This window comes from Cryptomeria japonica, chromosome 4 (genome assembly GCF_030272615.1).
Source record: "Cryptomeria japonica chromosome 4, Sugi_1.0, whole genome shotgun sequence".
Lineage (NCBI taxonomy): Eukaryota > Viridiplantae > Streptophyta > Pinopsida > Cupressales > Cupressaceae > Cryptomeria > Cryptomeria japonica.
Window position 1 is genome coordinate 164771691 of NC_081408.1, and position 72089 is coordinate 164843779.

A 72089-nucleotide genomic window follows, 5' to 3' on the forward strand; every position below is an offset into this window, starting at 1 on the left:
AATGACTATCCATTGATAGTAATCAAACATAGTCACAAAGGACAAGTTACTGCTACATCATAGAGATAAGATATTAAGAACAAAAGGGAAGGGTTTCAAAGTTTAAAGAGTATGCAGTAAATAGAAGATGGTAGAAATATTAGAAGCAGTAAAAATGCAGTCAAGATTCCTATGAGATTTTGCCAAGATCAAGAGCTCAATGAAAAGTACAAAATAGAGAGACAAATATAGGACAAGAATAAATTGTATTCTCATCAATAGATAAATGATCAATAGTTGTTACAGACAATGAATATGAGCCTGCATATATAGGCAAGGCTGAATGGATATGTGAGCACACAAACATGACATGTGGCTCAATAAGAAACAAGGGTAGGTAGGAAATAGGTGTGGTAGGTAGGAGAAACAATATAATATTCCACATGAGGTGGATCACCTACCGAAGGTGGAATTATCACTCCACAATAAGTGGATATGATAAAGTAGTAACAAGATCACACCATAAAAGGTGGAAATTCTCCTACACACACTACCCCAATGTGGCACAAACACCCAATTGTCTCATACCCAAACCACTATGATATGCATTTCCTAAGTAAACTTAAGTATAGTGTAATAATATCCAAGATGAAAAATTATTTACACCAACACCCCCCCTTAAGTGCAACTTAGGGGAATGCACTCAAGTCTACAATGCAACTAAGAAATGCAAGATGGGTCCCGGCTACGAGGCCATGTTAAGTACCCATGTACAAATGCAAATGCATGCAAACCAATGCAATGAAATCTCTCACAAAGCAGGGAAAGAGAGAAAAACCCAATGGGAAAAAACCCTCCCCCAAAAGAGAGATGAAAACTAGATAGAAGAGAACTCTCGTAGAAGCATGTGAAGGACAAAACCCCATGTGAGGAAAAAGTCACCCCCATATGAGAGAAGAAGAGAAGCTAGGTAGTCCCCCCCCCCCAATGTGGAATCCGCACCAATGATAGAAGCTCGAGAATGAATGAAGAAATTGCTCCATGAATGTCGGACAACATTTCCTCCCCTTAGGAAAAAGTCCCCCCCATATGAGAGAAGAAGAGCTTTTGTATTGATTGGGTGTTTCCTAACACTATCAGTGAGTTTTTCTACTCTTGGAATTAACATTGGTCTAACTCCTTTTTGAGATCTTTGTGGCAGCTATCACTCCCTCACATTCTGTGGGGATTATGGAAAGAAAGAAACAATCATATTTTTAGGGACACTTCTCTTACTCGGGGTATTGTGTTCTAGAAAATACAATGGGCGATTGTGGAGAACATTGGGATCATTGGGGGTCCCTGCTTTTCGACCAACCCATTGGAATCTCACATTTTAAGTTCCTAGAGTTTGAAGAATGTTGGCAGTTTTGACCCCAAGCAAAACAAAAGTTTAGAAGCAAGATGGCAAACTCCCCCTCATGGTTGGTCCAAAGTCAATTTCTATGGTGCTGCAAAAGGTAATCCGGGCCCTGCGGGATGTGGAGCTATTCTTAGAGATGATAAGGGTATATGCAAGGAAATGATTGTTGTTCCAATAGGAAGCCAAAAAATTCACAAGGCAGAAGCAATGGCAGCACTCCAAGGTATTCTCCTCGCAAAAAGATGGAATCGCCCCTACATATGGATTGAAGGGGACTCTAAAAACATCATCAAATACCTCAAGGGAACCTCTAAGCCCTCGTGGTCTATCAATAACATTATAAAGGCCGCTAGAGACCTCATTAACACTTTTGAGAAAAGTTACATATCTCATATCTACCATGAAGCTAATGGTTTTGCTGACTAGGCAGTCAATGTGGCGGTCAATCAAGATGAAATGATTACTTGGAAGGGAGAACAAGGCTTCCTAGAGGATGTCAGATTAATAATTTTTAAGGACAGATATAATAGTACCCCAAAGATCATAAATGGACAAAATAATAATGAAACAAATTAAAAGGAGTGCTTCGAGCAATTATAATATTGTCAGCACCATTTGTTATAACACTCAATCAATCACTTCCCACGCTTTCTGGGTAAATTTGGTAGCTCTGAGAAACTCTCTATCTAAAGCTCTCGGCAAGTTTCGACATTCAGCTCTGAATAGTAAAAATATGGGAGGAAACAGATGCCGCTACGAACCTAGCAATTGTAAGGAGTGGAAGCAAAAGGAGGCGGTTTGGAACATTCTGCAGAAGGGTGGGTTTTCAAAATTTATGGAGAGGCTCCATGGACGGGACGCCACAGTCACTAATTTCTTTTGTAAAAACTAGAGAAAGGGCACTTTGAAGATGGGAGACCAGTTTGTCCTCATAGATGAAAACCTCATTGCTCAGGCCACGGGTCTCCGAAGGGAAGGAAGCAACTACTACAGAGACAGAAAAGTGAGCAAGGAGGCCATTGAAAGATATCCTAAAACTGAAAAGGAGAAAAAATGCCTGGTGAAGCTAAGTAAAACTTACTATCCTCCTAGGGATTTTGGTAAGCCATGGAGGGAGGTCCTTTTTGTTATAATGCGCTATATTACTTTGGATGGTAGATTCACTAAAGTGTATGGCTACCATTTTGTTTTGTTGAATCATTTTAGGCATGACGAGAAAGTTAACATTCCATATTTTCTGTTATGTTCTATGAATGCCACCATTAAGGCCCATAAAGAGAACCCTAAGGGTGACACTGTCATGCATCAAGGCTTAATTGTTCTAATTTATGACCACCTCAAGGCTAACCAAATAGCCCACCCTCAGCCCTCTATTTCTAAGTCTAAAGAGGAAGGGTTGGACTCTATTTTTTCTTTGGATGAGGATTCTGACAGTGATTCAACGAGCGAGTCTGAGGAGAGTATGGATGATTCAGAAGCTGAAGTAGGTAAGAAGAGGAAACATTTGAAAACCAGGCCTTCCTCCTCGAAGGGCCAGAAATCTAAAGGCAAAATTCTCCAAATTAGCTCCTCGGAGGAGGAGGTCTCTAAAGATTATGAGAAGGAGAAACCCCAGGGTTCACTGAAAAAGAAAACTAAAGTCCATATTCAGACCAGAAACAAACAAAAGAAAAAGGAAGAGAATGTGAAGGAGCTGGAGGAACAAAAGCAGAAAAAAGATTTTGGAAGCTGACCAGAACTTGGAGGAGGTGACCACTAGGGATGTACATAGGGCTGAAGATAAAGCCACTATTGGTGACACCCCAAATAAGGAACAAGACAACTCCGGTAAGATAGATCCCTCCTCAAACCCTCCTCCTAAGGGTATGAAAGGTTTTATGGACACCATGGAATGGTTAATCACCAGTTACAAGAAAGCTGTGGAGGACAACAAGAAGCTCAGCTACAGAATCCAGATTCTGGAAACTATCAGCACTGGCGAAGGGAAGACTATGGAAGATTATATGGATGATTTGACCAAAACTGTTGCTAAAGATGAAAATATAAGAGACTCCTTCAACCCCATATTTGAGCAAATTGAGAAAGACCTGATTGAGAGGAAAACAAATGCTAATGCTATGGATCAAACAATGTTGGAAATTGTCAGTAAAGTCAGCAAAATTGAGGAATGTCTCAAAAGTATCGCAGAGCAAAGCTTAAACATTTTGAAGGTCTCTGCTGGCAATACCAAAACCCTCATCAACAAATTGGATGAGGAGAAGGACACACTGGAAATTGACCCTGACACTGAAGACACGAGAGATGTTCAAGGACCCAGAATAAGAACTAGAGGTAAAAAGAAGGAGAAGAAGCCAAATAAGGACCTGGATGAACTCAAAGCTGTTGCGGCCAACTACGACCAGCTGGTGATTAAGGCAGAGGACTTGCTGGAGACTCTTTAACTGTGCAGTGTTTTCCTGGTTTCTGTTTTTTTGTTGTTTCTATCTTTTGTTGTCCTTTCTGTTTACTAGCTTTATTGCCAGTTATTTTGTAAGCCATTTTTATATGGTTTGGATACTCTACGATGATCTTTTTAATCTTCTATGTTAAAGGTTTCGAGTCCTAAAAACCTATTTTTCTTATTAATCAAAACAAAACCAAAGGTGTATCTATGAAGTCTCCCCAATCATGAAGGGAAGATGTATGAAAAAAACTCATGATGAATGGAATCTCTGAAAACTGCTCAAGTGTCCCCATGTTGATGCTGAAAGGTACCCCCTCCAAAGGTGGTGAACTGCTCCACATTGCTGAAAAAGGCACTCCAAGATCTAGTGGAGATGAATATAGAACAAGTACCAAAGACTCACATGTCTCCTCTAAGCATAAAGATACCTCCTCCAACTATTATACATACGTATCCACAATCATGTCATCCTCGAAAGAATGATCATGTAGAGAATGAACAAGAGGGTCAGAGTGTTCCCTCGCAATAATCGAAGAAGGACCATCTTCATCAAAGAGAACATGAATATCATCAATGATGTCTCCCAAATCTGCAATGTAGGATTCCGCAAACAAACCTGCAATGTCTGTCAAGTACTCATCCCATGAATTTGAAGCTAGAAGACAAGATATATCCTATTGCACTGAATCACATGAAGGCAAAACTGTTGTACTATCTGCATCATCGGGTGCAATAGGTGATGTGATATCAATAAGAGGAGATGAAACACAAGGCTCAAGAATGGGGTCACATGTGAGAATCCCCAAGTTCAAGTACCCGAAGTTCTCCTCAAAATCAGAATTATTACAAGAAATGTGATCATCATGTGTAGAATCATCATATGTGAAATCATCATCATCAACAAAATCTGAAAAGGAGTATAACCGAGATGCATGATCAACCACCCTAGTCGCAATGATTGCTCTAGTCTCCAAGTCTCTAATGAAAACTAACTCAGGTGTGAACTCCACAATTCTCTTAGTTGCGCCATGTGTGATTTGATAGATGGAAAGAAGATTGTTTTATCAAGTGGGGTACACACAACACATCATTGAAGGAATTATCTGCAAGAGCAATAGATCCTTTCCCAAACACATCCATGTATGTATGATTGCCCATCAAAATTTGCGGCATGGTGCAAGGCTCAAATGTAGAGAACATAGACTGCAAAGATGCCATATGATGAGAAGCCCCTAAATCTAGAAGCCATCTTCCTGAATCATGACTTGTAGTAGCACAATGAGCTTTTCCTTTTCTTGTCCCAAAAGAGTGAGTCTTCCCACTTGTAGAAGCCATGAATGCTTTCTCTTTCCCTTTTGAATGTGTGGAAGTGGAAGTTGATGAATCATCCTTCTTGTAGACATTAGGCAAATCAATGTTATGCTTTTTGAGGATATGTGTAAGCTCATCAATATTCTTAGAATGGCAACGACGCTCCTCATGACCAAACTTTTTACAATAGGCACAAGTAGGTCTCTCCTTCTTTGGTGAATTATCCCTCTTGGAAGAGGATGAATCTCCTTATTGTGGAGAAGGTGATGCTTTGTCCTTAGGCTTTGATTGCCATTTCTTCTTGTTTGAATTGTCCTTTCCTTGATTTCCTTTGTTCCCTTGATTTGCCACTAATGCTCGAGACTTAGAAGCCTTAAGAATGCCCATGCTTATCAACTTAGTTTGTTCCATCATCAACATTTCGGCGAAAGCATAGCTTGAACCCATTATCATCCTATGGGTTTGGAAACTAGAAACAAATGCTACATATTCTTGTGGAAGCTTGCCCATCAAATTGAAGATCAATTAAGTATCCTTCTTATCAATGCCACAATCCTTGAGTTGTGACCTCAACTCTTTTGCCTTAGCGACATAATCTTGTATACTATCAAAGTTCTTGGGATCTAACATGGTGAGATCACTATCAATTTGGTATCCCCTAATCTCATCAACTTGACCATACAAGTCTTGAAACTTTTGCCAAACATCCTTGATTAGAGTACATTTCTCAATATGAAAAATGAGATCCTTTGATACATGCTTTCTTAAGGTTCCAATTGCCATGATATTTTTAGTGAGCCAATCCAAGTGACCAACAGGATCAGCCTTAGGATCAACGGGAGAAACAATAGTTCCACCAATATAATGAGTTAGACCTTTTTCCATAAGCTTACTCCATGCATCAATTTTCCAAGTAGCATAATTATGAGAAGTTAAGAGAGGAAACTTAGAAGAACCCATGGCAGCAAAAAAGAAGGAACACAAGAGCACAAAAGCACAAGAGACACCCCCCCAAATTCAATCAATCAAAGTAACCCCCCCAAAATGATGATTTGGGCACTTTATATGTAGTGCGTGTACAATAGGCCACTTCAAAACAATGGCAAGGTGGACTTTTGATTTTGTTTTACAACTGCCCCAATAAGCTCAGAACTACAATGCAAAAAACCAACAAGATAGATCTATGCAATAAAAGTGCCAAATTGGCCAAAAAAGACCATATGCTGAAAGTACAATTTCTACCTAAAATTTCTACAATATGATAACATATTATGAGAGTAGACGAAAAATTATGCACTTTCAAAAAAAAATGACACTTGAAAAGGAGTTCGTATGAGCCCAAATGGAGTCTTGGAAGTTGCAGAAATGGGGATTGGAAAAGTACAGTCACCAAAAACTGATATTTATGAAAAATATGTCCATCAAAATTAGAAAATAATTCCACCACGAGAACGTACATGAAATTATAGCCCATTTCAAAATAATTGCACCAAAAAAGGAGCAAAAATGAGCAAGATATGGCCATTTGAAGTTGAATTGCAAAATCAAAAAGCTCAATGAAGGGGGCTTGCAGATTTTTTTAAAATGATGACGTCATCAAAATGCGAGCCTAAATTTGACGGTCGTCTAGCAGTCACAAAACTTCGCTTCCCTGCCTGCATGGCATCCATACTGTACAAACGAATGACGTGGCAAAAAATGATAAGCTGATGTGGTTTTGTTGATGTGGTAGGTGTGTTGGTGTTGTCTGCTGACGAGGCAGAGGTACGGGTGGTAGGTGGTCCGCATGGCTTCCATTGACTGGTCCATGTGGCTACCGTTGATTGGTCCGAGTGGCTGTCATTGGAAGGTGTCCGATGGGAAGGCGTCAGTTGGTGGGAAGGGGTCTGGAGGTCTGCAGGTGTCGGCCGTGAGGAGGGTCGTCAGGGTCATCGAGAAGGAGGTACATGTCGTCGATTGGGGGGCCGGTGTCGGGAGGTAGGCCCGGTGTTGAAGGTAAGTCCGGTGCCAACAAGAGGCAGGGTGCCGACAGGAGTTCGCCGGTGAGTGGTGCCCGTGACTGAAGTTCGTCGGAAAGGGAGCAGCGGGGAGAACACGGGGTGCACAGTGACAACTGCAGCACGGTTGGAGTGATTGCACAGTCAATGCCCTGTGGATAATCAATGCTGCAGTACGACGGTCACGGGTGGGTCTGTGGACCCCCCAAAAATATTTTTTATTTTTTATTTTTTTTCAAAAAAAACCTTTCGCTTTTTCCAAAAAAAAATTCAAAAAGAAAAAAAATTTGAAATTTTTCTGCAGGATGATAAATATATATTTAAAAAAATAAATAAATTGAAATCCATACCGTACTGCCCAAATTGGGCAAATTTTTTCCTCCAAACCCGAAATTTGACTTTCACCAAAATAGGCCAAATTTATACTCAAAATTCATGGAAACGGCCACCCGAACACATTGGCGAGGTTGGATTTGATCTAGGACGCCTCCAAAAGATGTTTCTCCTTAGATCTGCCTCTTGATGTCACAATAATGTCTCTTAAGGATGAATCAATGATGCTCTAATGGCTCTGATACCATATGAGATTTTGCCAAGATCAAGAGCTCAATGAAATGTACAAAATAGAGAGACACAATATAGGACAAGAATAAACCGTATTCTCATCAATAGATAAATGATCAATAGTTGTTACATACAATGAATATGAGCCTGCATATATAGGCAAGGCTGAATGGATATGTGAGCACACAAACATGACATATGGCTCAATAAGAAACAAGGGTAGATAGGGAATAGATGTGGTAGGTAGGAGAAATAATATAATATTCCACATGAGGTGGATCACCCACCGAAGGTGGAATTATCACTCCACAATAAGTGGATATGATAAAGTAGTAACAAGATCACACCATAAAAGGTGGAAATTTTCCTACACACACTATCCCAATGTGGCATAAACACCCAAGTGTCTCATACCCAAACTACTATGATATGTATTTCCTAAGTAAACTTAAGTATAGTGTAATAATATCCAAGATGAATAATTATTTACACCAACAATTCCCTATACAAACATAGCCAAAGTACACATGACGATGATTTTCATTCACTGTCAAATGGATAGTGGAATCAAAGCAAAGAATGTAGTCAAGTCAGTTAGCCCAAACAATGTTAGATCAAGACACCACAGCCACGAGTACCAAAGGCATACAAAAGTGTAAAGTAGCAGTCCTAGTGCACAAACATTAAAAGATGGTGTCCTTTCAAGTGTATTCCCAGCCACAAAGATCTTAAGGATCGGTGATAGTTAGTGTCCAAGTTTTTATCAAATAAATCCTTCAAAAGAATATATCAGTCCTTATGCCAAGGATATGATGTGTGCAATGGATTCTTTACACGTACAGTCTTGCTATAAGTGCTAAGAATTACACGTTACAAAGATAGCCATAGTAAGGATGAATGTATTCATAACAAGAGCAACCCATCTTAGCATATTCAATTACTATATTTTGTCCTTGTATATGTCAAAGAGAGTAGCTTGAAGATATGGTATAGGTATGCAACCCTTTAACAAGCAGAGCAATCAGATGAAGAGTTTGGCAAAACCATGCCAACACCTGGGGGTACAATAGTCAATAAGTAATGAAAGAGCAACAAGTTCTTTGAAAGAGGACTCAAAGACTCAAAGCCAATCTTCAAGATTGCAAAGGACATGAATAGTCCTAAGAAACATCATTTTTTACAGTAACAAAGTTTGTAATAGTCAATAGCAGCAATGAGAAATCAAAGAGTGTAATGTTTAGTTTTGATGAGCATTTAAAGTTTAAAATCTCACTCTAAGAGGGGCACATTCACAAAGGAATAATGATTATCATTATCAAAGTACAGTCAAGTCAATCAATAAGAATGACCATTCAATGTGGCAACATAGATTGTAAGATGACAGATATCATGGTTACATACCAATTAGAGCAGTCTTCACAAAGTCTTCAAGTGAGAGGACAACTTTATCAGTGAAAAGAATAGTATGCTGATCTCATAGTGATCAAATTCTGATCACAGGGCAATGATAAAACTTTTTGTATCCTGCAATGATACCCAGGTCCATGACATGCACAAGAAGCACTCAAAGCATTCACCAAGCAGTGATAAGATCATAGGGATGATTTACAAGGTATGAATCATAATGATAGCAATGTTTTCATTTATACAAAGATAGTACATTAAATGACATTATATGGTGAGCAGCTTTTATCAAAGTAAGTTACAGTTCAAATCACCTGAGCAATCTATTTATAGTCTAAAGGCCATGAAAACAATCATAATGTCTTCATATGTCAACATAGAAAGGATTGCAAATAGGCTTGAAGCATCATCAATGGATGGAGTCAAAATTCATTCTTTCAGCATGTGTTAATGCAGTTAGGTATGACTATCACAAAAGGAGCATTCATGTATAGTGACCAATCATAATGACTGATATTATTCAAGTTACAGTTAAAGAAAAGACAATGCACGAGTATTTCCCCAAAAGAGTGAGCTTGTATTAAAATAGTTGAAGGTAACGTTGTTAAGCTACAATTCATAGAGGAATCTTATAACATCAAACACAATCATTGACAATGAATGCAAGAAGGATTTCATTGATAACAAGGTTTGAGTATTCAAGAGTAGTCTTTGTGAATGAACCATCCTCTCACAAAACATCTACCTTATCATCAAGAATCAAGAAAGACTCAAACTGAGATAAATGACAAGAGCAGTTTATTGATGAATATACAACACCACTCAAGACCAGATCATTACCGGAAGTGTACCAAAAGCATACATTAGCATAGTAGCTGGGAATAGTGGGATGATACGGTGAAAAGAGCTTATTATCAAATCATCAAGAAACAATCATATGTTTGTTGATAAAGCTTAGAAAGAGGCCTCCAAAAAGATGCATGCAAACAACAATAAAGAGGGATTGGTAGATCCAAGAGCAACATTCACTGTCAATGACACAAGTGATACAAAGAGCTTGTCATCATCATGATTACCAGAATAAAGCAATCCATACTCAGAGAGACATGAAAACAATGAGGAAAGATTATATTCAAAACACCATTAGAAAACTTAGTGAATAAAAGATAAGTCACGAGTTCAGCATGAAAGATATACTCCAAATACATAGTTATCTGGGGATCACATAATACTTTTATGTCGAGTTGTCACAGAAAGAGCAAAATGATGAACTTACCTTGTATATCTTTGTGAGGAGAAAAAAAAATCTTCACCAAATCATCAAAGCAACAACGACTCTAGAATATTTTCTAGCTAAAACCTTAGGGTTTTTTCCTCATGGCAACAACATTTCCCCAAACAACCCAAAGATGCAAAATAAGATGCAATGATTTCATCTTTATTAGGGTTTCCAAAACCTAATAACTCGATGAAGAAAAGATTTTTGTTTTTGTTTCATTTTGTATGCATAGGTTGTATCATTTATTTTGATAATTCTTTTAAGTGTTGGTAAACACTCTGTAAGAATAGCCATAAACCCTTTAAGGGCTAACTTAAACTTCTTCATCTTTGTATAGAACTTGTGAATCTTTTATTTTGAAAGTGGTGTTAATAAACTAGTTTAAGTGAAAGATATTTTTAAATGCAAAGAAAGATTTTGAGTTGCTTTTGAGTTCTTGCTTGCATCATGGAGTTGATTTAAGTTGTGTCAACACATGGGAGCAAAATTAGGAGTTTTGGCCACCTAATCGGTAGTTTACTTCAATTAGAGAGTCCTCATGGATTGAGTTTGAGTCAAAGAGGCTTTTCAAGATCTTAACTCATTGTTTCACTCAGTTTCATCCCTGATTTGAAGGGATTTTTCAGTTACATCTACGTCAAAGAGTTGGTTTTCATTATGACTTCTCTTTTGCAGTTTGAATGGAGTTATCTTTCAGCTAGGTCCTTGATTTAAGGTGGGGCTTGGAAGTCATTCATTTTGGAGCCAAAATTCAAAATTTGAATTTGGCAAGCTTGTTGTATAAGTAACTTTTTGTCACTCATCATTCTCTAGTTTTGGAGTTTGTACTTGTTCAACAACAGAGATCCTTGCTCTTGTAACTCATTACTTAAGAGTTTTTTTAGATTTTCATGAGCATTATTCAGATTTTGAAATGAGAAATACTCCCTGTTTTCAATAATCAACTGGTTCCTTCTCTTATTTTCTGTGTTCTAAATATTGTTGTGAATGTTTTTTGGATGAATTAGTTGTGATTATTATCAAACAATCATTCATTTTATCTCTTTTCCTTCAATGTTTAGTTCATGGTTAAGCATGCTATAGTGCAGATCAGTGATTGAGTTGTACTGTCGGGTAAATGGATTTGTGAAAACTACCTTTGTTTTCCTTCATACAAGTATTAGAAAGATCGAACCTTTCACATGAGGCATTTATGCAAAGTATGCAGTTTTGAGTTGTGAGCATTTTAGTTTCATTATTGGATTATTGTGAGTTCCTTATCATAACAAAGTCATTTTCAGTCATTGGTGGATCACCTTTTTAGCAGTAGCTTCATTTTATGCATATCCTTCTTCCCTTTTCCTCAGAAATTCAATTAAGTTTTAGGTGATCAAATAGGAAGTCGACCTATAATCCAGAGGTCTGCTCTCATAATAGGATACTCATAGCCTGAGAGTAGTCCAATGTTTCACGGGATTGCAAGAATTTCAAGCTTGCATCAAGTGCAAATCCCTGTGACAACAAGATGAAGACATGTCAGAACTCAACTTGACAAAGACCTTGAGTCTGGTGAACTGTAAGGTAAATACACAATTGTTCCTCCATTGTCAACAAATCAACTAATAGATGAAATAATTATTGAAGGAAACTTGAAGAATCTTGGAGCTTATTATGAACATCTAGATGAGGTAGATTAGAGAAAGGTTGAAGAAGTTATTGACAATTTTAGTAAAACATTGATTGAACTGGAGAAGAGCATCCGTAAGGACCTACACAACATTATATATGCAAGGAGACTGACTGCTAGCAATACAAACAAGGAAATGAAAGAAAGAGAGTTGATAAATGTTTGCACCTGTATCACTTGAGATTAAGTCAAAAGACTCATTGAGGAAGCTAATAAGAAAAAAAATAGAAGCAAAAATAGGGTAAATAGATTGGTGATTGGCAAGGTGGAAGAGGTAAGAGAGGAAACTAAAGATATATGAAGAAAAATAATCGTGAATGAACCCTTGTACAAAGATGCATTTAAGTCCACTCAGCCGAAAGAAAAAGAAGGTGTTCCTAGTGATCGGAAGGATGAAACTCAGATCGAGGGACATCTAGAAGATCAAGGCAACATAACTCATGATTCTGAAACTGGCGATAATCCTCCGGTGATAGACAGTTCAACAACCCCCAATATACAAAAGGATGATATTGCACCAAGTGGCAACATCGATGCACAAGATAAAGGGGATGGAGTAGGGAAAAAGGAACCTGAGAGAGCAAAGGTAAAGGTTGCTAAGGTAGACAAGGGCAAATGAGTTGTTGATCCGACAATTGACACTCCTGCAGTCACAAAGACCCCACCTCAAACCTATATTAATTTGGATGGTCCTCTTAACCTTGGACAAATGTCTCGTGCCGAGAAGCTAATGCTTGCAGCAGCTGTTCAAGCTTAGGCTAGTTAGGATCTGGTAAAATCTAAGTCAGAAGATAGAAAGCTCATTTTGATTTCTGTCGATGTTTTGCAGAAGGTGGCTTTGGGTGTACAGTTAGATTCTAATGCTAGCCCCTCTGGTAAATTGTTACAATTGATTAATAGTGTAAATACCGATTTTGATTCTTTAGAAAAATCTGCTACTAAGAGAGTATTGGAAAGATTTAAGGAAGTAAGAATGCAGAAATTTCAGAAGATGATTGAAGATGATAGAGTGAGATTGAATAAAGGTCTGCAAGTTATTTCATATGCATTGACAGAATGTGGTAAATTGTATGTCCTGTCTAATTTTGCTCAAATTCACTATAGATATAGACAAGCAAATAAGTGTTTTCCAGGGCAAACTTGCTAGTATTTCACAGTCCTTTGATCCCAATGTAGCTCTAACCAGTAGTGTTGAAGGACAAATATTGGCTCTAAATGATCAAATCTCAAGCCTCAATGCGGACAAGGACAAATTTTTTAGGAGAGTTGGTGAACTTCAGAACTTGATTGGCCACCGGTTGGACACCATGTTAAGCAATAAGGTAGACTGTATGGAGGCAATGGCTCAACCTGTGTCATCTGATCTGAAGGAAGTAGAGATTCATGCAACTATATTTAGTGCATTCATTATAGTTTTGGATAACTTGAAGAGTGGGTGGGACACTCACCTAAGATTTTTGAAGACCATTTTTGCTGACATCTTCAAGTATTTGTAAAGTCTCTGGCAGGTATCTCTGTATATAAATTTTGGACAACACCCCATCTTTGACATTGTTGTGAAAGGGAGAGAGAAAAGGTGAAAAATATACAATATAGAAGAGTTTAATTACAGGTTTCAGAATTATTTGTCTAAGGGGGAGCCTTAGAAATTCTTTTGATCTGGTGTACAATTCTCAACACTTAGCCATTTTTCATGAGTGTTGCCATCAATGCCAAAGGGGGAGATTGTTGGCAATTAACACTCATCTGATGGCTTATGATGATTGATTATTGGTTTAAAGTTGTTATTGATGACAACTCTTCATGAGATTCCCATCCAATAATCACAAATCTTGATTTCCGAAGGAGGATGTCAACTAGTAGCCAGTTAACTGGTATTTTAGGATGATTAGAGTAGTTTTGGTCCGGAAGCTTTCCGATGATTGTGGAGCTATGAATCGTGTATGGGTTGATTGAGCCAACATAGAGACATCATTTTATTGTTGTTTTGGTGATCTGGTCAAGCCGACATATGACTACACGTTACATTAGCAGGCCAACATGATAAATGATCTATTTTGTGATTGCGGATATATAAGACCGGTGTAGATGATCTTTTTGATGTATGATATGCTTGTATGCGAACAAGTGGTGATCGAGAATCCTTTGTAGAGTAGTTTCACGTGTGCATTCTTGATCTGGTAGCTGACTGAGACAGTGAACAGGGCAGAACAAAGCAGAACAACAGAGGTGATTTAGTTAGTGTATTTGGCACTTAACCGAAACTCATCTAGGCATTCTAGATGATATTTTGGAGTTCATTTGTTGTAATTCATCATTGTATTTAATCAGTAAGGTAGTGAGCCTTCCGGGGTTGTAGCCCTTATTGTATTTGAGCAGTGAGCTCTAGGTAGTGTGCTTGAAAGCTTGTGCATTCCCCATATTGTAATATTATTTTGCTACTGGCCATAGTGGAATAATATTGTGGGTTCAAATCTCACTGTGGTTTTTCCCATTTGGGTTTCTAGGTAAAAATCCGGTGTTATGATTTTGTGGTTGATTGTTTTATGTTCCTGCATTTAAGTTTCATGTGTATGCTTCCGGTCGTTTAAAGTTAAGTCTGAAAATTTGTTAACCGGTAGATCACTGATTCACCCCCCCTCTTAGTGATCCCTGATTCCAACAATAACAAAGGAGCATGACAGACATTAACAATGACATCACACACATGTGCATAAACTCCTTGTAAGGTGGAAAACCTCATGCTATATGGTCTTGTTTCTCATTGAAAAAGTTAACACCTCATATATTATGATGCCTTTCTCAGTCCTACATTATTTTATTATTTCCTTCATTTGTTATTTCCCTTCCTTTGTTTTCATATTGATCATCCTCAAATATGGTGTGTATTTCTTTAATAATAACAAACATTTTTATTTCAATTATCAACTTTGGCTTCTCTGGGGTTTGGAGGAGGTCAAAATTTACCTTTTCTATGAGCTATGGTAAGGCATTGGCACTAGAAAGACTAGCAACAAACCCTTGATTATCCTACTGAATTATTTTCTTACCTTTTTTCTCCTTTTGTGATAATTTTTCATAAGAATCCTATGATTTAAGTTAAAGATGGTCTTGAAAGAAACATCCATAGTGATTAAATTCCCTACATCTAAAAGAAATGACTTCATTATCCAAGGTTTGATGCCAAACAAAATTTGTTCCTAAATATCAAGAGCTTATGGTAAGGGATTATTTAAATCTAATTTAACACAGATTTGGGCATTAACTATAATCTTTTCCTCCTTGGTAATATGAGAAATACCCAAATAGAAACTTATCAAATCAATCAAAGCTTTTGGGCATTCATCTTTATTAGTGATATAGCAAATAGATGGATCCAAATCGAGACATTGGAAAGGATTTCCATAGTTGGGATAAAATTCAAAGACTAGGGATCATAAATAGACTAGAATGCTTGAATAAATAAATACTTCCTTAAAAAATTGAAAACATGGCTAGAAAAATAATTAAAGAAAACAAAAAAAGTTCATTCCAGTAATGAAGGTAATCTTCATATCTCCTTCGATCAATTTAAGCTTTGTGTGCTCGATCATTTGTCATCTTCATATTTAATCTAACCCCCATAAACTTACATATGGGGACATGCCATAAAGAAAACCAAATGTTTAGTTACAATACCGAGATTAAAAATAATTGTTGGAATCTCCTTGCTTTGAGGAAGACATCCATTGATTTTTAAACATTAGATTTTTTTTTAAAGAAAATTATTGTCATTGATTAGGTTGAAAGAATATTTCCTGCATTAGCTTTGTGTATGGGATGATTAACATAGTGATCAAGCAACACTTATTTGAAAGAGAACTTAGAAGGACATAGAGGCTCGTGTAGATCTACAATGAATCTACAACTAAAATGACAAAACAGGGAAAACAAAACCTAAACAATTCAATATATTTAAAATGGAAGACCACTAGATAATTCACATGACGTCAAAAGAAACTAATTATTTATACAACTTTATAAATGCCAAGCTCAACTCATAACTCTAACCTAAAAAATCAATTATTTATACAACTTTAATTTGTACCGAAGATATCAACCATTTAAAAATGGTTCAATCTCCTAAGTAACACATAAGAAAATTAAAAAAAGCATCCATGTAGGTCCCGAGATTGATTCTCTCTGCTTCAATTTATTTGATCGCAGGTTTGTTCAGGTTTGATTCGTCATGTTGACAAATCATTTAGATTAAGAGGGTTGGATCTCTGAACCCCATTGTCTCTATACATGACATATGTAGTAGGGCGATTGAGCAAACCCAATTCCAAAAGAGCTTCCAAAGAAAGATATGGATCCTACGTTAGTGGACTTTGTTGTCCATCCTAATGGAAGCATTCAACTATTCACTACATCATTATTGAGTCTCAAAGCTAGTCAAGGATCCCTTTACAATAGTAGGAGACCTAAGAACTAACCAATTGAAGTTTTGTAGCCATAAAGTACCAATCGAGTCTCATGAAGTTCCCCTTGTTGACTTAGAATGCTGCAAAGCCTTTGAATTAATTGAATTGAGTATTATCTTAAAAGATAGTTCAGACACACATATCGTTTATATAAGATTTGGGAAGAGGTTATAGAAAGGTTGCTCTATTTACAACTAAGTGACCACCACTAGACTAACTTTTTGACTCCCCTTACCCACAACAACAAAACAAAAAAAAAAGAAGAAAAAGGAAAAAGGAGGGGGAGAAGAGAAAGAAAGAGAGAAGAAAAGAAAGGGAAAATGAAAAGAATTCACCAATATATCTTGCCGGAGGCCATTGAAGCCACTTCTCAACGCGAAAACAAAAATTCAGTCTTCAAATAATTTAAAATCTTCCACGTATCAAATCCACTCATGCCACGTCTACTTTAAGAATAGATAAGGCAGGTACAAAGACATGCACTTTTAGTACTTACAAAAAAAAATAAAAATTTCACTCATTTTTTATCCCCCGCCGGAGGCTATTAAACGAGTGAGTTCGAAACCCTAATCCCTGGTAATAAAACCTGCTGCAGTCGGTTGCAAACCCTAGTTCAGTAAAGATAATGGCAATAGACTCGATAAGGAGAATGAGACGGGAGAACATATGCGAGGGCGAATAGGATCAGTCGAATGCTATGCAATTTTTTTCTTTTCCCGGAGCTCATTTCAATAGGTTTGGTGTTTTTTTCTTCTGCGAAAATTCACTTTTCTGAAAATTTGGTTTGTTTTTTTGGTTCTTGAAAATAATTTTTTTTGGCATGATTCCGAGTTTAACTTTAAACTCGAAGATAACATTGTAGAATATGCCAAAACACGTCAAGCTGCGAGAGGCAAGTTGATGAATTTTTGTCAAGAGAAGTTTAGTCAAATATGTTCATTTTTTTCTTTCTACGTTTTAAATGGTTTTTCATCACTTTTACTCTGCTTCGGTGAAGGATAGTGTGACATTTACATTCAAATATTGATGAATTTGAACTAAATACAGTCGTCTATGATAAAACATGTCAAACTGCTGAAGCAATTGATGTTATTGTTGGAAAAGCTTTATCAAAAAGCTCTCGGCATTTTTTTCTGCGGGAAATATTCTTTTGTACCCTTTTGTTCGTTTCAGGGAAAGAATAATTCTCATTTTGTGTAAAATTATGCCGAGTTCGAACAAAAAACTCTCGAAAATGGTAAAGAATGTCAATCTACTGAAATAGTGGCGAATTTTGAGTAAATTTTTAGTCTGAAAAATAGTATTTTTGTATCGTCGGGGGAATTACGTTTCATTTCAATTTAATACCTTGTAATTTTGGGAAAGAAATGTTTGGAAGTTATATTTTATGGAGGGAAACTAATTTGGCCCGAAATTATAAGTTTTTTTAAAAAAATAAAAAAATAATAGAAATACCCATGCGTTTTCAATAGGCTTTTTCCCCCTCCTTTCTGTATCTCGTTTACTGCTTTTTTTGGTAGAAACTGTTAGAGCAAATATGGTGGATATAAGCTGCTGGGGTCAACTCCTTTAAAGCTAAGTAATTTGAGTAAAGTTGCAGACATGGTCAAGTAGAAGCGGTTGGAGCTAACTCCATCACAGGCAAATGCGTAAAATTTGAGTAATCAACTCTGAGTACACTGGTCTCGTTTTTAGAAGTGTAGAGCAAATTTCAGCAACAAATGCTGGTAGAAAGTGAAACTAAAGTACAGTTTCATGTTTGAAGAATTGGAAGCTATAACTGCCTGGAGGCTGGAATTCTTTAACAAGCAGGAACATTAGGATTTTGGAGCTTTACATGAAAAAATCATCCATGTTTGCAAAAGTACCATCCATTTATAATTATTGCACTATTTAATAAAATCTATGTCGAGTAAAATCATATAGATTTTTTTCCTTAAATTGTAATTACTCGTCGTTTTCACCATCTAAGCTTTTGTGAAAGCTGTCAAAGTGAATGCAGTAAAATAAAAAACTGCTAGATCCAATACCTTTAAAGCTAATGGTGTTAATTTGAGCAAAGTTTTTAGCTCTAAGCAAAACAGTCGGTTTTTCACATTTGTATGAACCTATAACTATAAGATGTAATTGCATGTGTTGGAGTTGATGCTTGAACCCCACAACCTGTAGAAGTCACTTGCAACCAAAACAACCTATCTTAGAAGAGAGAAAAAACATTTGATTTGTTATCAAATCTTGAGAATTCTATCGATGCACTAATGAAAGATTAATTATAATATACAATAAATTATCTTGATAGAGGATAAAGAAATCTTAGGTGATGATTAAACTATATCATGACATGTGTCCTAATCTTATGACTTGAGACCGAAAAGTCGATGACCTAAGTAATCTTAAGCATGCTAATGTGAAAAGGGACCTAATAATGATTAAATTAGGTGATTACAATGTTACCTCGATTTTCCGGGACGGGGATAGTAGGGGACATGGCGAGGGGTTTTCGGGATGGCAGATTTTTCTGCCAATTTTGGGGATGGCTATATAAAATATAGGGAAAATTTAAAATATATAGGGAAATTTTAAATGTTTCATATGAAAACATGGATATAGCATGCATTTGAAAACATTTTAGAACCTTAAGCATTAACATACAAACATTTGTGTTCAAAATTCATTGTCAATACTCAATATGCATTCATAATTCAGAATTCATTATCTATATGCATGTGATATTAAAAAAGTAACATACGAAATGCCCAAATGCTACACTGCTGGCATATGGTTTCATTTTCAAAAATGATATGAAAATACAAAAAAAACAAAGTACACTGCTGCCCTTAATTTGCAGCTCCTAACACTAAATCAAAATCAGAGTCCTTTGAGTCTCTACCACTGTCATGGTCCACATCCGCCTCATCCAACAAAATCCCAACCAATCTCTTTGGTGTCTCCTCATCAACCTTGGTCACATCTTCGGGATCAACATTCCATTGTAGATTCAACTTCTTTTCCTTCTATCCTGCTGCTCCTCTTTCCGTGGCTGCTTGCTTCAAACCCTCTTGCTGCTCCAGTTTTTTTGCCTAATGACTTTTAGGGCAACTTGGGAGGTAGGGGCCCACAAAACAATTAAAAAATGCATTTTTTTGCAACTTGAATGTGTTTCCCCCCCCTGAAGTCTCCCCGACGCTGGGGACATCTGGCCATCCCTAGGACTGTTGTGGGATGTCCAAGATGTCCTCGGCCATCCTTGGGACGACTAGACTCCCTCGGCGTTAGGGGACGGTGTTTTTGGAAAAGGGGATGCCATTTCTGATTTAGGGTAGAAAGGGGGATGTCCCTTGGCTGTCACCAAGTCCTCGAAATGTCCCCGGTATGGGGATGGGGTTTTTCAAACCGGGGATTTGTCCTCGAGTTTCCTTGGGTGATTACCTTTTTCACTCTAATGCCCCCCCCTAAGTGCAATGTAGGGAGTAGCTAAAATGCACTGATTATTAATTCATGAATGGATTCATGGATACAAGGCTTGAAGAGGAACCCATGTATAACATATAAGTCTCTCATAAATTCATGTATGGATTCATGGATACAAGGCTTGATGATGAACCCATGTATAAACATATTAAGCTCTCATAATTGGAGAAAAGGGGAAAACCGCGTGGTAAAGAACTCTCCAAAGGAGAGAAAAATGAAATAAATGCGTACTAATGAAAGGACTCATATGAACCCTCCAGAATTGCTTCTGTTACATAAGTACAATGAATATACTCCCAACAAGAGAGAAATAATGAGACTACAAATCCACCCCTCCCCAACTCCACACAGAAGTAGCTCATGTGCCAATAATGATAGCCTCAAGATAGAATATGGTCAATTGTCTGCAAACAACATTTCTCCCCTTAGGAAGAAACAGATCCAATGGTGTTGGAGAAGTCATTTCCACAATCTGAATAAATAGTTAATCACAATTCAAACGTGTCTCTAAACATTGTTCAAATGTCCACATGTTACAATTAGGTGATGCCAATTTAAAATTCTTTGAAGATTGATGTAGAACAAGCTCTGTAATGTCCCCTACTAGATTAAGGCATGTTTTAGCCATAATTAATCTATTTCAATATACTTATAACTCGAATTAAATATATTAGGAGACAATTCCACCTTAACATGCATCAAATCAGTGATATTATGCAGCTCAATCAATTAACTATTATTAAATAAATTGTTCATCTATCTTACATCTATAGTTCTTAATGCAAGTGTCAAACCAATTGTAATGGTCCTTATTAGGAACATCTCTTTTCCCAACATAACAGAAAAAAACATATTCTTCTTCCTGATATTAACTTAAGAATTCTTTAGATTTATATTCTAATATTTATTTGTCTGATCAAAGCATTATATATATATAGTTATATGTATCTATATTTATATATAATCGTATATTTCCTTCTATTTTCAGATATTATTGACTGCAGACTAGTCAGTAGATAGTATTATAATAATTTATAATTATTATATAATTATTAATATTCATAATATTATTAAATCCTGCATAGGAACATCAGCGGCCTTCTATATTAATCATCCATACTAAGCATGTCCCTATGCAGACCTCTAAGGACGAGGAGGACACTACCTGTAACTTAATAACAGTTCTGATCTGATTCCATCCATTCGATGGTTGCAGATCCTATATATTCCTTCTCCCTACCTGTCTTAATCATTCTACCCTCCCTTACTGAGCATCCGACTATCACCGGGCTTTTCCTATCCATGCTGGATGCCTAATAATATTAGTTATTAGAATAACTGTGGTTGTAAAGGCAGACAGATCTGACATGCGTCAGATCTGGTCTGCCATTATATGTAAAATGAAATATGACTCATACGTATTGCAATCTATATTAATATTACTATTAGATTCTGCATACAGACATTATCAGGCTAGGCATACGTATTAAACACATCCCCTAGGCATACCCCCGAGAACAAATATGTTACTGCCTATCCCTTCCTGTTCGATCCCTTTATGATTATTAGGTGGCAACTTTATATTCCTTGTTTGCTGTTGTAGAGATACGACTCTTACCAAGGGTTGTATGTTAGAGAGGACGTGTCTTATTAACTAGTTAACTGTTTGTAACGGTGACACCCTTAGGTCTAATGCAACTCTTTTTACAACTAACTAGTAAGCCGCTCTCTCATCATTGCTATTGTTAGTGCTAATTACCATTGTTTAATCGTTCAAGTGTTTTTTACTAATATGATTAAATATTATTATCGATCAAAATATTATTATTGTTTAAACACAACTTTGAACTGCTGTGCTTCCATCCCTTAAGGTCGGCAACGGTAATTAGTGAGGTCATCGATTCTGTTGACTGGTGTTGATACTGGTATATTAATTGGTATTCCTAAACTCTCCAACATTAATCAATTTCTTGAGATATATTCATCGCCGTTTACCCCAATATATTAGACCCGTCTTCATAAATACTGCTCTTTATTTAATCACTCTTTGCATGATGATTAATATGATCATCAATGTCCATTAATTGCTTTTGATTCTCAATGCTTGGATGTTGTCTTTGTTCAGATTTCTTCCATTTTAGTTGTCTTAATAAATATTATATTTTATTATTACTTTTATTTATTTATTTATGTTATATTATTATTATTTGTTTTATTTGAATATTTCAAGAATATTATTAATAATAAATAAATATTTAATAAATCGTTGATAAATATTATATTAATAATAATAATTGTCCTATCTATGTTATATATAATGATCAGGGAGGGGACATGACAAGCTTCAAAGATAGCGATGGTGGGATAACAACAATGATGTGGCTGTCACCCAAGAGGAGATGGATGCCCTCAAATGTATCCTCCAAATTTGCAACATGGAACTTTAAAAACAAGGATAAAATGTCTAATAGATGTGAATCCTAAGTAGTTGTATTTGGAAGATGATGAGTGCCTTGTTGCATTGAACCAATAGGGGCCATGGATGTAGCAATACTAATCTCGCTAGGAGCAACAAAAGATGGAGATGCGATCTTGATAAAAGAAGCGAGAGCAAGATGTCGTTGTACTATTGAAAGTTTTAAGCATGTAAGACTTGCCATATACTCAAGGTCCTCTAAAGTATTATCATCAAAAGGTATGTTGTTTGGGTTCTGGCTATGGGGCTGATAGAATGCACCAGCCCCATTGTGTATTTATAAGTCTAAACTTATAAATACACTATGGGGTTGGTGCATTCTGTTGGCTCCATAGACGGTGCCTGCTGTTTGCATCATCAAGCAAAATGAGGCAATTTCTAGTAGAATGATTCTGGAATGGAGAGATATGGGAGTCTTCAAAGATCTACCAAACTTTGATCCAACATTGAGAGTGGAAGCTCACCAACGGTTTGGGAAATCTTTATAAAGGAGCCTCGTCCTTCTCCAAGGGGGATATTATGATATGTTGATTTGATACTTGATTTTTTCTCCTTAGTTGTTGGTGTGACAGTGACAACCATTTCTGAGGATGAAACCCCTTGGAGATTTGTAGGTTGGACAGGAACCCAACTCTACTTGTGAGGTGGATTCTTTCAGAGTTCATCATTGAGCTTATTTTTAGAATTTTGAGCAGATTTGTGGAAGTTCCAACTAGGGTTTGGACACAATAATGGAGCCATGTTGCAGATTGAAGGTTTACATAAATTTATATGATATTTCTAGCTTGGGTGACTTCTTGTAGGGCATGTTTGGAAATGATTGTAGAATTGGGTATGTGTTGCATGTATTGTCTGTAAATTTTTGGATAATTGCAGCATCAAATGCTATTGTAATAAGTGTCAAAATTATGAAATTTTTTAATTTTCATTTATTGCATGTTCTTATCGTTGCATGCACAAGATTATTTAGGATATGAAAGAAAACGCCAAGCATATATCTAAACAAATTCATAAATGATATCAAAATTCAGACAATAGGATGTTTCAGTGGTATCAGAGCTGGTGATCTTGCCAGCCTGTTAGGGTTTCAACACTGCATGTCAGATTTTGCAGTTGCACGTGTCAGATGTTATTGCATGTCAATTTGGTGAATACCCAGATAATTGCATGTTGGTTTAGGAAGAGTTCATGAAGAGGGTTAACATTGCATGTTAATTTCGAGCAGTTCTGGTTAGAGGATTTGCATTGCATGTTAGTTTGGTGGATACCTCGATGGTTGCATGTTTACTTTGATGAGTTTAATGAAGTGGGTTTACTTTGCATGTTAGATTTGTGATTACCTAGAAGTTGGCATGCCATTTTGGAGCCTTGCATGTTAGTGGGTTGGAGTTGCATGTCAGTACTTTGACTCATGTGTGATAGTTAATTAACTTAGAGGTATGTTGCTAGGGAACGGAGGAATCATATTTAGTGGACCAACCCTTATTTAGAGCCAGTGAACCTGCTCGCTTGAGGGTACAAATCAGAGTTTATTTTAGACATTTACAACAACGGTATAAAAGGTTACATCAATGGCTAAAATTAAAGATGGGAGATTGTTACCTACTTTCCTTCTCGCCTCACCACCTAAAGAAAGGGATAGAAAGGACAGTATAAGTCTTCAAAGAAATGACTGACATATGGGAAAACATATGAACGGTATGAATGATTGCGTAAAGAGTCGACAGATTATGGTGGACTTCCTTCAAGCATTTCAAAAATATCAATCAGATATGTCATTATTGTTAGAGAAATTGCTTTTGGAAGAAGCTAAGAAGATGGATAAGAGATATAACAACAATGAACACATTGGAGTCACTAATGATGAGCATATAGATCTTTCCAATGCTGAAAATTCATTTGAAGAAGAGGCACATGAGATTTGTGGCAGCTGTGGTAATGCTGCTGAAAGGGAGGAAGTTAATTCTGATTCGGTTATGTATAATAACGACGGTACATTAATTTTGCATGATCCATTACTTGAGCATGCAGCTACATATGTTGAGGATATGGACAAGGAGGTGGAAACAATGGATCCCATTGAAGAATGTGTGGTGAAAAACTTTACTGCTTCAGATTTGAGGAAGTATTTAACCAATCAAGGAGAACTGAAAGAGTCTACTTATGTTTTGACATCAAACCATCATGATTCTTTGACTAGGCATAAAGTTGTCCAAGAGATTAAAGAAGCCACAAGTTCACTTCAGCCATATGAGGGTTTAGGCAAAGAGGAATCATGTATTGTTCACAGGGATGTCCTGGGGTTTGCCAATTCAGCAATAACTGATCAGCTATGTGAAGGCAATTCAAAATTTTCAGTATGTAGTGAACCAGCATTTGTTGATGACCATCAACTCATGAAAGGAGAGGTGATTAAGATTTATGAAGACATTGCACAAATGTATGAAGAAAGGACCGATTCCCTGATTTGGAACAACAGTCCCTTACCTATGCAGAATCATGAGTTGACAGCCCTTACACATGAAGATGATTGTATTGTCGAGTCTTCCAGCATTTGCAGTCAAGTTTGAAGTGTCAAACATGAAGTATATATTGTGGATTCAAGCCACAAAGGTTCTAATTTTGTACATCATACCATGGAAGATGTTAAAAGGACACAAGATATGTGTGATGGGTGGTTACAAAGAGCTGAAAAGGCAAAGGAAGCTAATTTGATAGCCCAACAAGCCAAGTTTCCCTTGCAACAGATTTGGTATACACTCCACTCCATAGTTGATGATGAGCGAGAGCCTTCTAATACTGAATTTTTTGTTGATGTTGGCAATATTATTGATGGACATAATGATTCTATGGATGTTACTATTAGTGGACCAACCACTCATGAGTTGACTTTGGGTGTTGGTGATGGCATCTACATTGCAAATTTGATGTTGGCACCTAATTCTTGTGACGGTACAGCTGTTTATTGGTTGGCATTTGAAACAAATGACATGGGTTGTTTAGTGATAATTGACTGCCGTACATGGCTGATCACTACATTTTCAGAATTGTTTGGGTCTACATCAGCTATGGGTGTGCATTGGAGTGTGTGGGAACAAGATTACTTGATGGGAAATCCTCATGAGATGAGTCTTCTACCTTTGCCTTGGTATGATGACAGCATTGCCATCCTGTTTGTTGCTGGTATGAGATATAACATCAGTATTGATCAATTGGGTGTATTGTTTCACATGGATTCCATTGCGTTGCTTAATGGTTTGTGGTGTATTGGAGTTGATATCAGAGTAGTGAAGTGTTTTGGTGGAGCAGTGTTCTTGAGGTTGATATGGGATCCAGGCATTTGGTTTCAATATGTAGGTGCAGATTGCTTGAGGGCAACCAATCTCTGGGAAGGGAGGACTGTAATGTCCCCTTCTCTTCAGTGATCACACGAGAGTTGATTAGACTATTTCATGTCATCCTGATAGGCTAATTAGGAGATATAAGGGATAATATGCTGGTCACATCATTAATTTCTATTGGTGGAGAAATAAAATGTGGAATATTATTTTATGGGATGTTATATTATTATTTGGTGAGAAAAATTACTTTTTTGTTATAAAATGAAATTATAAAAGTAAAGTGACTTTATTTATAAAAATGATAATAAAGTCATAAAGTGACTTTATAAGGAGTAAATAAAATAAAGTGATTTTTAATCCCACATTGAGAGTGGAAGCTCACCAATGGTTTGGGAAATCTTTATAAAGGAGTCTCGTCCTTCTCCAAGGGGGATATTATGATATGTTGGTTTGATACTTGATAATTTCTCCTTAGTTGCTGGTGTAACAGTGACAGCCATTTCTGAGGATGAAACCCCTTGGAGATTTGTAGGTTGGACGGGAACCCAATGCTACTTGTGAGGTGGATTCATTCAGAGTTCATCACTGAGCTTATTTGCAGAATTTAAAGCCGATTTGTGGAAGTTCCGGCTGGGGTTTGGACACAATAATGGAGCCATGTTGCAGATTGAAGGTTACATGAATGTATACGATATTTCTAGCTTGGGGGACCTCTTATAGGGCATGTTCAGAAATGATTGCAGAATTGGGTATGTGTTGCATGTATTGTTTGTAAATTTCTGAATAATTGGAGCATCAAATGCTATTGTAATAAGTGCCAAAATTATGAAAATTCTGTTATTTTCATTTATTGCATGTTCTTATCATTGCATGCACAAGAATATTCAGGATATGAAATAAACGACAAGCATATATCTAAACAAATTCCTAAATTCTATCAAAATTCACACAATAGGATATTTCAAACAATATTTTTAGGTGCCATGATGTCCAAGTAATCAATCAGAATGTGTAATAATGACAGACTAAATAAAATCTGCAAGTAGTCAATTAGAATCTGAAATAATGACAAACTAAATAGAAGATACTTAGGGCAGATTATGGAAAAAAGACTAAAGTGCATGGATAACTATTTAGATTTTGAAATACCTTTCCAATATGATAAGAATCATGAAAATTGGAGATCCAAGCAAAAGGTTATGAGCTTAAAAGCCAAAAATGATGATTTGACTTCGATTGGCAATACAACTCAACAACAAAATTTGTATTAAATACCAGCATCATCAGAATGTCTTTGAAATTAGCTTTTTGATGACCATTTGTTTTCAAAAATTTGATTCCAAAATGTCTATGTTATTATGCCAAAAATAATGTCTTTTTAGGTATGATGACAGAGGTAGGTGGTTGTTTGGTGGTGAAAGGGTGATTGGGTGGTGGCGAGTGAATGGTTCTTCAATCACACTGTTGGTTGGGGTGGTGATTGGGTTGATCTCGAGCAAAGTTATGATAGTCCTTGGGTGGTGGGTTGGCTGCGAGGTCCTTTTGTAGCATTTTGGTGGATCTCCTTTGAAAGGAGAGGTGGTTGTTACAATGTTTGCTTGCACTACTTGGTGGAGTTTGCTGATGGCGGTGTTGGGATCGTCAGAATCCCAAAGACCACTGGTAAATGCAAAATAGCATTGGGAAACCAGAAATCGTTTGAGAGATTTAAGTTGCTAACAAAAGATAATGTCGACTTTGCCAAATGCTGCCATAGGAAAAGTATGGCACGAACAATTTGTATGCTAAAAATATAAAAAAATATAAAAAATGTTGGATTTTTGTTGTTTTTCGTCACTGCAAAGAAAATTTCATCAAATTTTTGACAGCACATCTAATTTCAATGTAGGATTGTTGCTATTGTATGATGATTGTATAGTTATATATAGATTCCATATGGATCCGTATAGTTGTATGGATTTTTCAACACAATTTTTCAAGACTCTGAAAATCTTTTTCCCTAATTTTTTTGAACTTTAATATATCAATGTTTGGACAGAAAATCTTAAAAGTTTTTGGACTTTCTGGATATAACAGTGATGTTTGTTTTGCTCTAGGATGCACCATTCGATTGTCCAAGGCCAATTCTCTTAAAAAATAGAACAAAATATCATAAGTTCTACACAGTTGAATCCAGAAGCATACACATGAAGAAATCATAGATTTAAAGCTTTGATATTCTTTTGGGGTTGGTACTTGAATCACACAGCTCACACAAATCACTTGCAAACCAAAAAAACCAATCAATTAAGATGAAAAGCAACTGATTTTCTCTCAAACTTTGAGAATTCTATTGATGCAATAATGAAAGATTGATTTTGATTTACGATGAATTATCTTTAATAAAGGATCAAGAAACTTTAAATGCGACCCTAGGCGAGGATTAAGTTAGATCATTACAGTGTCCTAATCCTATATGATTTGAGACAAAAAGAACACATGAGTTTCGTAAGTTAAGCATGCTAGTGTGAAAAGAGACCTAATAATAATTAATGTGGTGATTAATTTATTCATTTTAACAACTTGGAATGGTTTGAACATGATGAAGGTTATGGTTGAAGAAATATAGAATGGTTTAATGGTTTACATGAAATGGTGATCATCCATGATTATAAACTACCATCTGATAATATTCACCGCATTAGCACATTAAAAATCTTTAAATTCTCTATATGGTCGTAAAAGGATTTTCTTAGATTGTGTGACTAAATGGTTGCTGTGTTTGGGAGACTGAGCTAAACTAACATTCACTGGTATAGAGGAAAAGATCTCTAATTGGTAAGTTTTCAATTTTTTTAGGATAGTGAGTCTTTTACCAAGACTTGGGAAAGTTTTTGGCCAGGTACTTGGAATAAAAATCATGTTTTCAGGGCAAGGTCTAACATGTCTTGCTGCATATCAGTTAATACATCTACCTCAAGTATAGTCACTTATGCTAATGATATACATGTTTAGGCAAGGCTAAAAAGATAATATAGCTGTGTGTTTTTAAAAAAGATAATACTATTACAAATGGCACAATGCCTACATTCCATATGTATAGAAATTTTAAAGGATATTTTATATAAATTCTGCTGCATCAACATAACTTCTATCTACCATAAGCATAGTTATAAGGATATTCTAAAAGATTTCTGAATCAACAAAACTTCTTCTATTGTACTTCTCAACTTCCAGTCATTAATCTGCCCATATGAAAATTCATTAATGATCATGGGAGAGTCCTCGCTATTCTCTTGACTTTCTGCATTCTATCACCTTAGCCAGTTCCAACTCTTTCAAAAGTGCAAACGCTTTAGCTTCAGTTTTCACTTTTTTGACCCAAGAAGAAAGGCCCTTTTTTGACAAATGAACCATTGAAATCTTGCAACACCACCTTTGCTTGGCCTTGGATTTTGCTTTGCTGCTCTGTCAAAATTTGGTTTGAGGCACACCTTGTTAGAAGGGCATGACCTACTTTTAGCTCAATCATTCTTCTTCTCAACCATCCCTTTGGATTTAGGCAAGGCTGTTGCTCTTAGGAGTTTACCGCATTCAGGCTTTGGACTGTATGGCATGAAGTCCCTGAAGGGAAAATGGGGAAATATGATTATCGCAGGACATATTTCTGTACGCATTGAATGTTACTACTGTGGAAGGAGAGGTCAATTTATGGTCAATTTATGCTAATCAATTATTGTTTAACTTTAATCATCTGCTATGCGGATCTTAGAGACCTGTTTTTCCTCATGAAGGCAAATTTTCTTTTGGCACATAATTGAACGTTTGTTTTGTAATACATGGGGTTGTTACCACTTTCATGGTGGATTTTTAATATTTTATTTCTAGATTTAGTTTTAGATCTTTTAATCAAATTTAGATTTAATATTAAATGTTTTAGTCATATTCAGAATTAATTTTTAGATTTTTAAATCTTTGTTTGCCAGAGTTCTTTTAGCCCTCCTTATTTAGCTATAATAAGTTGCTTTATTTTTGAGGTGTATTGACCTACTCTTGTCATTTGTGGACATCAAATATGATTTCCCTAATTTGTAGTGTTTCTTTTTAAATTTCCTTATTTTTCTTTAAATAATAAAATTGAACTCACAATATTGTTGCACAATTAATTATAAGTATACAATCACCTAGAAATTGTAGTTTTAACAGTTTATTATATAGTTTAGATTTAATGCTTAGCATATATGTCAGAAAGATAGAACTTATCTTCTTATCTCTGCCGTAATTCTTCCTCCAATCTTCAGTGATCCCTTTTTATTTAAATGCCTTCAAAATATCTTAAAATCTGCCTGAATCAGGGGTTTTTGTCGAATGTCGGATACGGATATGATATTGCATGGATACACGTTGGATATTGTACACACTTGCTAAACCTTGATTTTTCAACTGTTCCAGATACTGTGTGATTTGATTTTTTGAATTTTGATGTCTTCCTAAACTTGATAAAAAAAACTTCAATCATGCAATTTTTTACATTTTTTTTGGTATAAACAAAATCTACACCACATGAGGAAGACAATTGAAATGTTTTTTTATTTCAGTAACCCATTTTTTTGGGTTATCTTCCAATGCAACTCTACTATTTTTTGCATATTGTAAATTGTTAAATCAACTTATAATTATGTATGTAACAATTATGTGTCTATATTGCTTTTGAAGTAACGAAAATCTCTTCTAATAATATAGAAAATTGTGTTTAATATGTGTATGGCTTTTTTATGAATGTCGTATCTAGCTGTATCCATATTGGGCGTTTTAAAAAATGGCTGTATCCGATATTGTACCCTTATCTGTATCTGTATCCATGTCCATGCAACTTTGGTTTTTGCCACTAACTCAGCAATGGAAATTAAGGGGTTTTCATCCTTTAATTTCAGTCCTTAAGGTGTTTCGTCCTCAGGTCGCTGAACCATGGTTTATGTCCCACAAAGGATAATAATATAAACTGTCTTCCAAATTGCTCTCCCCTTCTCCTTGATTGTTCTTCCTTATATGCGTTATCCTTTCATGACAGACAAGCCTTCACATGCCTTTTGATCATTATTAAATCTAATCTTTATTTAATTTCAGTTTCATAATATTATTTATTTTTCCTTGGGCACTTTTTTATTATCCTTGGCAGCTTGTTATGATCATATCTATTGTTATTATGTTAGGTGGGGGCATTAAATTCTTTCTAAATTGTTTATTCATTCTTGTTTGGTTATTTGTACATTGCAGGGGGATGCTGCAGTAATCTGCACTGAACTGCATATGATATTGGAGATGGTCATTGCTACAAAGAAGTTCTTGGTTGAATGGTTTTAGTGTGCATGCTATGCCGAGGTTTTAATTGGATGAGGGTGGTGGCATTTGGTATTTTTACTAATTGAAAGAGAAATTAGAATGATTAGCTTGTGCCTTTGGTGACTGGTTTGGGGAAGCATATATAGCATTGAAGCTATGCTACTGATTGATTAGTAGTTGATCAGTTTTTACCTTAATTCTTAAATGCAAAAGCAAGGCAGGTTGCAGTTGCTGCCAATATTTTTTTTGCCAAATTGGAGGAATGTTTCTGATAAACAATGGAAGTTTTCAACCTGAGAGTAAAATAGATAGTTGGAAATGTTTAAGAGAAAGAAGTAGCAAATTTAATTGCTAGTTTGCACTTGAGACTTGAACAGGAGATTGTATGCTCACATCAGCGCAGACTGCAAGCCTTTTGCGAGTTTCAACAAACTACACCTACCTTGGAAAGGCAAATCTTTGATGAGAACCTGCATGGCTTTTCTAACACTCTCAGGGATGGAATCCGTGAGTACATGTTAAAGTTTTTGGAAGGAGCTTCAGCTACATGTCATTGACTATTGGCATCATCATTTGGTTTTTCATCTTCTGGACTACCCTTTCACATTATTTGTCAAATAATTTTCTTTGCTCTTCTCCCTTTTGATCCTTGCCTTTTTGTTTACCTGTCTCAGTATTCTATTAGTTGCAGGTGCCCACCTGAATACTTATTTTCCTTCTTATATTCCTGATCTAGCTTAGTTGGTAGTTTTGGTGCAGACAGAGGTATGTCAGATCCTCAGACTCGCACCCCAGGACAGCTCAAAGTGTCAGAGCTGAAAGAGGAGCTGAAAAAACGAGGAATTACGCCAAAAGGGTTGAAGAGAGATCTTGTAGAGAAACTTGAAGAAGTTCTTCGAAAAGAAGCTGAGGAGCATTTCAGCAATACATCAAGTGATTACTTATTTCAGCAAGTCCCAGATGGTTCCAACTCACCTGTTCGAGGTTCAAGTGGTTCCAATTCACCTATTCGAGGTTCAAGTGATGTCGACTCATCTGCACTAAGATCAAGTAGTTATTACTCACCTCTGCCTGTTGCAGATTCAACCCAAGGATATGGTGCTCTGCCATCTGTGACAGATACTGGAAATGAAGGCTCTTATTCACTTTTGCAGGTTGCAGACTCTAAAGACGCACATTTTATTTCAAATCAGCAAGTTGAGGATCATGCAAATTATGGTGATTTTGGAAGTAAAGATGCAGAGATTAAAGGGCAAGAATCAGATTACATGTTGCAAGCAGGGAATGAATCTGCTTTGGAACCAGAACAGAGGGAATGTGATAACCAAAAGGAGGAAAATCTTGAACATGTTGATTCTGCCAAAATTAGTCCTCGGGGATTGGTATCTGGATCTGAGCATCTCTGCCATGATGGAAAGGAAGGTGCAGCTGATGACTGTGAAACCAGACAGACTGTTTGTGGGGCAAATGAAAAGGCTGCTGATGTATGTGGATCAGAAGCCCTGGGTTTTGTAGCATACTTTCAGAAGTCCATTCTTGTAGATGAGATGGAAGCCAAACCAGATGAAGGCTCAATATTGAGTCATAGTGGTCCAAGCATGCTGGAGAAGAATTCTAGAACACTGGAAGAGCATATTCAGTACCAGGGTCTGGATCCTGTACTGGACAAAGTTGGAGCAGATGCCAAAAGCAGGATTGAGAAAGGGGAAGTTGTCCATGTTTCAGATAATATTGTTGATCAAATTCATTCAAAAGCAAGCAGTGAATATCAATCTGAGGAGCAGGAAGAAAAAGAAATCAGCTTGACAGCTAACAAAGCTGAAAATCTGAAGATGAGTGGGAGTGGACCAGATTATATTCATCCTACAAAATCTGAAGTAGTCACTGCCTTTCAAGACATACATCAATCTGTAGGTACAAATCCTCCTTACGATTTTAAATCTGAACTTGGACATAATTATCAGTATTCAGAAGCTACAATTCTTGAACAGGATATGGTTGAGAGTGAGCCTCCCAGGGAAACAGACAAAATGGAAATTACAGAGCAGGGAAACAATAGTGGGAAGTTGCCTGGGTCGAGTGAGACTGATCTAAATTTAGAAGATTTGCATAGGTCCGAATCAAATCCTGTTGGTCTGAAGAAAAGTGAGTCTAATGTAAAAGACATGCAGATGTTGGAATCAAATGCAGTCTGTAGAGAGAATATGGAACCTGAACATGCACAAAATCAATATATTAGCGCGAATTCTCCAACACATGTTTTGAAATCTAAACTGAAAACTGACCATGAAGGGGTAGAAAATGACCATTTCAAGCGGAACGAAGAAGAATACTATCATTCCATGTGTGTGAGTACTGTTGAAGTAGGAGAGACAGAAAAGAAAGAAAATAGTCAATCATTTGACAAAGGGCTTGAATCAAATGAGACAGATATAAATGTATCTGAGAAGCAGATAACCAGAATAGTAGAATTTGAAGCTGAGAAGAGTCAGCATATTAGTTCACATTGTAATTTTGGAAAGTTAAAACCTGAGGAAACACGTAACATAGAAATATTAGAAACTGCTCAGAATGAACATAATCAAGCAGAATGCAGCTATACTACTGTAATGGATGAGTTAAAACGTGAAGACCAAGAGGCTAAAGCAAATGCCTTAACATATCAAAGTGATGGAGTGTCTATGTTAACTTCATCTAACAAAATATTGGAGGAGATGCAACAACACGAACAAGCATCTTACAGTGAGGGGCAGGTTGAATACCAAGTTGGCCAGAGTCATGAGAGCAGTTTTGAACTACCTCATCACAAATCTGAATGTGATTCTGGAAATAACATTAAAGAAAGAGAACCTAAAGAGCTTGATCAAGTGATGGAGGACCACTATAAATGCATAAAAATGAGTGTTCAGGAATCCGAGCAGGAAAGCAAAGTCAGTCTTCCAGATTTCAGGAGAGATGGTCCATTTCAATCACTTGCAACAGATTCAAGGATGGCCGATGAGAGAAAACAGGAAATTATCTCAGCTCTTGAAGATTCTATAGAACATGATTTTTCTCACAGTGAAAACACTGTTCAGAAGTCTCTCTTGCGTGAATCCGAGATCAAACCTAGAGCCAATGCAAAAGTATTAGAAGGTAATAATCAACATACCATGAAAACAAGGAAAGGGGAACATGAGAAGCAGGAAGATGAAACAAATGAATTGATTATGGAGGGTGGAAATAAACTACATATTTCTTTTACTGATGAATGGAATAGTAAATCAGAATTTCCTGACCAACACTTTAAAATGGATTCAGATTCACCAAGGAAAAAGTTTGAGGATCCCGAGAGTCGGAAGTTGGGACATACTGAAACTGTAGAATTGGTCCCAATGGATGTTGACTTTGAAGGGCAGATGGAGAAGAAGCAGAAGGATGAATGCATTAATCAAGGTAATTTCTCTACCCTCACTTTTTTATTTGACTTGTAGAACTATTATGTAATTAATTTTATTCGACTTTGCTAGCCATTACGCTTTCAAAGTTTATATTTCACCATGGCAACTGGATGGCTGGGTAAAAATTATCGTGTGAGTATTCTTACATGCTGAAGTGAATAGAATGTGTTGTTTGAGTATGTATACATCAATATAAGTTTTACATGTGTACATGATCACAAAAATCTGTGTCACTAGAATTTACTGTTCTAGGCTTTGTGGTGAAAATGAAATTCAAAAGTTCTATCCATAAACTTGGTAAGCAAACTTTTTTTTCTGGTAAGGTTGTTCATGCTTTGTGATTTACTATTATTCTAACCAAAATATTCTCGTTTGTTTGTCAAAATATTGATACACCTATACAAATCAATTCTTGCCTAAGAGTCCCCAAAAAGCATCCTTATTGGAATCCCTGTTGTGAAATTCCCACATAAAAGAAGTGGTTGAGTTTGTATTAAAAATAAAGATCCTATTTTAGGAAACCCTGTTAGAGCTTCTTGGTCTAAAAACGCCCCTGAAATTTGCTAGCTTCTTTCTTTTTCTTCCTAAAATGTTAGACTATATTACAGTGGCTGAATTTGATTGAATCAGTGTTAAAAATCACATTTCACTTTATCGGAATTTATATAAAATACCATTGAAATGCCTAATTATAAACAGTAAATATAATAATATTCTGTTGAATTCCACTATAGTATATTGAATAGTTTATCTGTTTATAATTCAAAGCAAAGATTATACAAATACAGAAGACTACTATAATTAAACTGTGACTGTTCAAAACATCAGCCTGAGGAAGCATAAATTGTAGAAGTAAATATCAGAATGACTGTTATGCAAAATAATTCTCAACTGTACTAATGCTGTTGCTAACATATAAAAATTGATATGGTAGTTATAGAGATTTAGAGGTTAGGAGATAACTATTAAGTCTGTTCAAGCACTGTAAGTTTAAAAGACTTTCTTTAATAATAAACAGAAAATGTAAAGCTGTAAGTAAAACAGTATATTACATTAGATCTCCTTGGCCTTCTTAAAGATCTATTATTGTGTAATTTGGGTCTGCCCTTTCATCAGAATTATCTACCAATGAATACAGAGCTTGAAGCTTATCTCATCAGGCTATTCATCTACCCTCGATGTTATCTTTTAGACAATTCCCAGATTATCTTTAGATTCAACATAATTCTCCTAAGACGTGTATGCAGTCATACTGTGCACTTGAGTCATAACAAAGGCAACAAATAGTATGAGTTAAAAATTTGAGTAAGACTTGTCAAACAGTCTGTTATCAATGGTAAGGTCACTTGGTTCTCGTGTTGGAGACCAAGGTTCAAATATCCCCAACTGATATCTTAGCAGCAGTGGGTGTGCTCGGGCTGTAGACCTGTTTCAGTTGGAAGGTAGAGTGGTAGTCCTGCAGGTGATGAAGGTGGAGCAGACTAGAGTTTGAGGAATGCAAGAGGGAGATGGTGGAGAGGAGTTGTAGAGTTGCAGGAGGAGATGGAGGAGCATATGTGGCGAGGAGCTGGAGGAGTGGAGATGAGCAATAATCCTACTGGATTGAAGGGGGAGAGTGGTAGTCTGGAAGGAGGTACTGATGGAGTGATAGTCCTGCAGGAAGAGCAGTCAGTGGAGATGCTGGAGAAGGCAACAAGGAGATGGGATCATGGGAGTGGTATCCCCATGGGTTGAATTGTAAGAATGGGGAAATCTCCACTGGTAGAATTGTAAAGCAAGTGGTTTCCCTACTAGTAGAGTAAGAGTTGAAAGTGGTATCCTGCTGATGTAAGGGGTGAGGGACCTTTTGCAAACTTCTCATTAAATCATATAGAAAAAACAATTTGAGTAAGGCTTGTAATAAGAGGTTTCTTGATGGTAAGAAATAGTCTTTTTTCTGTTATCACCCGCTCTTGTTCTCATGCATGTATATTTTGAATGCTAATCCTGTAACATAGTTTCTCTAATTTCTTGTTTTCATGTGATTGCAGATACAGGAAGCTAGTTCTTGTGTTTATGCTGATTGAAGATATAGCATGCTAGTTTCTTGTGTTTATGCTGATTGCAGAAATAGGAAGCTAGATTCTTGTGTTTATGCATGATTGCAGATATAAGAAGTTTATTTCCTTTGTTCATGTGTGATTGCAGATCAAGGTCTTTTATGACCTACTCTTACTTTAAATAATTTACATATTTATGTAAAGGACTGGTTGGTTTTAATCTTGAATATATTCTGGTTTTGAAATAAGCTTCTGATGCTGAAACTTGGATTATAGTATCGAAATGCTCTCATACAACAGTAGATATTTACATGGTTTCATGCTACTATATGCAAAGTTTTAAAACTCATTCTTGAAACTTTGCTTGCTTTGTTACATTTTTATCATTAGATGTTGAGCCAAGACAAGAACCTGCAAAAAGACAGCGGCGCTGGAATTCTGGGAAGAATTTGTTGGAGGCTGGTAACACTAGGCCATTGACAACTGACACCCTTAAGGACATTATTTCTCAAGAGGCTGCAGAAGGATTTGTTGCATCTTCATCTTTACATCCTTTGGTTTCACATCCAGCCACTTCTTCAAGCCAGTCTCTGTCAAAGGCTGAGAAAACATCCTTCTCAAGACCAGCTCCTCCTCCTCTGAAAGCTGATCCTGTTTCTAATGGAGAATGTCAGAAACCAAGAATTGGTATGTTTTTTATTAGGTTCCCGAGGTTGACTTTATGCAATATTTATTGTATTTTTCCGTTAGGATAAGATACCTTACTTGGGATCAGATTAAAATTTAAAAAATATGGTGCTTTCAATACTTTTGGCATTAATAGAGTATCATGAGAAAGTGTGCTGAAGGAAGGAATTTTGTGTTAACTTATGTGATTGTTTATTTTCAGTTCCACCATCTCATAGATCTCCTACAAGCTCTCTAAAAGTTGAAAGGTTTCTTCGACCTTTCACAGTTAAGGCCTTAAAAGAGCTTCTTTCAGAGACAGGAATGGTCAAATACTTTTGGATTGACCCGATAAAGACACACTGTTATGTAACTGTATGCTATTTTACCTCTTAAAACTTTGTTTTCCTGGATGGTACTTGGTTCATTATCTATGCTTTTGTTTATTATTTCTTTATAATTCTGCTGCATATATTCATTGAACTGTTCAATAGAATATTTAAATTTTACTTGTGTGGTATAATTGTAAAATACTCTACCCCATAGCTGCATTGTCTTATTTGTGTGTTGATACTTTTTGAAGTATTCTTCTGTGGAGGAAGCAGTAGCAACACGAAACGCTCTATACAACCTCAAATGGCCCATAATTGGAGGGCGCTTACTGATTGCTGAATTCGTTGAGCATGAAGAAGCGATGTCACATGGTGAAAGCCAATCTGCCCACTTGTCAAACACTCGGAACTCAGTGCCGCATAAGGATATCACTCAGGGCCCATCTCCATTACCTCCACAAGGACCTTCTGCACAGGCACTTCGTTCACCTCTGCAGCCTGATGTAAAGGCTAAGACAACCATGATGCCTAAGAAGGGTAATTTCTATATTTAATATTTACTTATATTATTTCTTTCTGTTTGCAGCCTCCTGGTTTTATTTATAACAGGGAAAGTCATGCATATTCACCTTTCCATAACAGGCAAAAAATTGGAAGTGCATGTATAGAAATGCTGGCATACTTGCTTTTTACTGAATGGAAGCTGGCAACTTCTAGTTAGCTATTGCATTTGATTTCATTTATATGTTTAAAATGTGTCTTCATTATGCATTGGTATTATCCTTGTCTGTCAAAAAATATGCAGAGTGATAGCGCAATGCACTTTAGCTGAAAGGCAGGAACCATTTAAATTAATGTAAAAAAAATTCTTAACTTTATATCTTTAGCCATCGATGATGAGATTTGTTGGTAGAATGATTGCCTTTGAGAAAGACATTAATTTTATATAACTTTAGTCGTTAGAGGACTTAACGATTTGTGATTGTTTTAAGTACTTGAATTTCAGCTTTCGGAACTCACTAAAAGTAATATCAGAGTCTAGGATTGGCTAAAATCATCTGCAACCATTTTTTACTAGCTTGTCACCATTCCTTATTTGGCTAATTTCTTTTTTCTTTCCTTTGTAAGTTTTTAAAAGTATTCGCAGTTGATATCCATTTTGTACCATCTTTCATCTGACATTTTTCCATCTTGCCAATATCTTTATTTGTTTTTACGTGTTATGTGCCAAGTGTCATCTGCCCTGCACCTCAGTCTAATGTTTCTTGAGTTTGCCTCTGCATTTTTGTCTTTACTCTTAGCCATCTATTATAGCAAATCTAGCACATTTTGAAATTCACGTCAATTCTGCATTTGTGCCTTCATATCAAATTTCCATGACTTGTTGGTTATTGCCCCATGAGCAACAACTTCCTCTTGATCATTCTCTGGTATTTCATCTTTCAATGGGCTATCTGGTCACAATGTTCACTGCTTTTTCTATTTCAAGTGGAAGATTGGAGGGGGCGTATCGTCTCATATTAAAAATTGCAGGGGCATATCATCTCCATATTACAAATTGCATATAGCAACCACATCATCACATGGAGTATGGAAAATCTGAAGAAAATATGTTATTAAAAGTTCAGAAATGTTGGTCACTTTTTTAAAATAATGAATTATTATGTTATGTCGTGATATTCTATATGTTCCACAAAAATTTAGTTAAATTATCTTAAGAATGCTATTGCTTTGTTGAAAGTGAGGTTTATCTTTCTTTAGTCTAAAACGGTAGATAATTTTGGAAAGAAATGTGAAAAGAATAACAAATTTGGGAAATATAAGCCATTAAAAAATTCTCCAAGGAAGCACACACTTCAGGCTTGTATTTTTGGGCTACCACAATGGTAAGTGCTGCAACTTACTGCTAGACCACAGTCCCACAGACTTTTGATGCATTTTGTTATCACATTGTGCTGTACACTATTCTCCATGACCCATCTGCTCACTGTTGGTGATTAGTCTTGATAGCCTCATTGCAACAGTTCAAAATTTTAGTATTGTAAATGTTTTCAAAAATATATTATTCCCAACAGGATTTGTAGTATTTCCTATTCACAACACTTGCTGAAGGTTTTGCAAATGGGGTTGCAAGCCAAGTGGGCTTAACCTTGGAGTAAACTCCATGGTTAAGCGTGCTTGAGTTGGAGTAGTCCTGGGATGGGCGACCTCCCGGGAAGTCCCAATGCTTCACCTCTGTGAGCATCACCTAGTTGCAATGAGTGCTAAGTGTTCCATTCATTCTCATGAGAGATGGGTTCTTGTGAACCACTACTCATGAATCATGAGTCAATGAGTTTGACTCAAAAACTACACAGTTGAATCCTGATAGCTATATCACAATATATAATCATTCAAGGATTAAAACTGAGATGTTTTCAGTTGCCACCAGTTTGCCATCACTGTTACGATCTCTGTAAGCGGCAAAGATGTCATCATTCACATTAAAATAATTGTAGTACATTGAAAATTAAAAATCAGCGCTTTTTGAAATAATGAAATGTTTCGGCTTAACAATAACTATTATAGAGTAAAGAAGAAATTTGGTAATGAAATATCTGAACACAAAGCTCTGCTTTATAAACCATTAAGCCTAGTAATGGTCGATTTAGTGTTTTAATGTACCATTTATTTCAATTAATAATATAGCTACTTTGCAAATTTAAATAGTCCAACAGAAGTTTCTAAATATGATAGCAATATTCTTTTGATCATTATTATGTGTCCTCTTTGTTGATAACTTGTATGACTCGTAGTTTAAAAAAATATCATCTGACATCTTCATATTGTTCAGGCTACCTTTAGGGGACCTTGAACCATTTTCAAGGATGCTGTGTCACCTTGTAGGCTCTAACTATAAGTAATATAAGAGTCACGGTGTTCAATTTTTTTTTCATTTTCTCAAAGTATTAATTATGTAGAATTCTGAATTTATCGTCATAGTTGTTTTTAATGATGAATGTTCACAAATTGACACTCCTTTTCCTGGCTTTTCACTAGATTACTTGCATCCTGTCTAATTCTTTAGTTATGCAGCTTTACAACATGAAAAGCCTTTTTTCTTGTTCCACATTGTTGCCTTCAGTTTAATTCGATCCATTATATGCTAAACCGATACTTTAAACTGTGCATGTCCTTTCTGTTTGCTTTCTGCGGTTTGTGCACAACAATTATGTTTTGTTTCTCTGTTTGCTATGCATGTTATCTTTGATTATATGGATGATTTATAGTAGCATTTTTGCTCTAGTATTGCAAGTTTAAAAAAATGCTGTTTATTTATTAAAACAATCATTTATGATCAATATGTTAATTCCTCTGACATGATCTTCATTCTATTCGCTCTTATATCATCCAGTTAATTTGTCAGTGGTTGTTATTTCTTATGCTTTATTTGATTTTTTATACTGTATCAATGGGATCTGCCCCCTGCTTTTATCTTATTGGTAGCTTTTGCTCAATGAGTCGAGGATCTCTACTTCTATCTTAGTGATTATTGCAGTTGATCACTCTTGTTGTGTTAAACGTGTCTTCCACCAGTTTAAGATATTTGGCCTAGGCATATAGTAGATAACTCACAATTTTGTTCTGATTTGTTGATAGACCCTGAACCAGAACCTGCAGTTTATACTCTTGATGATCTGTTCAAGAAAACTCGAGCAAAGCCACACATCTATTATTTGCCATTAAATAAAGAGCAGGTAGCTGCTAAGTTGGCTGCAAGGATACAAGATCAACAAAACAGATCGTAGGTCAACTGTAAAAGAATGAGTGGAGGTGCTATCGTGTGTTTTATTTTAAACCTTCTCAAGTGCAAATGCTTGATGCAGTTAAATCTCAAGAAAGGTGGAAGATATACATGTACGTACAGAGAAAATAGAAAACTAGAACATACAATTTTTTTTCTGGTTATTGGAAAGCAGAATGTTTCTGATTATGATAGAATAACATGTATCGACCTCTGAAATATTTCAATTACTCTTTGGTTCATGCTGGGAGGACAGCTGTATGGCAGTTTTTGACATAATTCTAAATGATTCTTGTTTACTGTTATTTACACGCTGTGAAGACAGCCATATGGTCACATGGTTGTTTTCTATGTTGCAGCTGCTAGATTGTCTGCAAGGACTCAAGGTCGACAAATGCAGACCTGTGAATAACCCATCTGTAAAAGTACTTGTATAGCTGCTAGTGTGTAGTATTCAATTTCTTATCTTTCTAGCATAAAATGCAAATGCGTTTAATAACTTGGTTATCTCGGTATGTTTGTATGCTATATAATTGTAGAAAGTAGAGTTAGTACATAATTTTGTTTGCGTGCTGTAAAGGCAGCCATGTTTTCTGTGCTGCAGCTACTGTTATCTGCAAGGACTCAAGATCAACAAACAGTATGTGAATAACCATTTGTAAAATAATGTGTACAGCTGCTATTGCATGTTGCATTTAATTCTTAACCTTTTATCGCATAAAGCACAATTCATTTTATTAACTTCTGGGCATATCTGGAGATATTAAGACACTTATAGAAAGTAGTATGTGAATAACCATTTGTAAAATAATGTGTACAGCTGCTATTGCATGTTGCATTTAATTCTTAACCTTTTCTCACATAAAGCACAATTCATTTTATTAAATTCTGGGCATATCTCGAGATATGAAGACACTAATAGAAAGTAGTAAATGCATAATTTCTGATCAACAGGAGCAGTAAATTTATTAGTATGATACAGAAATCAGATTCAACATCTGAAAAATATTGAAGTATTTCTCACCCTTGTGCTGTGGGTGCAGCTGCATGACTGTTTTCTAACAGAGGCAATGCCGTTCTTGTATAATGTAGTTTACTTCTGTGGACGTGGTGTAAGGGAAATGACAACTTTCTTATTTATAGTTGAAGAGATTGAAACAGAATTGGACCTTTTTCGTAGTATTCATAGTTGCATATACTTTTATTAAACCCAGAAATATAGGATCCGTAAAGAGGATGTGTAGAAGCACCTCCAATATCCTTTTGCATAGAAATCATAGTTTTTGTGTACTGCATTTTGATCATAGCAAAAGTCAGCTATAGAAAGATAAAATTTGCCAAACAGTAATATCAAAGTGTAGGTAGTAAATTATTCACAGAACTTGCATTATGATTAAGCTTATGCCAAAATGCTATAACATATTTTGGAGTTCCAACTGTGCAAAGGCTTCCAAGATTTTAGAGTTTTGCTTATTAGATATTTAATTTAATGTAAATTTAGTTATAGAAGCAAAGAATGAGAATACTTGTGATGTTCTTTAGGCTCAAGTGAATTGAATTGCGGGAACTATCAAGGAAAAATTTCCTGTTGACAATTTTGTTTGTGATTGGTTTGCAACATATGTTTAATTCTGGTTCAGAAATAAGTTTATTTTCATCTAATTGAGTGAGCAAATCTCTACCGCTGCAAGGAAAATGTTAAGGTGCATTGCTATAATTTAAGTAACTGTTGAATTTGTAAGGGTACATAATCCGCTGACATAAATTAAACCAATTGACCAGCAATTAGCCGAGATAAATGAGCTGGGATTGGAAACAAAGAAATGCTCAATTAAATTTGTTGAAAGTTAAATAAATTAAATTTAGTTATTTGTTTCAGTTTTCAATAATGGAGTGCCCTGCAGTAGATGTCTTGAAGGAATTTGTCCATGCTGCAGAAAATTAAGGCTTTTTAGGTGAATGGATAAGAATTGTAAATAAATTGTTTTCTGTGTTTGGTTCTTTTGTGGTCTTTTATTTTTAGGACTCTGTTTTTAGCTCAATACTTTGATTCATTGCTTTGGGGTGTGGTTTGATCCATTACTTATGGTACTTGGTCGTGGTCTGTTTGTTTTTTTTGGTGGTTTTATTATTAAGGGTTCAGACACTTCAAATATTGCTTTGATCAATATAAAAAATAAAGCTTTAGAATGCGTTTCACTGTAAAACACCAAAAAAAAAACAAAAATGTTTGGAATCCATGAAATGTTTGGTACACGTCCCTTGTGAGGAGTGCTTTATTTCGAAACCTACAAATATAAAAGGAAAAGATCAAATTAATTATTATCCACAATGCATTCTAAATAAGTAGGAACAACATACTAACTATTTGATAAAATAAATAAATTATACACAATGCATTCCAAGTAAGTTTGAACAAAATACTAACTGTTTGATAAAATAAATAAATAAAATAAACGATACTGGCTCCTATAGCTAAATGATTACACAGCTACATGTTATTTGCATGAGTAGAATACGATGGTATTGTACTCGGTAGCTAGATGTTTAAACGATTGCACAACTACATGTTAATTGCATGAGAAGACTAATATGGTATTGCACTCGGTAGCTAGATGCGAAAGCATGGGACAATCTTGATGACTATATCAAAGAATCGCCTTTGCTACCTTGTATGGCCCCTCCAACCAAGTGCATGCACAAAACACAATAAATGAGAAATAGAAATTATGATATAAAATCATGCAAAGCTCAATGATGATGTAACCATAAAAGGGGTAAAAATGCTTTAGAAGTATAAGTAATGATAAATAGTGAAGTGTTCTCAATGTATTCTAGGAGGGGTGTGTAATGGTGAAAGGAGATACATTCTATATGTAGGACCATGTAAGTTAACCATATGTTAACATGGAAGACTATACTAGCCATGGTACTAATGTGCTAATTATTCTTTGTGGTTTAGTTCCATAATTCATGGTACTTTGTCTATTTGTTTTTTGGTTTTATTTTTTAAAGGTGTGGACAATGCTAAATGGAAGAAAAATATTTAATTAACTATTGTCCACAATGCATTCCAAATAATTATGAACAAAATACTAATTATTTGATAAATAAATAAATAAAATAAATGATATTGGTTCTTATAGCTAAATGATTACACAACTACATGTTAATTGGATGAATAGACTAAGATGGTATTACACTCGTTAGCTAGTTACTAAAGAATCATGGAACGATCTTGATGACTATATCGAAGGATTACCTTAGCTACCTTGTGTGCCCCCTCCAACCAAGTGCATGCACAAAACACAGTTAATAATTAATGAGAAATAGTAATTATGATGTAAAATCATGTAAAGCTCAATGATGATACAACCACATAATGATTATCTTGTGGTCTCATAAAGGAGGCGTAGTAGTGTTAAAACTATAAGTAATGATCAATAGTAAGGCATCCTTATATTTTGTAGGAGGGATGTGGAATGGTGAAAAGAGATACAATCTAGACATGGGATCATGGAAGTACAAACCATATGTTCACATGGAAGACTACACTAGCAATTGTACTAGTGTGCTAATTATCCTTGTGTGGTTTGTTCCATAACTCATGGTACTTGTTCTATCTTCTTTTTGGTTGTTTTATTATGTAAGGGTTCTGACCCTTCAAATCTTGCTTTGATCAATATAAAAAATAAACTTTAGAATGCATTTCATAGTAAAACAAACAAACAACAATTTATTTTGGACTGCACGGAATGTTTGGGACGTGTCCCTTGTGGGGAGTTCTTTAATTGAAAACCTACAAATATATAAGAAAAAGATCCAATTAACTACTATCCACAATGCATTCCAAATAAGTATGAACAAAAGATTAGCTATTTGATAAAATAAATAAATAAAATAAATGATATTGGCTCTTATAGAGAAATGATTACACCACCACATGTCAATTGTATGGGTAGACGAAGATGGTATTGCGCTTGGTAGCTAGATAGTAATGATGCATTGGATGATCTCGATGACTATATCAAAGAATGACCTTAGCTACCTTGTATGCCACCCTCCAACCCAACACATGCACAAAACACAATAAATGAGATAAAAATTATGATGTAAAACCATGTAAAGCTCAATGATGATATAACCACATAATGATTATCTTGTGGTCCCATAGAAAAGGGGTAACAATGTTAAAAGTATAAGTAATAATAAATACCAAGGTGTCCTCAATATTTTCTAGGAGGGGTGTGGAATGGTGAAAAGAGATACATTCTAGATATGGGACCATGTAAGTACAAACCATATGTTCACATCGAAGAGTACACGAGCCATGGTACTAGTGTGCTAATTATCCTTGAGAGGTATAACATCAATTGTAAAATGATCAAATGTGTTGAATAGTTGCAATTCTAGCTCATGCTACTACGCTAAGTGAGAATCCTTAGTTTGGCAGTCATATATAATTTATCTTACAACTAGTTGGTAGTCATCGTGCATATTCATAAGAATTATCTTTCAAGGCTAGTGTGACTTGGAGGCTTGCAATCAATGCCATATATCCCAAAATGTTATTTGTGCATATAAAATGAAAAGTAAAATGATAGTGGAATTTGGCTTTTTATAGGAGAATACATCATATGCATTGGGAACCATCAAAGAAAATGGTTAATGGGAAAGTATAATTAATATGTAGAATATAATCATCACGAAATCTTTTATTACTAGATGCATGAGTGTATAAGGTATAGGGACTAGTTGATGAACCACATTTTGACATTTTACAATTTTTTTTGAAATAATCAGTATTATTACCCACTGGACAACTCTAATTAGCTTTGGAAGGTACACATTTTGAAGGGTCAACTTTGGCATGTGTCTTATAGTTTGTCTAGTGTCGTAAATTGCATCTCGTGTGATTTCATTCTACATAGGTGCCTTCGCTTTACATTGAATGCAAGACCTTCTCGTTGTCCTTTTGTTTGTTTGGCTTACACTGTCACTCGTTATTTTGGCCTTTTCTCCAACCCCATTGACTATCCAACTCATGGAATCTAGCGTGTCATGGAGATGGCCAAGTGTCGTGCTAGCATCCTATGAATTTGTAGTCTACAAGTAGTCGTTTGTGTGTTATGCCTACATCCGACAGAGTTCGTAATGCCTCTCTTTGTTGGAAACTTGGAGGAATTGATTATGTGTTGCATTGATGTCAACACTAGTTGTTTTGGTTGTTTACTGGTTTCCGGTAGAGTGGTTGGATTATGATATTGCTCCAGTATGCTCCGATATGCTTTGGTTTGTGGAATTGGTTTGGATCTATCATTCATGCTATTCAGATGCGTATCACGAACCGTTGGTTTGGGGTTTGATGACTCATAAGCTATCATTTGTTCTAGTAAGCCTTTTGGTCACTGGTAAGGGTTTTACTGGCAGAGCTTTGTTGAAGATATTTTTGATGCACTTGATAAGTGGTGTTGGTGCGACTTCTAGATGGCTCATGGGACGCTATTGGTTATCTTGTTCGTGTTCCTATTGATTGGTGGTGTTGGATTTGGTTTATGGAGACCTATTTTGGGTCTGATCTTATTCTACTAGGTTATGGACCGGTTTATATAACGTGTTGGTGGATGATGCTCTCGATGCGTACTGGATGGATTTATTGATTGGATTATATTGTTTTGATCCCAGGCCGACTTGGATAATCATTGGATTGCGGGTTTATGTTATGAATTTATTGTATTATGTTTTAGGTGGTTGACCTAATTGTATAGGTCCCAGGTTGGTATATATATGAGGTAAGATCTCTTTGTAGATCATGGGTTATGGGATTATGCGATTATTTGTGTGTGAATAATGCTGTAATCATATGCAAAGGTTTTGGTCGATCATAGGTGATCGAATTGGGTTTGTGAAAGAGGTTTAAGACCTCTGGTACCGAGCTTAACCAGAACTGTACTCAGGCATAGGAGATGCTATTCTTGCAGTCCACTCTTCTTTTTGGATTGTTGTCTGAATTTCTTTTGTAGTCAGTGAGGCTCCTTTTGTGATGAGCAGTGCCCTCTAGGTTGTTGGCCTTCCTGCATGTGCAACCCCTTCTTTTGTAATCACATACTTACTGCAGAAGTATTATTTGACTGTGGGTAGGCTTCCCACTGTGGTTTTTCCCTTTACCAGGTTTTCCATGTACAAATCTTGGTGTTATCTTTTGTGGATGGTTGATAAATGTTCTGTGGCTTATATTTGTGCTTAACTGCTATATCTGCTATTCCGGTATTTGGTTTATGTATTCCGGTAATAAGGTTTTAATTCTTAAAGTTCTATAATTTGTTGACAACTGATTCACCCCCCCTCTCAGTTGTCCACCGGTTATCTGAGCTGTCTAACACCTCTCAACGACCACTGATGCTGATTTCACTTCTTGCATGTATATCCTCCGTCTTGGGTTTCATTGGACTGGTCTAACAACTCATTTTTCACATTCTCTAGTTGCAAGATCATTCTCATTTCTCTCTCTCATGCCATTGAAGCTTTCTTGTGGTATTTTCCAACATTGTTGTTTCTTCTTTGTGCTTGAGGAAGATTTGGTGCTTCGTCTTCTTCACTCAACAAGCTCTTGGCTTTGGGTCTGGAAGGGGATTTCTTCTTTCCTCTCCTTTATTGTCTCTATTAGCATATTTACATTACTCTTGACTTTCTATTTCTATTATCAATTTGTCTATCAATCTATCTTAATCATCTGTGGAGTTGGAAGCACCAAAACAAGGGCTCGATTGTGGTAGACCTCTAAACACAACCCCAACATTTATCCTTCTCGCTTGTGTGCAGGATTTATTGGCAAAGAGCACGCTGTTAGAAGCTTCAACCGTGATCTAGTTGTGAAATTTTCTTTCTTCTCTGTTTCTTTTATCTTTTTACATTTCTATAGTCATTTTTTGCTTTCTATTGTGCATTTACTTAGTTTTATAATATCTGGAGCACATATCTATCATCTGTGCTCTCTGTATGGAATTCCGTACTTTGTCCGTACGAGATGCTAACACGTTGCATTGTTGTCTAAGACCTATGTGTGCATCCTCGAATAGAGAGTTAGAGTGTGCATCCTTGAATAAAAGAATTGATATTGGCTCTTATAGCTAAATTATTACACAACTACATGTTAATTGCACAAGTAGACTAAGATCGTATTGCACTTAGTAGCTAGATACTAAAGAAGCATGGGACAATCTCAACAACTATATCAAAGAATTACCTTAACTACCTTGTATGCCCCCGTCCAACTAAGCGCATGCAGAAAACACAATTAACAAGAAATAGAAATTATGATGTAAAATCATGTTAAGTTCAATGATGATATAATCTGATAATGATGATCTTGTGGTCCCATTAAAGAGGAGTAACATTGTTAAATGTATAAGTAATAATCAATAGCAAGGCATCCTTAATATTTTCTAGGAGGGGTGTGGAATGGTGAAAAGAGATACATTCTAGATATGTGACCATGTAAGTAGAAATCACATGTTCACATGTAAAACTACATTGGCCATGGTACTGGTGTGCTAATTATCCTGGTGTGGTTTGTTCTATAACTCATGGTACTTGGTCTATCTTCTTTTTGGTTGTTTTATTATATAAGGGTTTCGACCCTTCAAATCTCACTTTGATCAATATAAAAAATAAACTTTAAACTGCATTTCATAGTACAAAACACACAAGCAACAAAATTTTTTGGAATCCATGAAATGTTTGGTACATGTCCCTTGTGAGGAGTTCTTTATTTGAAAACCTACAAATATATAAGAAAAAGATTCCAATTAACTACTATCCACAATGCATTCCAAATAATTATGAACAAAATACTAACTATTTGATAATATAAATAAAATAAATGACATTGGCTCTTATAGCTAAATGGTTACATAACTACATGTCAATTGCATGAGTAAACTAAGATGGTATTGCACTCGGTAGCTAGATACTAATGAATCATGGGACAATCTCGATGACTATATCAAATGATTACCTTAGCTACCTTGTACACCCCCGTCCAACCAAGTGCATGCACAAAAGACAATAAATGAGAAATAAAAATTATGATGTAAAATCATGTAAAGCACAATGATGATATAACCACATAATGATTATCTTGTGGTCCCATAAAAGTGGAGTAACATTGTTAAAAGTATAAGTAATGATCAATAGTAAGGTGTCCTTAATATTTTTTGGAGGGGCGTGGAATGGTGAAAAGAGATACATTCTAGATATGGGACCATGTGAGTAAAAATCATATGTTCACATGGAAGACTACACTGGCCATGGTACTACTGTGCTAATTATCCTTGTGTGGTTTTGTTCTATAACTCGTGGTACTTGGTCTATCTTCTTTTTGGTTGTTTTATTATACAAGGGTTCCGACCCTTCAAATCTCCCTTCGATCAAATATAAAAAACAAACTTTAGAATGTATTCCATAGTAAAACACACAAACAACAAAACTATTTGGAATCCTTGAAATGTTTGGTACATGTCCCTTGTGAGGAGTTCTTTATTTGAAAACTTACAAATATATAAGAAAAAGATTCAACTAACTATCATCCACAATACATTCCAAACAAGTATGAACAAAATACTAACTATTTGATAGAATATATAAAATAAATGATATTGGCTCTTATAGCTAAATGATTACACAACTAAATATCAATTGCATGAGTAGACTAAGATGGTATCACACTCAGTAGCTAGACACTATCGAAGCATGGGACAATCTCGACGAAGTCCTATATCAAAGAATCACCTTAGCTACCTTGCACGCCCCCCTCCAACCAAGTGCATGCACAAAAAAGAATAAATGAGAAATAAAAATTGTGATGTAAAATCATGTAAGGCTCTATGATGATATAACCACATAATGATTATCTTGTGGTTCCTTAAAAGAGGGATAACAATGTTAAAAGTATAAGTAATGATAAATACTAAGGTGTCAATACATTCTAAGAGGGTATGGAATGGTAAAAAGAGATACATTCTAGATATGGGACCATGTAAGTTCAAACCATATGTTCACATGGAAGACTACACTAGCCATGGTACTAATGTGCTAATTATCGTTGTGACGTATATCATCGATAGTAAAATGATTAAATGAGTTGAATAGTTGCAATGCTAGCTCATGATACTATGCTAAGTGAGAATTCTTAGTTTGGTAGTCATATATAATTTATGTCACAACTAGTTGTGAGTCATCATGCATATTGATAAGATTATCTTTCAAGACAAGCATCACTTGGAGGCTTGCAATCAATGCCATATATCCCACAATGTTATTTGTGCACATATAAAATCAAAAGTAAAATGATAGTGGAATTTGGCTTTTTATAGGAGAACACATTATATGCATTGGGAACCATCAAAGAAAATGGTTAATTGGGAAGCATAATTAATATGTAGAAAATATTCATCATGAAATATTTTATTAGTAGATGCATGAGTTGCATAAGATATCTCGACTAGTTGGTGAACCACATCTTGACATTTTATATATATTTTTTGAAATTATGAGTATTATTATCCACTGAACAACTCTAATTAGCTTTGGAATGCACACATTTTGAAGGGTCAACTTTGACACATGTCTTATAGTTTGTCTAGTGTCGTAAATTGCATCTGGTGTGATTTCAGCTATATAAGCACCTTCTCTTTATATTGAATGGAGATCTTCTTCTTCACTTTGTCCTTTTGTCCACATGGCTTACCCTGTCACCCAATATTTTGGCCATTTCATTGACCCCATTGATCGTCTGACTCATGGACTCTAGCGTGTTGTGGAGACATCTAAGCGCTATGCTATCATCCTACAAATTTCTAGTTTATAGGTAGCTATTTGAGTGTTACGTGCACATCTGACAAAGTTCGTAATGCCCCTCTCAACAACCACTGATGTTAGTTTTACTTCTTGCTTGTATATCCTCCACCTCAAGCTTTATTGGCCTGATCTAACAATACGTTTTTCACATTCTCTAACTGCAAGATCATTCTCATTTCTCTCTCTCATGTTGATGAAGCTTTCTAGTGGTATTTTATGACATTCTTGTTTCTTCTTTGTGCTTGAGGAAGATTTGGTGGTATGTCTTCTTCACACGACAAGCTCTTGGCTCTGGGTGTGGAAGAGGAGTTCTTCTTTCCTCTTTTTTATTGTCTCTAGTAGCATATTTAAATTACTCTTGGCTTTCTATTTTCATTATTGGTTTATCTAACAATCTATCTTGGCTGTCCGTGGAGGTGGAAACCCCAAAATTTTTCCTTCTTGCTTGTGTGTAGGATTGGTTGGCAAAGAGCACATTGGTGGAAGCTTCAATCGTGGACTAGTTGTGAGATTTTCTTTCCTCTTCTCTATTTATTTGATCTTTTTACATTTCCATAGTTGTTTTTAGCTTTTTGTTGTGCATTTATTTAGTTTTATAATATCTAAACTACATATTTGTCATTCTATTATTTTTGTACAAAACTCCATACTTTATCTGTATGGGATGCCAATTCATCGTGCTGTTGTCTCAGACATGTGCATGCGTCCTTGAACAAAAAGTTTGTGGAGGGCGTCAAAAAGCCTTTGTGACACATTTAGTGTTATCTACATGGTACTTGGCAACCTTATGCTTTGTACTCATCTTGAGTGGAGAGGTAGATCAATGAGTCCTCAAGAGGTTGTTATTTGCTTGTTGGTGTGGTTTGATTCCCCCCCTCCATAGTTTGGTATATAATTTTAATTTTTTAGGAGTAAACTACAAATAAGCACAACTTGTTCATATTGACAAATATAATGAATGACACAATCTTTTCTAGTTTCATCATTTGGATCTAGAAAACCACCAATGACACATTCAATAGTCAAAATTTATAACTATACAAATTTAAATGTATAATCTCTCTCTTTTAATTTTGTTAATGATAAAGTATGATCTTCTAATCTAGAGAGATTGCCAAATGGCTTAAATTTTTACTTGGAAACTTTAGAGTTATGTTAGATTACACAATAAAGGCATACTAACAACAAGATCTATCTTTATATTGACTTCTACCATGGCAAGCAAAGATGAAGCCTATAAATGACCATTATCAATGCCAAATATGTATTTCTTGGGTTCCAATCACACTTTACATTGTCTCAATCTTTTGATTTTTTTTCTTAATTTGTTTATATGATCAATTTATTGTTTTAAATTTCCCAAAATATTATTGACATAGTCCTCTAAAATACATTTTTCTTAAAATATCATTGACATAGCCCTCTAAAATATTATGTAGTAGATCATGAAATATTGGAGCTTGGCCCATTGACAAGTAACATCAACATTATTTTATTTAAAGGGCACAATGACATAGTAGAATGTAAATCATGGGATATCAAAGTTCGTCTTGTGTTGATCTCAAGAATTCATGAATATCTAATAATATCTAGGAAATCCATCCACAAATGAGAGCATTTCATATTCTATAGTAGTCTTTAACAAACAATCATATCAATGATAGGCAATGGAAATAAAATTTGGGTGATGCTTTATTGAGATATCAAATGCCAATACAAATTCAAATACGTCCATTAAGCTTAAAAATTGAGATAACATTAAAGATCTATGGAGAGTGTAGTGTTGTCGATTGTACTCCTTTAATTATGAGTCCAATTTAGCACTTATTTTGGTTTTCTCATTCCTCTAATAATTTTGGGACCATTTCTTTCTTTGAATTAATCCTCAACTCAAAAATATGAGTCCTATCATATTTTAAAGCTTCAACAAGTTTCTATTTGGGTCCTTATTTTAAATGTGCCATTTCTCCTATTTTATTTTAAGTCTATTTGGTTTCTATCCTATTTTAAAGTTCAAATCACTTTTTCCCACACTTAAATGTCATATATCCTCATAAAGATTATAGATCCAATATCATGGCCCTATTATCTATCTTCCCTTAAAATTTTAGCATATTTTTGTAGTGTCCTAAAATTGCGACACTTGCAATTTTGACCGCATTTGGGTCTTCACGATGGCGATGCAACACGGAACCTGAATGGAGACCCCGAAACTTGTTCATGACATCAAAAACTGCATTTTTCAACACCCTGGCCTGATCCTCCTTGCACCTTGTTGTCCCTGGAGGTGGGACCATGGCGCCCAGCGCCCTGGTCCCCCAGGACCATGGCGCCCAGCGCCCTGGTCCCTGGCCCTATTTTTGGGCCCGGTCTCTTTTGGGTCTTGGGTCTTTATGTTTGCAAATTGGAAAATAATCTTTCCTGGTCGGCCTAAGGTCGGAAAAAATCAGTCTTTTAACCCTAATTGACAAGTATATAAACTACATTTCCTCTCCCATTTTAAAGATGGAAAAAAAGGCGGAAGCGATATTCAAGCATTCAAGCATTCAAGCATTCCTTCAAGCAATTGATCATTCTAAGTCTCCATTCAAGGCTAAGTGTTGCATTCAAGACAAGGATTCAACCATTGAAGAGGAGATCACATACAACATACAACATACAACATACAACATACAACATACAACATACAACATACAACATACAACATACAACATACAACAACATCTACACCTTCGCATGTAAGAATACAAACATTCTTACAACAAGGTACTAGTACTTGTTTTACATTACAATCATTTACATTTACAACATTTCTCATTTCTTGGTTAATTCCAAAACCGGGGTTTGACCTAAGGGCAAACCCCTAATCTCTAACCCCCCAATCGTCCTCGCTTTTCTGTGTGTAGGTTGCAGGTACGCAGCTGTAATTGAAGATCTGGAATCCTTGTGCAGAGACGAACAGATCCCCCTTCGTTTCGCGAATTTTTCGGAGGACCGTGTGCACGTCGGGCGCCATCGTCCCGTCAATTTTCGTTCAAATTTGCAGGACAGCACCGTTTCGACATTTTACTGCTAATTCCAGGTCCGTAGCTTCATCCTATATTCCTATCTCTGTTTATAAGTGAATCTTTCTCACTTTTCATGCATTCCTAGCTTAATCCTTCTATCTACATTCTTTACAAAAGAGGGTAGCCTTGCTATCTTAACCCTTGAAACTCATTTAGAATCCAATCTTGCATTGTGTGGGATTGGATCTTGTGGGTTTCAACCCCTCTTTTGAATGTAAAGTCTCCCCTAAGTGAAAACCGTCAACCCTAGTGACCTCCTTCCCCTCTCCTCGGAGTGGTGGGGGGAACACTTAGGGTTCGCTCGCGATTTTCCGCTTTACATTTTGGTGAACCCAACGTGAACATCCTTTCTGATTATTCATGGTTAGATCTGAAAATTGGATGCCTTGATTACATTTCCATGTTTGATCATTTGCAAATTTTAGAGGTTAATTGCATGAAAACCCTAAATTTTCTTTTTAGTAATTGAGCTTGTGAAATGTTTAATTATTAATGCTTGTTTTAGATCTACCCTTCTATTGCAAATTATCAAATCATATCTGTGCTTTAATTTTGAAAATTAAGTGGTTAAGTGTCAAAACCCTAATTTTTAAAACCCTCTTGATTCAACCTTTGACTGATAATTTCACTGATCAAAACATTTCCAAGTCAGCTGTAACTTTGGATTCCGCAACAAAATCATAATATCTTTCATCCCTGAAAATTTGGAAAAAAGTTGCGAGGACCGTGTGCACCCCGAGCGCCATCGTCCCCGATATTTTTTCTGAAATTTCGGGAGTTAGATCTTACTGTATTTTTCTGCTAAAATCCAGAATTTTGGCTGATTTTATCAATTACAACACTTTCAAAATTAAGGTCGAAGTTGGTCTAGTGATTGCTTGGATTAAGGCTCCTAATCATTCAAAAATTGTTGAAATTGAAATTCATGTCAAAATTGTGTTTCTTACTATCCTAAATCTGAAAAGTGTGTTGGCATTCATTCGAAATTTTAGTGCTTTATTCAAATTTTTGCAGTCTATGACTTTTGAAATTAAGTGTTTAATTACACCAACTTTGATTTCCACTTTCAAAATTGAATTTTGTGTGAAATTGAGTCAACTTTTAAATTTCAAAGCTTGCATTGCTTTTGGTATTCCCTCTAAAATCATAAAATTCAAAATTTCAGTTTCCCTCTCTTTTTCAAAATTCAAATTTTGCATTTTTCAACAATCTTGGTAGGGTTCAATTTTGAGATTGCAACTTTAATTTGGCCTATCTACAGATCGTGAAATCACTCAATTTTTTCAGATTAGCTTTAAAATCATCATAACTTTCATCCCTGCAAATTTCGAAAAAAGTTCGAGGACCGTGTGCACTCCGAGCGCCACGGTCCCTGACATTTTTTCCAAAATTTCGGGAGATTGTCGTGATTGCATTTAACAGCTTAAATCTAGGAGATTGGCTGATTTTATTGAAATTTGCTACCTCTAAATTCAAAATCTTCTCTCTCTCTCTCTCTCTTTAGTGCATGAGTTTTACAACAATAAGCCCTACTTACACTATTCCCGTTAGACGAAGCCTTAGAATTAAGTCTTTCCGAGGTTTAACTACCGAGGAGATGGAACCTAATTTGAATAGCCTTTTTAACGAGGACACGGGTAATTCCTCTAATCCTCTTAATGATGAAGAAGCTCTCCATGAGGTTTCTGTAGAACAACTTTCAAAATTGGATAACCAATTTGATGATTTTCAGCAATGGATGTCTCAAGAGTATCCCGATAGTCAAGCTCTTTCATTAATTGAGGGTCTAAAACGTATGGTTCAAAGTGATAAGAATGGAATTGATATTTTGTGTGGTATTGCACACATTGTGGATTTGAATGTGATGCCTATGAAGAGTTGTGCCGAAACTTTAGTTTATACACAACCTCCCACTCAAGTCAATCATTCTATTCCGTTGACAACTTCTATTGCTAGCATACCTACCTTTACATCAAACATAATGACTACTTCTATACAAGACATTCCCCCTATGATCACTAGTCATGGGGGCAATCCTTCCTTTTCAATTAACCCTCTTCCTTCATTCAATCCGACTTCTTCATTCATTCCTTCAATGAGTGTCCCTATTACATCTCCACAAATGAACATGACGCAAGGGGGCAATTCATTCAACCATTCCATTCCTCCTTGTAGTGCTCCTCTTTTCCAATCATCTCCTATGACTAACTATCATTGTGTCCCGCCACCTTACTCTCAATCAATACCTTCCTTCCATAACATAATACCTCCATCACAATCTAACACATCTAATATGAACTCTTTGACTGAAGCGACCATTAACAATCTTGCACAAACTGTCTCTTCTTTACAACAACAAATTGCCTCTATGAATCAATCTAAGTTTAGTGTGCCCACATTTGATGTTGCGAGCCCACTTTCTTTTGACATTGTTCGAGCTATCCCTCCTAAACATGTTGAAATCCCGCATTTGGAACTTTATAATGGTAAAGGTGATCCTCTAACACATGTTAAGACTTTTCAAACAATATGTACCGATTTTGCTTATGACCAAAGGTTGCTTGCAAAACTGTTTACTAGAACATTAAGAGATAAAGCCCTACAATGGTATTGCTCGTTGCCTTCTTATTCTATTACTTCTTTCGAACAACTTGCAAATGCTTTTATTCAACAATTTCAAAACAATATAAGTCCTAAAGTTACTTTGATTGATTTAATGCATTGTAAACAAGTTGTTAAAGAAAAACTGACTGATTTCATTGGTAGATATAAGCATTTGTATGCTCAAATCTCTTTTCCAGTGCCTGACAATGATATTCAAAGAATCTTTATTTCTAATTTACAAAAAGATATTCGAGACAAACTTCTGTTTTCTGAGTTTACTTCTTTCCAACAGTTGTGTGCAACTCTTCACAATTATCAACTGACTGTGAGTCAAATGGAACAAGCAAATCCTATGGCTCCGAGTGATAAGGGTGATAGTAGTCAACAACCACTTGAGAAGTTTAAACCGAACAAAGAGACCATTAAATTCAATGAAAACATCATCAACAACAATGTGAATGCAGCATCAGGTGTGCCTCCTATTTCTAAGTTTTTTAAGAAAGAAAGAAAGTTTACTCCTTTGAATGAATCATTGCATAGTATTATGAATAAGTTATTGGAACAAAATGTGCTTACTCTTCCTCCTATAAAGCAAATAGATCCTGCAAAGATTAATTCACCCTATTTTGATAACAAATCTTTTTGTCAATTTCATCGTCAACCTGGGCATGATACTGAAAAATGTTTTGCTTTAAAGGGTAAAATTCAAGATTTGATTGATAATAATACTATCTCTGTTTCGGGAGTGAATGATAAAGGCAACACATCTGTAGCTCCTCCTAACCAAAATCTTAAGATTTTTACTGATCCATTACCTTCTCATACCTCTAATGCGATTGAGACTAATGATTCCTCTTTCTCATCTGATGGTCTTGTGTCTATGACTCCAAATGTGATTAACTTTGTAGAGCAGCAAGAAAACCCTAAAGAACCTTCCATCACATTTGATTCTAGTGAAACTATCAGGGCACCTGATGGTCCTTTATACATAGTTGCAAAAGTCAAGAATACACCTTGCCATGGAGTGCTTATTGATCCTTCGTGCATGGTTAATGTTATTACTGAAGAATTTCTTTTTACTTTGCAATTGAATCAAGTGATCTATGACAAAACAGATGTGGTTGTGAAATTATTTGATGCATTTTCTTCTCCTGCAATTGGTTCTATTACATTACCTATTGAGGTCCATAACAAATCCCTTGATGTGAGCTTTGCTATTATTCCTTCATCCGAACAATTTCGTGTGAAGCTAGGCTATCCTTGGCTATCTTCCATGAAAGCTATTGCTTCTCCTATTCATAAGTGTTTGAAATTTCCCCATAATGGTGAAGTTGTTACTGTCAATCATAGTCTCTTTAAACCAGCTGAAAGAACTTCTAGCGTTCCTATTGATTATTTTTGGCCTAAACAATTCCAATCTCTTCCTCTGCGAATTGATCATCTTTTCAAATCTTATCAAAAGTGGAAAACAGATATGATACTATCTCTAAGTGAACCTAGAACACCCAAACTTGATATTCCTATCGTTCTTGAGAAGGAAGTTCTTCCTTTGAAAGATAAAACTAATGTCTTTCCTCAAGAAGATTCCCAACCCATTCCTATGGATGTGACTATGTCTATGTCTAATAAACTTTCTAAAAGTAGACCTATACCTCCTCGTCATGATGGACTTGGTCTTCTTCCTAAGCCAAATATTCCTCCTTTATATGGAGCAGTTCCTCCTCCTCCTTTTTATAGAGAGAAGAGACCTTCTTCTTCTCCTATTATCCAGCCTAAAAGACCACAACCTAAACACCCAAGTGATAGGGATGAGAACATTCCTCCTCCTCAATCTCCTCAACTTCCTACTAAGACTAGACGAAATCGTTCTGCACGTGAACGCTAATGAAAACATCGTCTTAGAGCTCAAGCAACTGCTTCTCAAACTTTGCAATCTCCAAAAACACCTTCAACAAGCATTATTCTATTTTCTCCAAAATCTCCTAAACATAAGATGCATGATGGTTTTGATCTTGTGCGAGTTAAAGATCCTATTTTTATAAATCTTGATGATGTTATTCATGATGAAAATGCTACTTCTCTTCATTCTGATAGTGAATATGAACTTGTTGATATTGATAACCATTTATCTAACGAATTTTCTAAAGCACTTATCCTAGCTCCTAGACAAGAACAACGTGGCTCGGAACATGAACATAGCCCTTGTTTGGATCTTGTGATAGCTCCATTTGCTGTGTTGAATGTTCCTCCTCTAGCATGTTCCCTGCCTTCCCGAAATATTGATCAGCAAGATCGGGGGGTAGATGACGTGCTAGACTAGTTTCATTAGCATAGCAGACTCTCTCCTCCTCTCTTGTGTTACTTCTTCCATGTGTTATTCTCATTCTTCTATTTGTTGTCCTTAGTGTTGTCTACTTGAGGACGATGCAAAGCATTGAGATCTCTTTTGGTCTCTCTCATGTTGACTCAAAAGACACATGTGTTCCCTTCTTCTAGGTGACCTTCCTTGATTGGGGAATGAAGAACAATTATGCATACATACATATGATATACATGACTTATCATATAGCATACTGACCCCGAGGAAAGCGAAGTCACCTCGTGCTTTGTGTTTTGTGTCTATTATCCTTGGGTTTATCTCACACTTGGGGGCTAAATCTTTGTGATAACGTGCTCCTTTCCTTTCTCATTTCTTATGTGTATCACTACCTTAAAGCAATCACCCTTGTCGAGGCGTGTGTGGTCGCTTTAACGTAGGGGGGCATACACCCCGTCTATCCCTTCAGGATACTTGAAAATTTCTTGGCGAACTTAGCTTTGCATTGAAAATTTTCGGTATTTCTCTTGCATGACTCATAGTGAGGGAACCTTACTACTGACAGTCATGGTTCTTCCTCGTGATCTTCCCTTTTACTTTGTCAATCGAAGTCATAAGATCCTTAGTCCACTGGGGGCTTGGTGTGTCTTGCCTCCTTGACGTGGTGAAAGTCTTTCAATGTTGTTTCCTTGTACTTTACCGGAAGTATGAGCGTATGCTTATACTCCCGCTAAAGGGGGGGCTAAATGTAGCGTCCTAAAATTGCGACACTTGCAATTTCGACCGCATTTGGGTCTTCACGGTGGCGATGCAACACGGAACCTGAATGGAGACCCCGAAACTTGTTCATGACATCAAAAACTGCATTTTTCAGCACCCTGGCCTGATCCTCCTTGCACCCTGCTGTCCCTGGAGGTGGGACCATGGCGCCCAGCGCCCTGGTCCTTCAGGACTAGGGCGCCCAGTGCCCTGGTCCCCCAGGACCATGGCGCCCAGCGCCCTGGTCCCTGGCCCTATTTTTGGGCCCGGTCTCTTTTGGGTCTCGGGTCTTTATGTTTGCAAATTGGAAAATAATCTTTCCTGGTCGGCCTAAGGTCGGAAAAAATCAGTCTTTTAACCCTAATTGACAAGTATATAAACTACATTTCCTCTCCCATTTTAAAGATGGAAAAAAAGGCGGAAGCGATATTCAAACATTCAAGCATTCAAGCATTCCTTCAAGCAATTGATCATTCTAAGTCTCCATTCAAGGCTAAGTGTTGCATTCAAGACAAGGATTCAACCATTGAAGAGGAGATCACATACAACATACAACATACAACATACAACATACAACATACAACAACATCTACACCTTCGCATGTAAGAATACAAACATTCTTACAACAAGGTACTAGTACTTGTTTTACATTACAATCATTTACATTTACAACATTTCTCATTTCTTGGTTAATTCCAAAACCGGGGTTTGACCTAAGGGCAAACCCCTAATCTCTAACCCCCCAATCATCCTCGCTTTTCTGTGTGTAGGTTGCAGGTACGCGGCTGTAATTGAAGATCTGGAATCCTTGTGCAGAGACGAACAGATCCCCCTTCGTTTCGCGGATTTTTCGGAGGATCGTGTGCACGTCGGGCGCCATTGTCACGTCAATTTTCGCTCAAATTTGCAGGACAGCACCGTCTCGACATTTTACTGCTAATTCCAGGTCCGTAGCTTCATCCTATATTCCTATCTCTATTTATAAGTGAATCTTTCTCACTTTTCATGCATTCCTAGCTTAATCCTTCTATCTACATTCTTTACAAAAGAGGGTAGCCTTGCTGTCTTAACCCTTGAAACTCATTTAGAATCCAATCTTGCATTGTGTGGGATTGGATCTTGTGGGTTTCAACCCCTCTTTTGAATGTAAAGTCTCCCCTAAGTGAAAACCGTCAACCCTAGTGACCTCCTTCCCCTCTCCTCGGAGTGGTGGGGGGAACACTTAGGGTTCGCTCGCGATTTTCCGCTTTACAATTTTATTCAGATGGTGACAAGTATTGTCATTGTTCAATGCTTTTTGGTTAAAATTTTAGGAGAGTAATGTGTTAGCCTTAAATTTTCCAGTATCCTTGAATTTGGGATATGACCATTGTAAGTTGGCTAGAAATTTTAAAATACCTTTAGAATCCTATATAAGACATCATATGTAATTCATTTCATTATCTCATTCTTATAATTCAAGATTGAATATTCTTCTCAAAGAGCGAATACGAGTTTAAGCAACATTAATCTATAACAAGAAAGCTTCAAGTATGTTTTCATGATGAATTTTTGTGATGATTTATCATGTTATTGCATCAACACATGGAGGACTTAACCTAAGAGCATTGCATCATCAATTGAAGGTATAATCATTTCAATTAAACATTTCCATTCAAGCATTTCATTTTACATTTAGCCTCTACCCTATAAGGGTAAGTTTTCTCTTTCTAATCAACATTGTTGTAGGGTTAATTCCAACCTAAGCTTTGACTTAAAGGCAAGACCCTATACAAACCAACACTATTATCGTCTCCTTTTGTGTATTTGTAAGTTCATAAATAGGTTTTAGGTTTATATTGAGGATATAGGAGCACAATGGAGACAAAGATAGAGGCAACTAGAAAAAGTTCATAAAAAATGACAGGACATTGACAACAAGTGCCATAGTCCACCAAGACTAGGGTACCTAGTTCCATAGTCCACCACGAATAGGGATCCTAGAGCCATAGTCTATGTGTTGTGACCCAAAAGTTGGTCAAAAGGTAGTTTGGGAGCTCTTGAGACTAGTTTGACCCCTGTTCTATACCTGGACACCTAGACCAAGATTAGGGCACCTATTGACATAGCATAGTCAATTTGAGCCAAAATTTCAGACACAAGTTCCTCTCTACATCCCCTTTCTAGTTCTATACATGTCAGTTGAATTATAGATTTTCATATATGTTTATGCTAATTACTCTCGATTTGACATCATTAGCCCTAGTTCTTGCATTCATCATTCTATATCATCCAATTGTTGATGTAATAGCTACATGAGATTTCTTTCTCCTTTAAATTTAAATTAATAATAAATATCAAATGAAAGATATAAGGCTGACTCAAGGAGGAGTTGCTATTTAAACATATAATAATTATATTTATTTATATTAAGGCCAACTCATGGGAAAGTCACCTCATTTCATTTTGTAAAGTCGTCTCCTTGATGAGGCCGACTATTCATGAAGAGACACCAAGTTATGTATATATACTCATGCCAATCTCCTTCATTTGGTATCCAATTCAAATTCTTCAACAACAAGTTCGTACCTTAGCAACATATCTCCATTTGATAGCAGTAGATCTAATCATTCAAGGAGGAGAACAATTATCTTCTGCAGATTGTCATCTTGCTTTAGATCGATTATAATCAAGGAGAAGTAATATCATTTACAAATTTGCATCCAGAGAGGTGCTATTATCTTTGCATCAATCGACCTTGTGATTGGCCAAGTTGCAAGACAAATTTTTTGCCAATATAATATATGTGATATATTATTGGCTGGATTTTTCTCCCTCAAGAAAGAGGGTTTTCTCAAGGTAAACTATTGTGTTAATTGCCTATTGTGTTGTGTATTTATGCTTATTTCATTTTTTATCCTAAAACTAACACCAATTACACTCAGCAAGGAAACAATCAACCAATGTTCCTAGCTCTCCCAAGGGTTTGTAGTTGGGCTTATTGATTGTTTCCTAATATATTGTTGATGTGAATGGGTTTGATTCCTAGTTTGCATGTTTAGACTAGTGAATCATATTTACCACATTGTAGAGAGTAATTAATGGGTTGAATGAAACTTACTTAAAGTAGCTTTTCAATTGTCTTTCACCATCAAATGTGCCTTAAGATGCATTTTTTTTTACTTTTTTGAACTTAAAAAACTTAGTGCAATTGAACTTGCTGTATAGGATTGGATCTTAGACAATTTTCAACAAAAAGGTTAGACTAGCTATGAATATGTAGGACGATCCATATGAAGGAATTCCATTAAGGTTTCACACAAGGTGAGACGTTACACTTAGTTATTCATTTTTTTATATGGTATCTGCTTTAGTTGAACTTGTGATTGTAAAAATTGGTGGAATGGTGATAGAATAGATAAATAATAAGTCTTTACTTATTATTAACTTTAGACATGAGTTTCTGCTGGTTGTGGTCCTGTGTTCGTGATGGTATCTCTCACCTTGCCGACTGCTTCACAAGGTTTTGGCACAAGTTCTTTTGCTGCTTGTGATCCTGTGCTCGCGATGGTTGTTGCTCTCTCTTTTGACGCTCTTTTTTCTAGTCTGGAAAGATTGGTGTTGGGCCCTTCAATTTGGTCTGTTGCAACAACTAAAGTTGAACAAGGTTGGATTACTGTTGAGGGGAAGAATACTAAGACGTCCAAGCCTTCTTTTGATACGACTCTTCGTTCCCACAAGGCCAATTGCAAATCTTGAGGGCCCTTTTAGTTGGTTGTTTGGACTAGTTTTTCTAGCCCTTTCTTTGTATGGGTTGCCTGCTGTCTCTAGGGGCAATCCCCCCTTTTTTTGGTTGTTCTTTCTAGCTAGGATTTCAATGCTATATCTATTATTTAATCTGATGTAAAGGGTTTCGGGGCCCCTTCAAAACCTGCTTTTCACTTAATCAAAAACTTTAGACATGAGTTTAAATAGTTGAGGAAGAATCTTACAAACATAAGTAGTTATGTTAGAGAAGTAGATCTTCAAGTGCACATGATAAGTCCATGAGAAATAGGTTATTGAAAGTTGTAAATATTGCTTTAGATGTAGAAGACATACTGAATGAATGTGTTGTTTTATTCTTTATTGACCAATTTACTTTATTTCATTTGGTTCTCTATTATGAAGAGAAAATGTGAAAAATTAAATAATAAAAATGTACATAGTTATTTAGAGAAACACCTTGAACCCCACCCAAAATCAATTCATTTGTCCCAATTTTTTTTTATTTGACCTGTTTTTTCTTGATATTGATAAAATATTCTTTCATGGGATACAATGATTCTAAGTATTACTATAATCCTTGCACTTATTATGTCATTATATTATTATATAATATGTTAAGTAGTTTCTTACCAATGCTCCTTCATAGTTTTTAATTTCATTTCCAATATTGTGGCTTAAATGATATAAATGTGAATGCTATATGTTATGAATTGATAACCTTGAATGAAAAAAAATAGTCATTTTTTATTTTTATTTATTTTAGATAGTTACATATCGTTTCTTAACAGGGTAATAGTTATAGGCTAGTTATATATTTTTTCTTTTTTATTAACATCTACCTTATTAATTGGCATACTATATTATGATATGTTATGTTATATTATATTTAGATAAAATATTAATATTTATATTCTTCTCATGCTTATAACTATTAATTTTTATTTTGTTTATATAATATGTAAATATATTATATTATATCATATAATATCGTGATATGATATAGTTGGTATGCATATAATTGATTTTGCATTTTACAATTCATTATGTATTGCATTTAATATATATTTTTTATTTTCTTTTCAAACTATATGTAAAATGTGTACATACATACATATATATATAGTTTATCTCCATTCTTATATTTATGTATCCCTTTACAATTCTCTCTTATTATATACTATTGAATATTCTTTATTTGTTTATTTTCTTTCCTCTTTGTCTTGATTATCGTTTGCACTTCCTTTCAAATGTATTCTCTATTTTTATATATATATTTTTTTCATTTATAAAATTTTGATTTATTAGAGTTAGTTATATCTTACCTAATGGGATATTAGTTATAGGTTATTTAAATTTTGTTTCTTTTTAAAAAAATAAAAAATTGTACCTAACTAATTGATTAAATCATTTTTTTATAGTTTTTTTTTTTTGAACTTTTTGTTCTCTCTCCTCATCCCTCCACATCACACTTGTTCCTCCTTTTTGATTCTTTTATCACTAGCCCCTCTTTTAAGCCATTGTTTGCAATCCATGCCTCTACTTCTCATCTTCCTAATGATGGATTTCTAAGCACAAGTTGAAACATTGATTAAAAGACAATACACAATTTTTCCCAAAAAATCTTGCACATACTACATGGAATATGGAAAAATTATGTTTACTAATCCTAGATTATTCAAAATAATATCCTAGAAAAATATTTTTCTAACCAAATTAATAATTGTTTTTATCCTAAGAAATCTATTTGTAAACTATTATTTATTAAGGAGAAAATTCACCCAATAAATTATCTTATTTTAAATATCAATTGATTATTTTATAAAAGAAATATCTTAAAAACACATTATTTAGAAAGTGCATGAATTCTTAAATATTCTTTCAAGATGAATAAGGTTTGTCATGGAAATTTATGCAATTTGTAAGGATTCATTAAATTTAATATAAAAAATTATAGGCCTTTTCTTAAAGTTATCCTTGAAGATAAGGAGATGACACTAGAAGGGTGAGTATGGAAGTTAGGAAAGGCATCATTAGGAGAATGACTAGACATGCAACTAGAGAAATATACATAAGAAAAAAGAATCACAACATATTAAAAATGATGAGACAACTTGAATGAATGTAAAATATTTGTTGAGATGGGGGAGAAACACCATTGTGAAGTACTTGAACAGACCAATACTTAGAATAATGTTGAAGCCAAAATTATTATCATTTAACAACCTATGAAGAGCATTAGAAAATTAACAATCTCTTAAGCAAGCAACTATGCACACCAAAAGTAAATTCATGCCTACTTATTTGATCCATGAGTGCACCATGACCAAAATAAATCCTCCTCCTCATGATATTTTTCTATCAACCAATAAAGGTCACATGATTACATTTGAATTTTAATCCACTGGAATTGAAAAAAGGAATTTTTTTAGAGGGAAGAGACGATGATTTTGTGTCTTTGGGAACCCATAATTTAGAAACCGTAAAGGAGAAAAAGATATGTGATATGCTTAGGGTTTGACATAAATTTTAAAATTCAATAATATATTGATTTAAAAAAATACAAACTAGCTTGAGAAATATCTAAGAGTAAAAGGAATGTTTAATTGAGTAAGGATATCAAAGAGATGTTACATAATGTAGGTCCATTTAAACCAAGTAATACAATAAAGATGAAAATATAAATTAGTGTGAATATAAATAGCAATTTAGATAAAATAAGGATGTGGAGTTAAAAATATTAGATCTAAAATTCGAGTGAAGAAGGAATTACCTTAGAGGTAACGATAAATTACTAACATGTATAAGACAGTTAAGTCTCCCCAATAAATGTAAAAGGAAAATACCACAAGATATATAGATAAGCAAAGTTCTATAATATGATAAATCACACAACATACAACTAACATAGAATCAATCAAATGAGATTGCTATATGCACTAAAATAAATACCTCAAATTTAATTAAATAAATAATGCTACTTGGTTTGAAACATGACATAGATTTGTTGTGCTAAATCTCTAATAATAATTGATTTGTTGTGTTAAATCTCCTATAATAATTTAGTAATGTGTGTATATCATCATGATTAAATTAAATTCATTTTACTAGATTTTATGTTAAAACATACCATTTATACGCAAGTCATAGCAATCTAAAAATAGCCATATCAAAATAAATTTAAAAAAAGAAAAAAGATAAGCATTTTTCACTTTTACAAATTTAATTTTTTATTATATCATTTGTACACTAATCATTACTAACCCTATCAAAATATACTAAAAATAAAAAGAAAAAATATAATGTTAGAAATATTATTTTTTATTACATTCTTGGTATACTAGTCATTGCAACCTAAAGATAATCTTATCAAATGAATTTAAAATAAAAAGAAAAAAGTGAAATATGCATTGTTCACTATTATAAATATTAATTTTTATTATAATCTTTTCAATAAATTAAAAAAATTAAAAGAAACAATAAATTAATAAGAAAATGCATAATAATATGATTGAACATACTAAGAGGAAAATAGTTGTTTTATAACAATATAATAATTTAATGTGAATCGTAAGAGACAAGGTGACAAATTAAGGCCAGCTCAAATTAACATATCTTTTTATATTTTAAAAAATCCATCAATTAATGATATGGAGGGAGAAGTAAAAGAAGAATGAGAATAACTTTGAAGTACATTTCACGCCAAGAAAAAGTGAAGTCTGTATGAAGAAGAAAAGTATTAATGAATAATTTTATAAAATACTTTACTCACATTCCCCACTTCTCTCTAACTTGATAAAAGAAAAAGGCGCCCAGGCAAATCGAATTTGATGGCCCTACCATATTCTCAAAGCTAAAGTTAAAGTGGTGGGAATAATTCAAAGTCCAAATGATGCAACCAGAATTATTAAAGAAGAGAATAATTGATGAAGTAAAAGCGATCGGAATAACTTAGGAATGCCATGTTCAGAAAGAAGAAGAGAATAATTAAAAGTAAAAGTAATTAGAATAACTTCGGTCTCGGGAAGCCAGGGAATCCATCCTACTTAGGATCTTCTGTTTGCAGTCTTATAAATTTACTTCTTTCCCTGCTCTACTCACATTCATTCAAGTTTGGCCAGTTTTTCTTGCTTGTCAAGAGACGTCAAATTTTCAGAGTTCATAGTAGTCTTTGAGAGTGCTTCAAGTTTTATCTGTGTAGTCCATAGTAGTATTGAGAGTGCTTCAGTTTGTCAGTTGTTATTTAAGAAATCAATTATGGCATCTGCTTTGGTTGATGTTGTTGTGGAAAAGCTTGTTGGGATGTTGTTAGAGGAGATAAACAAGGAGGTTTCACTTGTCTCTAACTTCAGAAATGACTTTAACTGGCTGAGCAAGAAGCTCACAAATGTAAGAGGCTACCTCACAGATGCAGATGCCCAGAGTGCAAACAATGCGTCCGTGAAAAGCTGGCTGCTGGATGTTGCAGATATTGCTTGGGATGCAGAGGACATACTCGAAGAATGCGCTGTTCAATCTCAAGGTACTAGTAATGAAAGTCCCCAGTCCTCTTGTGTGTGTGCTTTCAGTTATTCTCAACCAGTGTTTCGCTATATAATGGCACGTCGGATCAAGGAAGTGAAAGATAGAATGAAGTCCGTCATGGAAGATGCAGCGGAGCTCAAGCTTGTTGAGTATCTGACTTATTCAGAGCAACCCTCCACGAGTACATCTGGGAATGTAAATTGGAGGGGGTCACCAATAATAGAGAGTGATTCAAAACCGGTGGCTATTGAGCCCAAGGTTGAAGAAGTCCTCCGCTTAATAGATGATTCTGCCACTCCTGTCATTGCCGTCGTTGGAATGGGCGGCGTGGGGAAGACGTTTCTAATGCAAAATGTTTTCAACAAAATAAACAAGGATAAGTTTGAGATGAAAATCTGGCTTTCTATTTCTCAGACTTACTCCCTTAGAAAGTTGCAGGCTGTCATGGCCTTGCGAATAAAGTTGCAAGCTGAGGAAGACTTGAAAGAAAAGTTGCGAGCTTTGGAGGACTTAAAAGGAGAGCTGCAAGCTGACATGGCCTCGCATATAAAGTCGCAAGCTGACGAGCTCTCCAAAATAATGTCTAAAGCTGAAGTGGTCATTTGTGGACAGGGAAGTGAGGTTAACGCAGCAAAGTGTTTTCATGAGTGTTTAACAAGCATAAGCTCTCTCATTGTGCTTGATGATGTCTGGAGGGCAACTAGGGAAGATAACTTGATATCTGCACTTGGCCTTCCAACTGGAAATAATAGCCAATGCAAAGTTGTGGTCACAACACGAAGCAAACATGTGTGCACCAACATGCATGCCCGTGTTTATGAGGTGTACCCTTTGTCCGAAGAAGAGAGCTGGGAGCTCTTTTGCGCTTATGCCTTCCCTGACTGCGACCAAAATCAGCCGTCACATGAACTTGAAGGGATTGCTCGACAAGTCGAAAGGGAGTGTGCGAGATTGCCCTTGGCTGTTAAAATAGTGGCAGCATCTCTGGCTTGTGAGAGATCGTCAACGGAGTGGGAATCCAAATTGGGACAGCTAAAAGCAGTATCTTATACCGAGGATCCAATCATGCAGATTCTCAAGCTAAGTTATGATTCTCTCCCTCCTCATCTTAAACCTTGTTTTGCATATCTTTCTTTCTTTCCTGAAGATGCAAAAATAGAGTACCGATACCTCATAAACCTTTGGGTAGCCGAAGGATATGTTCCTCAAGGAGAGGACCAGCTGGATATTGGATGGAGGTATATATGTCATCTTCAAAGTCTATGTTTGATCGAGCGACTGGGTGACATTTATGGTCAGGGAGAGAGAATGTTTAAAGTGCATGATTTGTTGCTGGATTTGGCCATTAGTATGTCAAAAGAAAGCCAATGTGTATTTAGTGCAGAAGAAGCCTTCCAGAAAGGTCCAATTGTGCAAGCAAATAGCAGGTTCCGTAGGATTTTAATGGCCAAGAAAAGCATAGGCGATGGTGATGTAAATGCAATGGCAAGCAACAGGGCATATTCTGCATCACGTCTTCGCACCTTGTCTTTCTCAAAAAATGGAGGCATTCAAAACATTCCGGAAATCCTGCTTCGCAGTGCAAAAGTAGTGCGCGTTCTTGACTTGAGTGGCACTGGCATCTCATCATTGCCTGAGTGTGTTGGAAATTTGATGCTCCTCAGAGTTTTGAATTTAAGGGAGACAAAAATTAGTGAGGTACCAGAATGTGTGAAAAACAATAAGAGTCTGCGTTTCCTTGACGTTTCTTGGTGCCAAAATCTAGAACGGCTACCTGAGTGGATTGGTGAGCTCAACTGCCTTGAATATCTAGATATACGCCCAACCCGTGGGAAAAAATTCGACGGATCGATGCCCAAGGGAATAAGAAAGCTTGTGTCTTTACAAGTGCTGAGAATAAATGGCGACAATGAATTCTTACAGTTGGAGCATTTTGTCAATTTGGTCAACCTCCGTCAAGTCCGGATAGATGTTCGTCACGAGGCTGAATTGAAAAGTATAGAAGATGGGATCCTTGCCACGTTGGTGAAGATGCGTACTTTGGGAATAATCAACGATGTAGAAGGTCATGCTGATGAAGGTCATCTTCCACCTCTATCAGATAAAATGTTAGCTATGAAGGATCTCGAATACCTTTACCTAGCTAGCTTTGCAGTGCCAAATTGGATATGTGGCTTGTCAAATCTGAAGCAACTGGAATTATGGAATTGTCATTGTGTTGAATATCCAGCACTAGAAATGATGCCCAACTTAATAACGTTGGATTTGAATAGTGATGATATTTGCAAGGCATTGCCAAAAGGGTTCGGTAAGCCTGGGGGATTCCGTCAGCTGCGTTATTTTAAAATTTTTAGTTTTTCAGTGTTAGAGGAGTTTCCAGAATTAGAAGATGGAACGATGCCATGTCTTCAGATACTAGAATTATATTGCTGTCCCAGATTGAAGAAAGTTCCACGTGGATTGGAGCTCCTGAGAAGGCTAAATGAGTGTGTCTTTGTTGAGACGGGAGTTAGAGATATGTTTGAGGAGGGTGGAGAATTATGGAATAAAATAAAGAGCAATAACCCCAATGTTAGAATGAAGTAGGGATATTGAAACGCAGAATTGCAGTGTTCCCATTCATATGTCATTATATGATATGCATGATTTATATCAAAAGAAAAGTATTTGTAAAATAAAGTAAATATGTACGAAGAGGTGTAGAAAAGCTTAGGATAAACGAAGGTAAATCTGTTTGGAATAGCATATTAAAATGGTTTGAAAAAAATATTTAAGGTAATTTATGTTATATTTTTCTTGTGTTTTAATTTTTATAAATTAATTAATATAATTTTTTAATAAATTTATTATTATAAATATATTTATTGAAAATATAAAGATATCATTTTTGAGTTATTTTGTATATTCAAGAATTATTTTATTTATATTAAAATTATTTAAGAATTATTTTATCGTATTTTGAATTGTTTATTTTATTTTTATTCAATTGAGAGTTATTTTACTTATTGAAGAATAATTATATTTTATGTTATTTCTTTAAGAGTTATTTAATAGTTTTAATTATTTTCTAAAACATATGTCAAGTGTATTTTATTTTTTATGCACATGGTCATGACATAACACTTTGTGCCTTATTAACATTATAGAACATTTTTATTCAAAAGTGTTAGTTTATAGTCACTATATAATGTTGGTTTAGTAATTTATCATTGTATCTTGAGTATTTATCCCTATGAGAAAACTGGTTGTAAAAATGTAAAGTTTGGAGGCCTTTATAAATGTCTCCAAATAATGTAATCATATATGATGCCAAACATAATAAAGCTAATGTGTTATTTTATCTATTTGCAAATATAATTCTCAATTTTATTTCTATGTTTTATCCTAGAGCACATAATTACTATTGTGAAGTGATTTAAAGTTTTACTCAAATATACTTATACTATTTTAATTATTTTGTAATCATCTAGGAGCTACATCATTCCTCTTAAATTTGACAAAAAACACTAATATCAATGTTATTTGACATTTTGATGGATATATATTAGAAACAAAACCAAGGTGTTGTAAAGATAATTTTGTTAATTTAATGTAGTGTTGATATCTTCATTATTTTATGCTATCATATTGAAATTTATTATTTCTTAATTTTGGTAGTAAATGGATGATGAAGGTTATGGTGAAATCTATTCTATAATCGTGATGAAATAAGTATTATTTTTTTAGGGTCGTTTTTAATACTATTGCTTGATAATTAGTGTGAGAATAATAAAGCATCATGTTTCTAGGAAGAGTATCTATATGTAGCATATATCAATCTATGCCCATGAAGAAC

At 35.5% G+C, this 72089-nt stretch overlaps 2 protein-coding genes across 7 annotated transcripts; both read left to right on the top strand.

Annotated features, from left to right (window-relative positions):
- The first annotated feature begins 17014 nt into the window (after positions 1–17014).
- Positions 17015–42120, top strand: LOC131048979 (uncharacterized). Of its 6 annotated transcripts, none has more exons than XR_009106643.2 (7): positions 17015–17243; positions 31053–34553; positions 36988–37284; positions 37487–37638; positions 37847–38132; positions 41235–41492; positions 41984–42120. XR_009106643.2 is itself a non-coding variant. In XM_057982961.2 (7 exons), the coding sequence occupies exons 2-7, from the start codon at positions 31886–31888 to the stop codon at positions 41381–41383; spliced, it is 3387 nt and encodes a 1128-aa protein (XP_057838944.2). In that variant the 5' UTR covers positions 17015–17243; positions 31053–31885; the 3' UTR covers positions 41384–41886. The 6 variants fall into 6 exon arrangements, 4 of the variants coding, with proteins under 4 accessions (XP_057838944.2, XP_057838942.2, XP_057838943.2 ...); XR_009106642.2 differs by lacking the exon at positions 41984–42120 and adding an exon at positions 41739–41886; XM_057982961.2 differs by lacking the exon at positions 41984–42120 and having other exon boundaries at positions 31053–34253; positions 34419–34553; positions 41235–41886.
- Positions 42121–67788: 25668 nt separating this feature from the next.
- Positions 67789–71018, top strand: LOC131875426 (disease resistance RPP13-like protein 4). Its single transcript, XM_059219669.1, has one exon. It carries the CDS (start codon positions 67988–67990, stop codon positions 70838–70840), a length of 2853 nt encoding a protein of 950 aa, XP_059075652.1. The 5' UTR covers positions 67789–67987; the 3' UTR covers positions 70841–71018.
- Positions 71019–72089: the final 1071 nt, after the last annotated feature.

Coding starts and splice junctions, on each gene's coding strand:
- LOC131048979 (XM_057982958.2), top strand. CDS start 31,886: ATGTCAGATCCTCAGACTCGCACCCCAGGACAGCTCAAAGTGTCAGAG. Junction 34,554..36,987: donor GGATGAATGCATTAATCAAG/GTAATTTCTCTA, acceptor TTTTATCATTAG/ATGTTGAGCCAAGACAAGAA. Junction 37,639..37,846: donor AGACACACTGTTATGTAACT/GTATGCTATTTT, acceptor TACTTTTTGAAG/TATTCTTCTGTGGAGGAAGC.
- LOC131875426 (XM_059219669.1), top strand. CDS start 67,988: ATGGCATCTGCTTTGGTTGATGTTGTTGTGGAAAAGCTTGTTGGGATG.